The sequence below is a fragment of the Ruditapes philippinarum genome, unplaced genomic scaffold (genome assembly GCF_026571515.1).
Source record: "Ruditapes philippinarum isolate M1 unplaced genomic scaffold, ASM2657151v2 ctg3497_1_1_1_1, whole genome shotgun sequence".
Classification (NCBI taxonomy): Eukaryota; Metazoa; Mollusca; class Bivalvia; order Venerida; family Veneridae; genus Ruditapes; species Ruditapes philippinarum.
Genome location: NW_026857874.1, coordinates 216423 through 288511, shown reverse-complemented (window position 1 = coordinate 288511; position 72089 = coordinate 216423). Strand labels below are relative to the sequence as shown.

The window sequence follows — 72089 nt, the reverse complement described above, 5'->3', positions numbered from 1 at the left end:
TATTTGACCCTGGGTATGTGTCCTGGTGTATAAATATACATTTGACGGTAAGTAGATTATTATGAATGTACATTTTAGATGGGGTTTTGTTAGTATGTTTGAGAATAAATAATAAGAAATAAAATATGGGCACATCCCGCAGAGAAGCAAGTATCGCACGTATTTTGTCCGAGTACGGAATGTTTTTTTAATGTGCTTTAAACTTTCCCCTTTTAAAAAAAATTGCATCGACATCATTTTATTGTGTCTGTGTGCATATTGAACAAATATAGGAGAATTTTAAAGTGTTTTGATACGAAAAATAAAGAACTGTTGAATGTGTCCCTTTTGAAAGAAATGTAGGTGGTTAACATAATGTAAATATATGTTTGTAAAATTGCTCCTAGATAACTCAAACAGTGTCTGTAATATTGATACTGAAATATAAACAAGTTAATCCACTATAATCTTTATACGACATGTTGTAGCTCATTTAAATGACTCTTTCAACTTTAATGATTGCCTGTCAATTGGGTGATGGTGTATTCGTTTAACCCTTTCCCCCATGAGCATATTGTGAAAAATGGCCATTTTCACTGAAAAGCCTCCTCTTACAAGTTCAAACTGCTATGAAACTATGAAAAATGCTTCAATGCTAATCAAACTTGGCACAAATGTTGACTGGACCATTGCCTTTGTAACGACATGCTCAGTCTTAAATTTCCTGTTACCATGGCAACGAGGGGACATCTCAAAATTGCCAAAAATCACTATTTTGCCTCGATTTTTTCCATCAAAATTTATTTCAAAGTGCTGCAACTTCTCAAGGGATTGAGATAGAGTCAAAGGCTTTTCAGCGTTGGTTACACTTTACCTTATGATCGACCTGGGGTCATTTTAAGCCTCTCACAAGTCCAAAATTTTCTTGGCGATGAGGGGGACTCGGCCCCCTTTCAAACCCCGAAACAGAAGGGGGCACATCCCCCTTCTGGCAACCCCCTGATGTAGCTTTTGGATGGGGGGCCGCGCCGAAAAAGTGCTCACTTTTTTTAGCAACATTTCTTAAACGAAAACATGTGTTTGGGTCCCGAATAGGACATTTTTTCACTATTTCAGGCCTAAAAAGGGGGGCGGGTCGAAAGTGCGTTGTTTCGCGTATATATGAGGTAAAGGGTTAGGAGATTTTGTTCGCATATGAATGTTATTTTTCAAATAAATTGAAAAGTTTAGATTGCCTTGAGTACGATAATATGATTTTCTTTAAATGTGGTATCTTGTATCATAAATATAACTTTCAGTATTTTATCATAAAAACGATTATAGTAAAAAAGGAAATAGCAATGTTTTGTCTTAAATAAGAGGACGAAATGTGTAAGGTTTTGATAACCTTTTAGATCTGAAATTACATGAGTCATGTTAACATGAGTACTTACATAAGTAAATACATTAAAAATAGGATATTCGTCAAGATGTTACACTTATTGTAAAACAGACATGTGCAAAGAACATAAAATGATAATTTAAAACTTAAGACATTTAAATACAATATTCATTCAACATTGTTGGTGAAATGACCCTTAAAATTCTACAAATGGCTTGGGAACTTTTAAAAGGATGGTTCAATTTGATACTGTTAACGGAAATTGTGGTCAAACCCATGTATGGTATCGTTTCGTGATATAACTGTCAAAATACCAACATCAAAAGTTTTATCCTTGCCTTGCAAAGGTCAAAAGTCGCCATTATAATATAATATGCTAGAGTAAACCGCAACAAGCAACTAAGCAATTAAAACACATCATATCAATTTTTTAGATTCATTGTTCGATCGTTCACGCCTTTGCTCTTTGGCCTCAAACATCATAAACATGTCATGATGACAAAAATAATAAGTATCTGTTTATTGAAGAACGTAATTTGATAAAATTATTGACAATTAACCTTACAATAAGATGGTCACTGTCTGTTCTTCTTGTTACTGATAAAGGTATTTGATATAGTAACTTTGGATATTGTTTCCTGCTTGTTCGTTATTATAAATCGGTCAAAGTATCCGTTGAAAAGGAGGGCCCGGGTAAAATAAGGACAAAAAGTTTGTCTTTGTCATATACTTATATCATTTAAAGATTTAATTTTACTAAATTTAAGTAAAGATGAGAAAGATTTTTAAAGCTTTTAAATGTATTTACTGTTTTAAACAATGCAACAATATTTAAACCAACACTATAGAATATGTTCGTATATTTTTAGTCTTATAATCGACAATATAAACATTGAAATTTTTACATTTTGATGCTTTATATGTTATTTTTTTACTACTTGCAATCTTATCACTTAAAACAAACAATTACTTTTTATGCACACGAGAAGTAAGTATATAGTCTATCCTGTTTATAGTCTATTTTGTTATTGAATTTGAGTCCGATTAATTCTATCTTTAAAAAAGGAAAATTAAATTCAGCCAATAAATATTATATTACACCCAATGAATATGATGTTAAAATGTGTTCTGTTGGCTACTGTTTAGACCAATAAAATTGCTGCAATTTCTAGATCATAATTATAATGCATATATTTTAAGTGGATATGAACACAGATCAGTGATATAAAACGTAATTATTTGTACTTAGTAAAACAAAACAAGCTGAACATAAAACGTCCAAAAAATGAAGATTAGAACACCGCTTTTGCCGTTACAACTCCTGTACCAAAAACCCTCTACACAGGCGCAGTTTATAGGTGATCTTAATGCAAATAATGCAAACTATTAATTCATTAAGTCATTTTAGATTCAGATTTTACATATGTTTTATCAATTTTCAGAACAAAATTACAGGACAGTGAATAAGATCAATGGCATTACTTTATTGTAATGTTATCAATTCAGTAAGAATAATATTTCAAAATAATTAATGAAAACTGATAATAGAATATTACTTGTAAATCAAAAGCCTTATTATGGGACATTTGTATTGTAACACGCAAACCGGAGCCTTATTAACAAAAGCACCACGAAGCATTACATATTTTTATTTGTATGCATGAATAATAATTTGTGTCTTGTTCGTTGGTTGTGAAGTTATGCTTCATAAAAGGTTTATGGTCACATCACGCATAGCTTGTGCTGTGCGTTAATAAACGACTGAAAACTAACACTTGTTATGTTTTATTAATAAGTTAATGTAAATATATTGATTCACCAAACCCTACTGGCTTGACAAGGTGAATCATGACGTAAGTACGTTTCATTTATAATTCTGATAAATTTTGTTTATCATTCTATTTGAATTCCTTATATCTTTTATAGTTAATGCATCGTTAATTCTAAATACACTTAAATACTTTAAAATATTAACAAATGTCCATTACAGCATAAAACAAATCATATCACAATAGATCATAAAAACAAATAAATAATTCAAAGATGACACTGGAAATTTAAAAAAAAAAACTTTTTTTACTCCATGGGTATCTTTGGCATCCACACAATAATTTCAGAACGTTGAGGACATGAATTGAAAATTGTACCGTTTTCTCATAAATAAATATGCTACTACAACTACAATTCTTTTCAACTAAAGTGTAAATCAAGTTATAACTCGGTCGTTTTCAATCTTGCATTCAAGCTTTAATCAATTTATTGTAACGTAGATATTAATGTATACCATGTATTTAAGACGCGATTAATTTAAGATGGAACGTGCAATGCATTTATTTCCTATCAAAATTGTATTGCATTGATACAAATTCATCATAATTTACCATGAAAAATTGTATTGCATTGATACAAATTCATCATAATTTACCTCATGGTACACTATAAAACAGGAGACTGCATGTGAATAACTGCTAAGCAACATAGGGTATAATTAAAACAATTGATTGCAATACAAATGAACTTTTATAGCCAAAGGTTTTAAAAGCGGAAATCAATACTAAAATTTGATCTCATTTTGTTCTTTTTAAATGTATCAAAATTAATGACTGATTTCTTTCCTCTATGTAAAAGGAGTTGAAAGACGAGGGTGTAAATTATTTTACCATTGACAGTAATTATAATACCAAAATATACATATCCTATCTTAGGTTTTCAATGGTTCACTTAATAAGTGACGCACCAAACACTATATGCCACAAAGGTAGGATTACTAAATTTTATATTATGTATACTTTATCATCTTATTGTTCACCTTGTTTCGGTCTTTTACATTTAACATCATAAATATGTCATGATAACAAAACGTTTCGTTTCATTAGACGTAATTCTATCCCAATATTGATTACTAATTTTACAATTTCAACCTATCCTGTATATTTTACTTGATTCTGATATTGACATTTAAAAAATGTGTGTCGTATTTTCCACGTGTGGATGAAAAGATTATTGTTTGAAAAAATGCAAAATGTTCATCACGCAAAAATTGCTCGACAATATCGAAGAAGGCTAATTATTATCGATTATATAGAAAAGGCAAGCAAAGCCAGTCTTTTTACCTTTTTATTAATGACATCGTTATGTCATGCTTGTATTCTGAATATGATTTTTTATGCAATTTAATTTCTTAAACAATGTTTGTTTAGGCATATAACATTGTGTGTGATTCTATTTGCATTCAATATCTATATTTTATAAATTTACTTTTACTTATAAAGTTAATTTATTTATGATACAGCTTTTTTAAAAGTTTTTAACATTGTTACTTTGTAAATTCTAACCGCATTTCCGCTTAAATCGTATGTGCAATAGTCGCCTTATAAAGTTATACCTTATGCATTGAAAATTGTATAAAACCATTTTAAAGAAATGTGTTTATACCAGAAGCAAAATATCAGACAATTTTAGAATATTTAAATTCATGTTTCCTTCAACCCTATAAGATATTTCCATAGTCCTGATTGATATATGATGATACATCTGTTACATCACTGTCAATCAATTTTTGAGTAAGAGTTAGTTTTAAAACAGAATACACATATTAGTTAGTAACTATAAATTAAAATGTTTTGTGAACATGAAATGTATTCTCTTTGATAAGCGAGTTTAACCTCACTTCTTTACCAATAAAATAGTTGCCCTGTTGGAACGTTTTCCATTCATAAAAATGTATCAAACGCTACAAAATAACATTTATTCCTGATAATAAGTAATCAGCATGCAACGAGCAAGTGACCGACTGCGAATTTGTTTACTTTGCTAAGGTTTTTGCAACATATTGAAACATTCTCACAATGGCTAAGCATTCAGAAAAAACATTTAATTATCAAGAAACAATCGATCACTGAAATTGGTCCTTCCCTCCAAATGTTTAAAACTATTACCTATATCAATTTCATAATCAAAAAAGTAATTTTTGAACGCATTATGCACATACTGTAATAAATTGAATTACAACAAATTGCATTCAAGTATAACAATACCGTATGAATTTAATCTCAAGTTCAAGGCAAGTCAGACGTGAAGTAATGTGCCAGCGTAAAGAGATCATGGTCAATTCACCAAATTTAACAATTTTTCCAGTTGATATCATTTAACCTCTTGTGTTAAAAATGATACTAATTTTATTATTTACGCCTCGTATCAAACAAATTCAGTCAAATGAATGACATTTGTTCTGAAATGTCATATATTAGAATTTGAAGAGAAGCTTGATTAATACAAAAGATATTGATATCACAGTAATATGAAATAATAACATGATATAGATTTACATAACCTGGAATTTATGATTCATTTTTATTCACGAACAAAGACAGTATCAACATGTATTCAGATATATTTTTTGGTATTTTTGTGCGAGGTTGAACATATTATCCGACAAAGACTGATGAATCAGTACTCTTCATATGTATTGCATATCGAACATGATCTTGTTCTAAAAAACATTTCTTCAAATGTCGTTAATTTATAGACAAGCGTTGACCCGTGTCGTGCAAAAACTTTCTAGTCTAAAACACATAGTACAATCGGTCGTAATCTAAAAATCAGTGGTGTAACCGAATTGCGTTCTTTATCACAAAGTATTATTAATTAATCTAGATATCGTCTCATGTTTATGATTAAAAGTGAAGTAATTAAGGACGATAATGATACTTTATTACGGTATGCCTAATTTGATCCCGAAAAAAGGGTTCATGTGAATAAATAATGTAACATTATAACTTCAAAGCAGGTGCTTCGGAGGTGAAACAGTCTACATTATTAAGGTATGAAATATAGCATATGAAATCCACCACTCATAATCTATATAATTACATACTAAGTCAACCACACATAATATAGATCTTGTCAAATTCTCTATTCTTGAAATCATAATAGTTCGAGTAGTTCATTGAATAGATATGTCGTAATGAAAGTAACCAATATCTTGATATGTATCTATGAAACAGTAATTTCGTTATATTTTTGACAGCTACTCAATTTATTTCGTACACCTCGATTTTGGAGTCTATGCATCTCTTAACTCCAAGTGAGGTGTTTTGACACTTTCTGTTACTTTGATTTTGTTACCATCGAAAATCATTTTTCCTGTTTTGGCACCATGTGACCTGTGTTGGTAAAAGCAACAAATAAACATTAACTAAATCCAAATAACCATAATGATTATTAAATTTTGGAAAGTGAAGATGCCTTGACAGCAACGATCAAAACAAGTAGTTTAAAATAGCAGACTCAGTTCTGTCGAGTCTATTCATAAAAAATGATACAGCCCTCATTAAACATTAAGTAGAAACTTCATTTTGATTTGTAGTTGTAGATACTGCATTTGTCAATTATTCCATTTATTTACTTATCGTTTACTTTTATCAATTTGTTTTGATGCAGACTATTTAAATGAATATGTACTTGTATGTTTTATAATGCATTTAACTTCTGAATGAATTAATTTTAATACTTGAATGATACAACATTAAAAAGATCGTGTCACTTATTGTAGCTGACTTTATGGTAGAAAGAAAGTGACTGAATACTTTGATAAAAGCAATAATGCTATGGCATATACATAAGTAAATATAAGCACTATTATTCATGCAAACGTTATTCAAACTAACATGAAAGTTATAAAAAAAAATAGGTATTTATGCGTGCATAAAAGAGATGTGAATTTATGAATACTTTTGGTTACATAAAAATCTTCTGCTCTTTCAATTGTGATAAACGTTGTCATAAATATTCAATTTTAACATTATTTTCTTTAAATATTTTTGAAGGGAGCAAATTAAATACAGGTTTGATACGAACCTTATATTACTGGAGGTATAAAGAGCTAGGGAATTTCAATTCATCTTAATACAGATAATGAAATAAATATTTAATAACTTTTTCATCTCATTATAATTTCTCAATATCTTTTATTATAGTTGTAATACAAAAATTGGTACTCTATTAGTGATACTAAACGATACTAGTAGAATATTCTGTTTTTTATTATAAAACAACTATGTTTAATTTTCTCCTCATACAGACAACTGTATTTCTATCTGATAAAATAAAGATCTACATTTACACGGGAACAACATAACTCTGAAAAGGAAACACTGATGTGTAGAAAAAAACAACTTCAAAAATTATACTCAACAACCATGTTTCTATTTACGGATTTTGTTGAATGTTTCCCAAATAGCTAAGCTGTCTTGATATCTACTATATCTACTATGAGGATTTATTTCCTCAAAAAGAAATTATTGTTGACAGGTATTCAATTGCCATAAGTATAGCGAAACAAATTTGTAATGTTCGTTGTTAAAAATTAATTGTTTAACATTTATTAGAATTATTAAAACCATAACAATTATTTATTAAGTAGCTCGCACATAATCCAATCCTATCTCGGCAAAAATTTATGGGCTTTCATCTGCATTACCATTTATGTGGAATAATTTAGTTTTGTACGAGTAATTTACTCGCAAAATCAGTGTGCGTATTAAAATGCCCATTTGATCATCGTAAAATGTTGAATGCCTGTTTCTAATAATAATGTATCATGTTTTAGGACTTTTCCACCGTTTTCATATGAAGTTTTGATAGCAGATGAAACTTAACACTAATTTTGATATTAAAGTTTTATTTTTGCTGAATCCGTGTCCGATGTTGAATAAAGCAGCATCGATTGATATCATAAAATGACACATCTAATAACAATAACGTATACAAATACACAATGAAACGGTATTTTATAGCATTCTTATATTAAGTTTATGGTTTAGGGACTTCACAAAGACTTTTTGACATGATGGAAATATTTCTTAAAGATTTGTGTACCGATTGACGTAGGTCTTAACTACATAACTTCCGTGATAATTTCAAATCATTCGCTCATCCTGTTTCCCCTGACTCATTAGTAAAATTGTGCAAAATAAACCAGTACTGAGAATCACTGTAAAAGCGACAATACTACAAAACAGATGTTTCAATTGTTAATCATTATATATGTGTCAACAAGAAAACAAATTTTAAAGCAATTATAATTAACATTATATCTTCAAATGTGTTTGACATTTTTTGGTCCATTAGCAAAAGAGAAACTTCATTGGACACCAAACTATAAAGTGAACTTATCATGATTATATTTATAAAACAGTTTTATACTAAACAATATTGCATAATCTCACCGGACATCTACCCTGGATTCTAAAAAAACACAAAATCTTCCAAAAACAGACAAAACAAAAGTCGAAAACATGATAATTTCATATCTCATTGTAAATTTAGTCAATGCACCGCTCAAACAGGGAAATATAAGAAAATGTCTTTTCATGGACAACAAGATAAAAGAGGAGAAAACACATTAGTATAACAGTGATTAAATTAAGTTACCGAAGAAGAAGTACGAAATAGCTTAGCCTGCATTCTTAACAATGATTGAAATATTACTTGTCTGAGAAATAAATCATTCAAGGATTTTAACACAAAAGATGTGAGAAAATTATTGTCCAAATACAGCTTTATGTTGCTCAATATACGTATTTCTCTCCCCTAAACCAAGTATAACAGATTCCTGGCTAGACACAAAATATTGAATAAATAAATGATAAAACTAATGTTTTTTGTGAAACAGGAACAGCTCTTTGACAGAGCTGTTTGATTTATTTTCTTCAAAACATCATTAAATAGATGAAATAAGGAAATAGAAACGTGTTAAAATATAACATTCATTGTTAAGATATGCATAATTTATACTTATATTTTTTTACATGGTTGCCATGTACATGTAGCAAGGATAGGATAACCAATTTGCAATCATATAGCCTTTATAAGGTATATTCCATTTAAAGTTATAATTGGGTATTTGAAATTTCATAATTGTTTCCTTGCTGAAATTTATTGCCTCTAATATATCAATATCAACACATTGTTAAGTTTGCAAGCAAAAAATGCTGTTTCTCATTTTCAAGTACGATTCTCTGTCTCATGAAGTTGTTTTATAATTACACTGATTTATTTCAATCTAATTAGAACGATGTCTTAGATATAGTAAGCATTTAATTTAATTTAATTTGCTCAACAACATGTTTTCTCAAAAGTGATATATTATTTTCAAATTTCAAACAATAAAATAGTCTGAGGTTTTTATTCAACATTTATTTAAGATAAAAGCACGTTAAGCTTCGTTTTATAGTTAATCGAATGATGTGAAAGCAATAAAATGTGGCACGTGTATTTTATAACATTATTTATGAGATATTCGACCATGATTACTGTAACTAGATAATATTTCAGTAGCACGTTTTACGATAGTGCATTTACACCGGGAAATCATTTTATTATCCTACACATTTCGATACCACAATTAAATGTGCAATGGAAATAGACTCTTGATTTATAATATTAAAAGGAACACATCAAACGGTACATGTGAATACCGTTAAGTACAATATAATGATCTAAAGCACGATTACAACTTGTTTTACAGTTTAAGTTGAAGAATAACACATGTATATGTAAATGATGCTTACAATGGATTGTTTGAATTCAAATTAAAGGAAACATTCGGTTCCAGGTATAATTAATACGGCTCTGAAAAATAACTTCATGTTTCTGTCTCTACGTTGAAATTCTGTAACCAACAGTTAAAGAGATTCAACCGAAGTGTTTGACATGACAGGACTGACAATATTTTTCTACATTTTCTAGGTTAATTTGCTAATTGATGTAAGTCTAGCACAATAACTTGTGTGTAATATTTCAGATCATATGACTTCTCTTTTTTTCCAGAATCATGACATATTTTATTAAATCATTTTTCATTTTTTGATTCTATTTAAAAATATTTTTTGAAATTTATACACCGTGACGATGAAAAGCGTTTATATACGCATTTCTAAAAATGGATATTAGAAACTGCTTAAGTAATGCATTTTTGAAACGGTAGCGTGTTGGAAAGAGGCATTTTACGTATTTATTACTATTTTATAATCAGGCGAATCGCCCTTAATGACAACATCGAGAATCATTCAATTAACTGAGTGTGTAATTAATGTTTTAAGTGACATGTTTCGGTTAAAAGTATTATGAAAATTTCTCAAACAAGCGTAGCTTAATGACTTCACACATAACTATCTAGATTATGTTTTCTGTCGTTAATCATTTTGTTAGTCTTCTTTTGAAAATATTTAATAACAAATAGAAATGCATTTATAAGTTTATCGTCAACGATGCTTAATTTGAGCTGAAGTGGTATTGTTATAGTAATAAAATACCAAAGCCCGATTTAATTAGAGTTTGCAATAAAGTTAAAGGTCATTTCTTTTCACATTGCACTTGTTATAAAAGTCACCCTCGACACTAATATTTTACATGTTTTTATATTTTTCTTTACATTTAATTCTTAATTTATAGCTTCACATATGCTATAAATCAGCAATAAAACATTTACAACACATGCTCTTAGTTATATCAACTTTTTGTGTATTGAAGATATGTTCATGCCAATGTGACATTTAAAATAACTAATATTCCTGAAAATAAGGATTAAGTCATTTGCTTTTTCATAAATAACATCTTAATTATCAATAAAACATATATGTCACTGTTTAAAATCTAATTATAAGCCTTACAAAACCTGAGCTCGATCTAAAATTTGTTAAATTTGTCTTCTTAATGAAAATAAGAAATGGTGTATGGATCTTGGCTTCGTTGAATATCACATCTGTAAGTGAATAAACATGTAAAATTTTCCACAAATTAGTAAGAAATTCATATAGGTCCATCTCAAAATGTAGAATCCGTTTGAATTTGTGCACATACTACTTCATTTCTTTGTCCTAATACAGTATTGAAAATAAATAAATGGTGTTGATTTATTTTATGTTTAAGTTTTTCTTTAATAAAGATCAACATTTGAAAAATTGATATCCAATAACCAGCTAAAATAGTTACAGTAACCGGTGGATTGTTTCATATGGTGTGAATGATATTTCCTTAAATGAATTACCGTATAAGTGGTTTTTTCTGCGGGCTCCAAATTCTGCGGTTTTTTCCTAATTTTGGCATGTTTTTATTTCTGCGGACTTTATTTCTGCGGCACATTCTTTGGACAAAAAGTTATTTAATTTCTGCGACTCCTCCTATCAAAGTCTATTAGTCACATTATCCTATTTTATTTGCATGTACACATTAGCATTTGTTTATCGTCATCACCACAAAGCTGTACAGTAATTACAAACAATTATATTGTTTCCTTGCAAACAAATATAATGCGCAACAATAGAAATGTATGCATCTTTTGATCAGCGTGAAATGACGTGTGAAAAATATATCCCGGTAGTATCTTTAATTTAATACCGTAAATCAGATGACAATTAAAGTATACGACGATTATTTAAGTATAAAGGTTGAACTGGTTTGAATGATTTAGTGATAAACAAACCTGTAGCGTATCAGCTAACACTATATATGCTGTTGAAATATCCTTATTCTTAAGTTAGCATAATTAACAATAAGTACATCCTTACAAACAAACATAGAATACATCTAAGCAGACAGCAGTTTTATTCAACTTGAAAACCCGCTAATCGTTATAATCCGTTAGTTGTTATTACTTTAGATGAAACAGGTCATAATGCAGTACACATATATTACCAGGTTAAAAAACAAAAACATGGAGAATATTCTGCGGTTTTTATTTCTGCGGTGCTTGCACTGACCGCAGAAAACGCAGAAATAAAGTCACCGCAGAAAAAACCACTTATACGGTATTAAATTATGCTGTTTTATACTGTAACATTATATTTTCAGAACAATTCTTTGCTGAATACTATATTTCAATTAAAAATACAAAAACAAGTTCTATGGAACAATATAACATATATTTTTGTAACAATATTTATGCTTTGCCCCTTTTTATAGCATATATACAAGCAACGTGCTGCATTTAATTAATCATATATACACATTGAAATAAGTTAATTACACCTTTGAAATTAAAAATTGGTTGTGATTGAAAGCACTGTTATGAGATGACGACTACATTGAGCTAAAAAATAGTAATGTGATAAGAAGCGATACAAATGATGATAGACTCAACCTCATGCTACCAGTAAGGCGCCTAATGCGATTTTTGATGTAAATTTTGCCATTCCTGGCGCAGAGCTTGTTCTAGTTGTTTCAGGTTGACTGACTACAGATGGTTTGTTTTATTGCTTTAATAAAATTTAAATAAAATTTAAATAAAATTCAGTTGTGGTCATGTCAATAGTAAGGCACAATGCCTGGTGTGAGGAGAAGAATTGAGTCTATCTTCGTCAACATTGACCAGACATATCCAGCAATAAATGTTTTGCAAACGCTCCAAGACCATGCTTATTAACACTTAATTTTTTGGTAAAAACAACACCTTTGCTTAAGCTTCAATAATTTGGTTAAGAATAAACTAAACTCATACATTTACTGGTTTATGACTTCTAATTATCAGTTTACTATTTCTTAGCTCAATTAAGTCGTCACCTTATGACAGTGCTTTCAATGACAACCGATTTTAAATTTACGGAAAGTGCTTAATTTATTACATGTACCAGGGGTATATTTTGCAAAAATATATTTTATTTGTCAACCTCTGTTTATAATTATTGCTTACTGATATGTAAAACTGATGAAAAGGGTATAAAAACTTTTTTAAAATTACATTATCAAAAGCTCCTTTTTTGCATTGAAAATGTTGCAGTCCTTTTCTGAACAAAGTCAGAAAATATATTTAATGAAAACGATTTTTTATATTTAGATGAAAATAACGTTGAGGTTGAGAAACTATTAAAATGTATAAAACACAATTGCTTTAAACTTTTTTTCCATTTCCATATAACAAATAAATTAATAATAAACAAGCTTATTGTTTCATTTGTTAAAGAGTATAGAAATTTATATAAAACAACCACTTTGAACAGTTTGCATTACTTCAAAGACTATCTTCGATAATATTAATCTTAGTCTAAACATAGTTTGCATTATTTTTGCAGGAAATAATTATAATGTACAATTTCACTAATTGTTCATATCGCAATTTAATCGGGAATTAAAAGTAAACGATAGACGCCTGAACGAGAATGTTTGTACGTAAAGAGATTTCGGGTTTATATCCAGTCAAGTGTACAATGTCAAATGTAGTGAAATTCCACCTCAAAGGTCGCCTGGTCAATTCATCAAAATTTCCACGTGACATCATTTTCACCTGATATGAAAATAACTTTATTATAAAGACATTGCAAATTAGAAAAAAAATACTTTGTTCTTAATCATCATATTAAGTAGCAAAGAAAGCATCAGTAAAATTAACATTTAATGTAATTAACCGTATATAATTATGTAAAGAAAGGTTTATTTTTTTTGTAATTGATCTCGATACAAACAAATTGAACGTAACTTATAACATTTCATGCAGACAAGAAACACTTGCACTTTTTAATTCCATTTTGCTGGGTCAGTTAAAGTTACAATGAAAGTAACTGAGAATTAAAGATATTTTTGTTCAAAATAAACATGAAGGGGATTTATTGGTAGCCCTGTAATCGTGTTCTTTTGGTTGAATGATATTTTTATTTGGTCGGATAAATATCTGATTTGTGGTGTCTTCTATTCAATTAACTCAGTCAATTCATTTAGACATACCATTTTCCAATCATATTTTAAATGCAAAAAGCGTTACATTCTTAAATAATTGCTTTGTACACTTCACTTTGTAAATCTAAGTTTTCGATGGTTTCATCTTACTTATCCTTTTAAAATAAAAAGAAATGTGACGTGACGACAATTTATATGACCCTAAGTGGCCGGATACCAGGTACATTAAAATAATGCTCAGTCAAAGGTTCAAAATGTTATAAACCACATCATTCAGACACAAATGATACTTTGAAGTACATGTAAAGAACGCCTTATAAAGTGCATTGATTTAATTGGGGTATTTGTCGATATTTCAAAAGTTAGTAAACAAAATGATGTTTTCTCTTCTTCATTAAGTATCAGCAAATCTTTGCAGTTGTCAGTCACAACTAAATACGTATTGAACATACGTAAATAATTATAAATGTATAGCGTGAGTGTACTAATTATATTGCGAACAACCGATACTACATGTAAATGTGAAAGGACACACTCATATTGTATATTAGCAAAAGTAGTATCTTAAAAAGTATAATGTTTTATTTTTTGGTGCAAAACAAAATGATGCTGAGGAAACAGGTGAAATAATGTCAAAAAGTCAAGCTCAACCAATAAGGGTTGACTTTTGATTATTTTCTTTCTTTCTATCATATTTCCGACTATAACTTATGGTCTAGAGACGTTGTATGATTTGTTTAGGGGCTTTAATCCTTTGGTGCTTGGCTTTGATTCAAAGTGTTCTCAACACATTTATATAAAACATGTTCATGTCAATCATTGTATTTATTCTTTTCTCATATCTTTGTCATAGAAATAAAACATTTCCTATCACATTTATGTACCTGAACTACATAGTGTCCATAAAGATATTGTCAACACTGTAAAATGACTTAATCTTCCTTTATCACGTCTGTTGAAATGTCACTCTTATTTTCTTGCACATCAGAGATTAATGTCCAACTTTAACGTTTAATTAAAGAATCAAAATGAGAGTAATAAAATGATGCACCACCATTAAAGCAATATCATAAACTTCTTGCATTTGTCATATTGCTCATTTTACAGCTTTAACATGATCACATTGTGGGTAAATATCACTGCAATATTGTAAAATTATACACATAGGAGTGATTCTACCAATGTTTTAGTGCCCGTATGAAACATAATACAAAATTATTTAAATTTATTATTTTCATGGCAGTTTTTATTTCAACTGCAATTTACAATAAAACTTTTATAACACGCTTAATAACACAATACTATATATATTTTGATGTATTCAGGAGAATTATTTGCACATTAGTACACATAAGTATAACCGACATATAGGTGGACAGAGGCACATGCAAGTAGGCATCGGTGAAAAGGGTGGCGGAATTGCTAATTCTTTCCTCAGACAGACAACTGTATTTCTATTTGATTAAATATAGAAATACATTCAGATTGGAATAGGATAATTCTGAAAATGGATCACTGACAACAACTTAGTCTTCAAGATTCTACTCAACAGATATTTTTCTATTAATGGTTGTTGTTGAATGTTTCCCTAGTAGCCATGTTGCTTGGATGTCTACTACTTGTTGATAAATACTCAGGACTTGTTTGCAACAAAGGGACATTATTGTTGACAGTTATCCATTTGCTGTAAGTGTAGCGAAACAAAATTTGAAAGGTTCATTGTTGTAAAATAAATTAGATGTAAAATTAATTGGTTAACATTTATTAATAAAATAATCAAAAACACATAACCATTATTACCAAAGCTTCCTTTTGCAACAAAAAAAAACGGATTAGCTCTCACAATCCTATCTCGGCAAATGTATGGGCCTTCATCTGCATTATCATTTATTGTGGAATAATTGACTTTTGTTTAACTATCATTTTGTCAAAACAAGTGTGCATATTAAAATGCAGATTTGATTATCGCGAAATGTTGAATTCCTGATTCTAATGATGTATCATGTTTCAGAGCTTTCATCTCCGTTAAAACATTAAGTTTTAACAACAGATGAAACTAAACACTAATTCTGGTATTAAAGTTTTATTTCTGTTGTATATATGTCATACTTTTAATAAAGCAGCATCGATTGATATCATAAATGACACATTTTGGAACAATATTGTACACTACGACACAATGATATGGTTTTTAATAGCATAATTATATCAGGTTTATGGTAATTATTTTAAAGGGACTAGAATAAGATTGATTGACATGACAGGATTTTATTTTACCAAGATGAATCATTTGATATAGGTATTGATACACAACTTGGGTAGAGACATTTTATATGCCTGAACAAATTTCGGGCATATTATGTTATACCCCTGGTGTCCGTCTGTCCGTTAGCAATTTGGCTTCCGGAGCAAAATTTAAGTTCAATACGACCCACAATATCCAGACTTCATAGGATGATTGTCCATATTGGGTAAAACACCCCTATTGATTTTGGGGTCACAAGGCAAAAGGTCAAGGTCGCTATTACCTTAAAACTGAAAACAGTTTCCGGAGCATAACTAAAGTTCGATTTGGCCCACAATAATCAAACTTAATAAGATGATTGTCCCTATTGGGTAAAATAACCCTATTGCTTTTGGGGTCACAAGGTCACAGGTCAAGGTAACTATAACCTTAAAACTGAAAACAGTTTCCGGGACATAACTTAAGTTCAATGTGGCCCGCAGTGTTCAAACAAACTTCAGAGGATGATTGTCCATATAAGATAGAATACCCCATTGATTTTGGGACCACAAGGTCAAAGGTCAATGTCACTATTACCTTAAAACTTAAAACAGTTTCCGGAGCATGACTTAAGTTCCATTTGGCCCACAACATTCAAACTTCATAGGAGCTTTGCTACTTGAAGGATGTAATACTTTATTCAATTCCCATGTCTTGCAAATGCTTCATCCTTAAGTTACTAAAAACACTTTCGGGCATATAATGCTACGCCTAGCGGTGCTCTTATTATATCATTCGCTCATCCCGTTTTCCAAAAATCATTGTTTTGATTGTGCAAAATAAGCCAGTACTGAGAATCACCTGAAAAGCAACAAAACTACAAAACAGATGTTTCAAGTGTTTATCATTATAATTAATGATTTTCAACAAGAACACAAAAGCAATAAGTAACGATTTATCTTCAAAATTAATGTGTTAGACATTAGTTTGTTTCGTCCACTAGTAAGGGACACCAACATATTGATAACAAAATGAACTTATCACGATTATATAAATTTTTTATAAAACAGTTTTATTCGTAACATATTGCATAAGCTGACGGGAATTTTTACGGCGATGCTTTTAAAATAAGCAAACCCATAATCTTCTAAAAAAAAGACAAAAAAGTCACAAATATCAACATTTTATATATCATTGTAAATCAATGCGCCGCTCAAACAAGGAAATATCAAAAATGTCTTTTCATGGAGAACAAGATAAAAGAGGAGAAAACACATCAGTATGACATTAACTCAATTTAGTTACCGGAGAAGCAGTACGAAATAGCTTAGCCTGCATTCTTAACAATGATTGAACTATTACTTGTCTGAGAAATAAATCATTGCAGGATTTTAACACAATAGATGTAGGAATTCATTGTCCAAATACAGCTGTATGTCGCTCAATATACGTATTTCTCTTCTTAAAACCAAGTATAACAGATTCATCTCTCACTAATGTCTTTGTGAAAAAGTAACGGGCCATTGATAAAGATTTATTTTCTCCAAAACATTATTAAATAGATGAAATAAGGAAGTAGAAACATGTTAGTTAACCACAATAGACCCCTTTCAAAATTACTTAAAATAGAACGCTGCATATCATTACTGACCACAGGTTATCTCTGGAGGCAGAAAGCTGTCTGCTTATAACCTAAGTTCATGGAAATGACTGTACACATGCTCCAAAATGACCATGTCTTTACTCTTGTTATTTTATGTCTTTATATTAAGTTTTTTTTTACTTTGATAAACTACCCATTTCTGCAGACAAAACACTTCTGATCCATTATTATTGGACAATAAAAATTTTAATAAAAGCTACAGATACTGCCATTCAATGCGCCCATTGATAATTTATTTTCTGAATTAAACTGTATTTATAAAGTTCTCTGAGAGTAAATTATTAAAAGGCCATTGATTTATTTTAAATCATCTTTAATCTTTAATTTTTTTTAACCTCAGGCATAAACTTAATTTCAAAACTACAATTCAAAACTAACAATATTATTGAAAATATCAGAATACAGAAAAAAATGGAAACAACAGACTGACTTAAATACATATATTTGTGTACACAAATCCAAAGTATACAGATATTCTTTGACTACTGACCTAGTCATTTAACATATTTCAACTTCTGCAGAAAAGCCTGTTAAAATTAAGGCTAAACTTCAATTGTTTGCTGACAATTAATTTACTATGTGGAATGGAGAAAGTGTTAGACCCAACAATTACTTGATAATCATTTATGTTATGAAACATAGTAAAACTCATGAAGAAAAACAATTTGTCACATGATAAAACGTAAAATTCATGCAAAGAATTATTTGTTGGTTGCCACGGCTTTAATTTACTTGGTCCAATCTTTTTATAGCTTTTGTCCATGCATCCCTTCACCACAATAAGTATTTAAGAATCTTAGTAATGACATTGTGTTTTCTGTGTTTTGCCTATTTGAGCATCCATAAATTTGAATAAGAATGCCTGTATGAAATAGATATGTTTTGTTTTGTTAAAAACCTTTTTTAAAGTAGTAGCATTATATTTTGTTCCGCAATATTTGATTCTGTTAATGCACAGTTTTCATGTGTTTTCAGTAAAAGAAATATTCTATGCTGAGAGCCGACCTTGAGATGGAAATATCATAATGTTACTATTTTTGAATTTTATGAAAAATATTTCATTAGAATATTTCATTTTTGATATTTCATTAGTTTTTTAACTAAATATTTTATTCACCATTAAGTACTATCCTTAAATTTTACATAAAACGAGCCCGAAATAAACCAACAGACAAAAACATCAAACAATTCACAAATTTCTGAAACATTTAAGATATATTTTGCTAATAACATCTGCTTATTTTAACAATTAAAGTATGATTATTGTGAAATAACTACTCTTTAAACTTGTTCTGGAGGATTATCAGTAAACAGCTTTCTGTCTCCACTAAATAAAACTTGAGTGACCTGAAATTGACCTTACATTCTGCAAGGCGTCTATACAATGTTTAGATATGTACAATGTATACTTGTATATCTTAATGGTTACCATGTATATATTACCAGGATAGCCGTTCAATCGTATAGTCGTTATTGAGTCAATGCTAGTTAAAGCTTTAATTGGATTTTGAAAGTGCGTAACTGTTTGCAAAAAGAAAATTTTTTTTTTTCAATTTTCAAGTATGATTTCATGTCTCATAAAGTTACTTTGTGTTTATGCTGTATTGTACAATCCTACATGTATTAGATATAGAAAGCATTTCATTCCATATACCCAAGAACTTATTTTCTTAAAAGTGATATATTCATTTTGATCAAATTTCAAACAATAAACTATAGCTTTTCAGTCAACAATTACTTTAAGATAAAATCACGTTAAGCTTCGTTTTATTGTTAAACGAATGAAGTGATAACAATAAAATGTGGCAAGTGTGTTGTATTACATTATTTATGAGATATTCGACCATCTTTACTGTAACTGGATAATATTTCAACAGCATGAGGTTTTATGATATTGCGTTTACACCGGGACATCGTTTTATTGCCCCTCCACATGTCGATACCATAATCAAATGTACAATTAAAATAGACTCTTGATTTATGATATTAAAATGGACACAACAATACTGTTTATTACTTTAACGTTAAAATAATCTAAAGCAGAATCACACATGTTGTTTTACAGTTTAAAGTTTAAAACTAATATACGAGTATGTAAATGATGCATTAAGTGCTTTTTTGAATTCAAATTTAAGGAAATATTCAGTTCAAGTTATAATAAATAAGCTCGAATAATATTTTTTACCTTGAGCTCATATAAAAGAAACTGATCAAAGCGTTTGTGTGATTGTTTTTAAAACGGTCGAATACAGAAATCTTTGCACAGCGTATGTTGTTTGTTTACCATGCCAGTTAAGTATGGTGTGATTAGTCTCTTTTCTCAATTTAACCTGCAATTAAGCTTTAACCTACATTTGCAATATCGAAATTCTGGTGCCAAATACAAAAAGTTTGCAAACACTTATTGAGATTTGTCATAATAATACTATATGACCTATTTTATTATATGAATGATCGTTCCAATATTTATTATTATTATTTGTTTCTATTTAAGATGTTAACTTTCCTTTCTTTTGACATTTTTCAAACGTAAGTACTTTCAAGAGAGATAATGTTCGTAGTTATTACTATTCGAATCAGACGAATCACAGTTGATGAACGATGAAAGTGATCAGAAACAAAATCGGAATTAAAAGGTATATTTCAATGTTTTTAATTGTGTATGTAATCCACGTTTAAAGTAATATGTTTCGGTCTCAAATCAACGTAGCTGAAGATTTCATACTTGACTATCTGAATTGTGTTTTCTATCATTTAAACATTTGTTAGACTTCTTTTGAAAAATTTAAATGGCAAATGATAATTCAATGGTCGATGGTACTTAATTTGAGCCGATGTAGCTATTGTTACAGTAATAAAATAACAAAGCCGATTAAAATTGAGTTTGCAATACAGTGGAAGGTTATTTCTATGCACATTGCACTGGTTATAATGTCACCCTCGACACTAATATTTTACCTGGTTTTATATTATTGTTGACATTTTATTCTAAATTTATAGTGTGACATATGCTATAAATCAGAAAAAAATATTTACAACACATGCTCTTAGTTCTATCTCCTTTTTGTGTATTAAAGATATTTTCGTCCCAAAGCGACATTTAAAATGAATTTGATATGTCTGAAAATAAGGATTAAGTTCTTTGCTTTTTTTATAAATTAACTTCATTTTTTATCAATAAAACATAAAATCTAATTATAAGCCTAACAAAACCTGTGCTGGATCCAAAATTTCTTAATTTTATCTCTTTTCTTCTTAAATAAAACGGGGATGGAAGGGTGTATGGATCTTTGCTTCATTAAATGTCACATCTGTCAGAGAAAATGTAAATGAACCAAAACTTAGTAAGTAATTCATATTGGTCCATTACTGTCCTAAAACAGTATTTAAACAAATAATCATATTGATTTATTCTTATGTGTAATTTCAGTTCTTGAACATAAGGGAAACGGTACTTATATAAAATTTATTGACCTATATTTTTGTTTTTAATAAAGATCAACATCTGAAATGTTGATTTCCAATAACCCGCCAATTTACTAAAGTAGTTACAGTAACGGTGGATTTTTGTAAAATATGGTGTGAATGATATCTACTTAAATACATTTATAAATTATGGTGTTTAATACATGATATTTTCAGAACAATTTTTGCTGAATACTACTGATATTTCAATAAAAAAATGCAAAAGCAAGTTCTACGTAACAATATATTTGATATTTTTGTTACAATGTTTATGCTTTACATCTTTTATAGCGTACAAGCAACTTGCTTTTTTATTTAATAAATATATATTATGCAAAAATATATTTTATTTGTCATGCTCAGTTATATAATAATTACTAACTGAGATGTAATAGAGAAAAAATGCAGATTAAAAAGCTTTTAAATCACATTATCAAAATGCTTCTTTTTGCAAATATAGGCGGTTTTCTGTATCTAGATTGAAATAAATATGAAAATGGATAAAAACATAATTTGTTTTTACAATATTTTCATTTCTCTAGAGTCTTCATATAACAAATAGAATATTTAACACGCTTAAATATTAATTCATAACTTAAGAGTATAGTAAAGAAATGTAATAAATAAACTAAAAAAAAAACTAACTTAAAAGACTAAGTTTGCATTACTTAAAAGACTAAGTTTGCATTACTTAAAAGACTATGTTCGTTGATATTAATCTTGAAGTTAGTCTAAACATAGTTTGCATTTTTGTACAGAAAATATAACGTATCAGTTCACGTACTGTTCATATCTCAATTCAATTGGGAATTTAAAGTAAATAAAGGACGCCTAAGTAAGAAATATGTGTCTGTAAATTAGATTTCGGGTTCATATCCAGTCAAATGTAATGTAATTCTACCTCAAAGGTCGGCTAGTCAATAAATCATATTTTCCACGTGACATCATTTTCACCTGACATGAATATAGACATTGCAAATTAGAATAAATACTTAATTATTTATCATCATAAGTAGGAAAGAAAACATTGGGGAAAATTAACATTTAATTAACCGTATATAATTATGTAAAGAAAGGTTTATTTTTGGGTAATTGATGTTGATACAAACAAACTTTCCGTAGCGTATAACATTTCATGCAGACAAGAAACACGTGCACATTTTAAATCCATTTTGCTGGGTCAGTTAATGAATTTACAATGTAAGTACCCGAGAAAAGGTAATCTTGTTTAAAATAAACATGAAGGGGGTCATTGGTAGCCCTGTAATCGTGTTATCTTGGTTGAATGATATTTTGTTTGGTCCGATAAATATCTGACTTTTCGGGTCTTCTATTCAATTAATTCAGTCAATTCATTTAAACATTCATTCTTTCATCATATTTTAAATGCAAAAAGCGTTACATTTTATAATAATTGTTTTGTACACTTCACTTTGTAAATCTTATTTCAATGCTTGGATCTCACTTTTCCTTTTGAAATAAAAAGGCATGTAATGTGTTGACATTTAATATTACCCTTAGTGGCCAGGTATCAGGCATATTAATATAATGCTCATTCAAAGGTTCAAAATATCATAAACCACCTCTTTGAGACACCAATGATACTTTGAAGTACATGTAAAGTAAACATTATAAAGTGCTTTGATTAAATTAGAATATTTGTCGACATTTCAAAAGTTAGTAAACAAAATGATGTTTTCTCTTCTTCATTAAGGTATCAGCAAATCTTTGTAGTTGCCAGTCACAACTAAATACGTTTTAAATACACGTAAATAATTTTAAATGTATAGCGTGAGTGTACTAATTATATTGCAAACAACCGATACTACATGTAAATGTGAAATGATAATATTTATGGACACACTTAAAATTAATTGCAAAAGTATTATCTTAGAAAATATTATGTTTAATTATTTGGTGCAAAACAAAATGATACTAAGGAAACAGGTGAAATAAGGTCAAAAAGTCACTCTAGACCGCAAAAGGTTGACTTTTTATTTCTTTCTAGTATCATATTTTTTACTATAACTAATGGTCTAGAGATGTTGTATGATTTGTTTAGGGGCTTTAATCCTTGGGTGCTTGGCTTTGATTCAAAGTGTTCTCAACACATTCATATAAAACATGTTCATGTCAATCATTGTGTTTATCTTTTTTTCATATCTTTGACATAGACATAAAGCATTTCCTACAACATTTATGTACCTGAACTGCATATTGTCCATGAAGATATTGTCAACACTGTAAACTGATTTAATCTTCCTTTATCACGTTTGTTGAAATGTCACTGTTATTTTCTTGCACATCAGAGATTAATGTCCAACTTTAACGTTTAATTAAAGAATCAAAATGAGAATAATAAAATGATGCACTACCATTAAAGCAATATCATAAACTTTCCTGCAGTCGTCATATTACTCGTTTTACAGATTTAATACGATCATATTGTGAGTAAATATCACTGCAATATTGTAAAATTATAGTGCACGTATGAAATATAAAACAAATCATTTAATTTTATTATTTTCATGGCAATATTTGATTTCAATTTACAATAAAACTTTTATAACACGCCAAATAACACAATACTATATATATTTTGATGTGTTAAGGAGAATGTATTTACAAATTAGTATAACTGACATATAGGTGAACAAAGGTAAGTAGGCATCGGTGAAAAGGGTGGCGGAAACTGCTGATCGCGTAACAAAAAAAACGACTTTCTTAATCGGGTTTTCACTTTTGTTTGTTTGTTTGTTTGTTTGTTTTTCTTATTAAAATCGTTAAACATTTTAATCCTGTTCATTGTAATCTACGTATCAAAATCAATCGAAAACAGAAAAACCTGCCCATTCCTGGCCAGAGAAATTTTTCCATAGTGCTGTGAAAATAGTATTTATACATTAATGGGTATTAAATAATGGAATATTCAGTTTACACTATTGAACAATTATCATCTTTTTTTTTCCCGAGACAGACAACTGCATTTCTATTTGATTAAATATAGAAATAGATTAAGAATATGATAATTCTAAAAGGGAATCACTGACAACAACTAAGTCTACAAGACTCTACTCAAAAGCTTTATTTCTATTTATGGTTGTCGTTGAATGTTTCCCTAGAAGACATGCTTCTTTGATGTCTACTACTTGTTGATAAATATTCAGGACTTGTTTTTTACAAATGGAATTTATTGTTGACAGTTATCCATTTGCTGTAAGTGTAACGAAACAAAATTTGTAAGGTTCAATGTGTAAAGGTAATTGATAAACATTTATTTAGTAAAATAATCAAAAACATAACCATTATTACCAAAGCTTCCGTTTGAAACAATAACGGAATAGCGTCCACAAAATCCACTCCTATCTCTTCAAAATTATACGGCTTTCATCTACATCATCATTTGTCGCGGAATAATAAAGATTTGCTCAAATACAATTTTTACCAAATAAGTGTGCATATTAAAATGCCGATTTGATTATCTCGAAATATTGAATTCCTGTTTTAATAATGTATCATGTTTCAGGGCTTTTCCTCCGTTTTAATATTAAGTTCTAAAAGCAGATGAAAATAAACACTAATTTTGACATTAAACTTTTATTTCTGCTGTATATGTGTCAAATTTTTAATAAAGCAGCATCGATTGATATCATAAATGACACATCTTGCAACAAAAATGTATACTACGACAAAATGAGACGGTTTTTATAGCATAATTAAATCAGGTGTATGGTAATTATTTTAAAGGGACTAGAATAAGATTGATTGGCATGATAGGATTATATTTTACCAAAACGAATCATTTGATATAGGTATTGACACACAACTTGCGAACATACCTTTTTAAATCATTCGCTTATCCTGTTTCCCAAGAATCATTATTTTAATTGTGCAAAATAAGCCAGTACTGAGACTAAAAAACAGATGTTTCAAGTGTTAATCATTATATATAATGATTTTCAACAGGGAAACAAAAACAATAGTTAACATCACATCTTCAAAATTAATGTGTTTGACATTTGTTTGGTCCACTAGTAATGAGAAACTTCTTTGGACACCAAAATATTGATAACAAAATGAACTTATCACGATTTTATTTATTAAACAGTTTTATTCGTTTTATTCGAAAAATATTGCATAATCTCACGGGACATTATACGAGGATGCTAATAAAATAAGCAGTTGCATAATATTCCAAAAAGAGATAAAGCCGAAAATATCAACATCATTCAACACGCCGCTCAAACAAGGAAATATCAGAAAAAGTCTTTTCATGGACAACAAGATAAAAGAGAAGAAAACACATTAGTATAACAGTAACTAAATTAAGTTACTGGAGAAACGAAATAGCTTAGCCTGCATTCTTAACAATGATTGAAATATTACTTGTCTGACAAATAAATCATTGCAGGATTTCAACACAAAAGATGTAGGAATTCATTGTCCAAATACAGCTTTATTACGCAGAAGATAAATGTTTCTCTTTCTAAAACCAAGTATAACAGATCCCTGGCTAGACTCTTTAACAATGATTAAACTAATGCTTTTGTGAAAAAGAAACGGACTATTGATAAAGATTTATTTTCTCCAAAACATCATTAAATAGATGAAATAGTAGAAACATGTTAAATGTTTAGATATGTACACAACCGCTTCCGTGGTCGAGGGGTTAGAGTCGATGACTTCTAATCCAATTACCTCTCTGGCGTGGGTTCGATCCCCGGAGGGAGATGCTTTGGTAGTTTAGCGCGGAGGAAGGTAGTAGGCTAGTACTGGTGTAACTCTCCAGGAACGGTGGTTAGGAAACTACCCGCCTATATGACTGAAATACTGTTTGAAAAAGGCGTAAAATGAAACAAATAAACAGATATGTACATATTCATGGATGTCTAAATGGTTGCCATGTATATGTTACCAGGATAGCTGTTTCGTTTTTTCTCTATTACTCTATTGCAATCGTATGGTCTTTATTGAGTCAATGCCAGTTGAAGCTATAAGTATGACTTCATGTCTCATGAAGTTATTTTGTGTTTATGCTGTATTGTACAATCCTGTTAGATAAAGAAAGCATTTGATTCCATTTACCCAAAAAACATATTTTCTCAAAAGTGATATATTGATTATATTCCATTTTCAAACTATAAAATAGAGCTTGTCAGTCAACAATTACTTAAAGATAAAATCACGTTATGCTACGTTTTATAGTAAAACGAATAATGTGATAACAATAAAATGTGGCACGTGTATTGTATTACATTTTTTATGAGATATTCGACCATCATTACTGTAACTGGATAATATTTCAACAGCATGTTTTATGATAGTGCATTTACACCGGGACATCGTTTAATTGCCCCTCACATTTCAATACCACTATTAAATGTGCAATTAAAATAGACTCTTGATTTATGATATTTAAAGGAACACAACAAACGGTGCATGTGATTACCTTTATTACAATAAAATGATAATAATAAAGCACTATTACAAATGTTGTTTAACAGTTTAAGTTGAAGAATAATATATATGTAAATGATGCATAAAGTGCACTGTTTGAATCCAAAATTAAGGAAACATTCAGTTCCAGTTATAATACATCAATTCTGAAAAGAAGTTCCTGTTTCTGTCTTGATTTTGAAATGCTGTCACCGACTATTTCAACTGACTCCACTGAGTTCTTTTTTTACTTGTCAGGACTGGAAACTTTTTCAAGCTTAATGTTCCATTTCAGGTATAGTACAATAACGTTTGGGCACTATTTCACAGGGGGTCGAAGGTATAGCGGTGCGATACTCATTTAAGCGAGGTGAATTCATGCGATACGCCCTAATGGCGGACAGTAACGAAAACGAAAGTGGGTATGAGCATGTTTTTTTCCAAATATTTGTTGTCTATTGTAATTTTTTGAAGAATAGCATTGTGCATGCTGATCAGAACTTATAATTGTGCATGATTGTCAAAATAAAATACTAATACTTATAGAATTGAGGAAGTTATTGAGGTATTTGTTGCTGCAAATTCAACCGTAAACCTGATATGCACATGCAAACGAATCATGTATCATTCGTTTTAAAACGAGATATTCGATTAGTTTAAGTCCCAACATGTTTATTTTTGAAAAACAAAACGATACACAAGAGTAGTTTTCCATATCTATTCGAAAATATATAAAATATATCCAGTTTTCTTACTGTACGCCTAATATTTGGTCCGATAAACCAACTGTACGCACAAATGTTGGTATGTTTTTCTGTAGCAACTTCCTCATTACAGTACATTCTTATTCATTACTGATGAAATATCAAGTTTTGAGTTTGTATGTTAATCATATGTAAATCACAGTGTCAATTAAAATAACAATGTCAATTAATGCATTATACTATGATATAGTTAATTTAAATATTCTTTTCTCACAAAGGTTAATCATTCAAATGAGATAAGTTATTGCACAGAAATTTGAAATTCTATCAAATAATCAATAGTCACGATAATATTCGTTTTGTTTCTTCCATTTATTCAGTAAAGGTTTTATCATTTAATAATATGTTTTTCTATTATTAATTACATATTTATGTTGTCAGAGAAAATAACTTTAATTAAAAAAGCAACATATGAGAAATGGATCTACTATTGTTTTACATGCACTGGTCGCAAAACGCTCCCATCCATTCTTATGTTCACTCAATACCTTGGGAACTACATGTAATTTTTTTTATATGGAACTTGAAATTTAAAAAAAATACTGGTTTGATTTCCTCTATGGATTGGATGTTAGATATTATATACAGAGCACATCATTGTATTTCAGTAATTCTGATGTTTGTCATTAGCTCTGACGCTTTGAATATATAACTATACTACTCCATAACCAGTGTATACCAAACAGTTTTGTGTATTTGCTTATGAAAGCATTCATACTTTTAGTGATTTAACATATCTGCCAGTAGTGTTACTTTTAAAACTAGGCTTTCTCTGCAACATTTAATGTATAGCATTACCCCTCACTTTTTTGTAAATATTCATTTCCACTGGGAGTTACTCTAACTGTTAAAGCAAGTGTACCATGTGACTAAGAGATTTATACTGTTACAGGCCAACAGTACTTTTTAACAGTATAAAATCTGGGCAAGTGTTTTTTATGTAAGTAAAAGTATTATAGATTACAGTATCTGTTCGGGAAATAAAATAAATAACACACAAGCACACAACAGTAAAAATATCAACCCTCCTAAAATTACTGTTTCCCTCGGCTAACACTTTGGCTAGCAGTATTTTCCTTGGGATGATATTTTAACTGTAACCCACAAATCCATGTGTTATTTATATACTACTCCATAACCAGTGTGACTCAATCTAATATTATATACTCAATAGCTTTTTGTTTATTTGCACATGTGTCAGCATTTGTACTTGTGGTACTTTACCTATCTGGTAGTAGTTTTGTTTGTTAATCAAGTTGTTATGTTTTAATTGCTCTGCAACATTTACAACTGTGTATTTGCACATGTGAGCATCAGCTGTTCCTAAGAAAGACACTGAGCTGTTTGGTGTCCAATGTCTGACTGAAGTTTGAAATTGAAGTTTTGTGTTTTTCCTGACAGGTCACAATTATGTGCACTACAAAAATAGCCTGTTCTTAGCAACATTTTAGAAAAGAATTTTACCACCTAAAGAATTTTACCACCTGGTTCTCAGTCTCTATCTCTAGAACAGCAGCGCAATGTTCTTTCACTGTATTTTATAGGTTGTTTGAAATGTTCAATTCTATTTATAAAATGAAAAAATATCAGTTTGACAGCAGCATGTACAAAAGATTTGAGAACCTCATGAAGTAAACAGCCCTTATATCACATATTAACTGCTATTTTTCTGAAATGTTCTGCTTTAAAAAGTGAGTTTATTCATACAAGATTTCTTAATTGGTTTCTTAAATTCATTCTTACATATTTTGGTCAAATTCCTACTTTTTATCTTAGATCTTAGAGTAAAGGTTACTTTTATCCAACTCCTAATTATCACAAGATAATTATTATCAATTATTTAAATTAAGTTCAAACACTTATATAGATAGTTATACAAAACTTTTATTTCAAGTAAATCTCTAAGGAAAGAAGAAGATTTCAGAATTCCGGAAACGGGCACATATATGGTAGATATCTTAATATAATCATAGGAAAACATGTTCAACAGATGTGATAATGAAAAATATCGAACCTTTAACAGCGTACAGTTATTTTATCGCACCTAAATCCAGCGTACACTTAAATATTTTGACCAGTAAGCGTCTATGTATATCGGAGCACAAAGGTACTTGCTATGCAACTCAATTATGATTACTCTTAAAGCATAAAGAAGAAAAAGAAATTAACTTTATTGAAATAAGCTTGCATTAAGCGATTTTATTCACCGACCATAAATTAGTTGCCGTCAGTTTACCTTCAATAACTTTTTTAATTATGAATTTAGGCCTCTGTAATTTTGATGAAATGTGTGTCGGTCCTATCTTCACATCCTCAATACAAAATATGCAATTGTAATCGAAGATTTATGAAATACCTAATAAAAAACACTCATTCTGACGTTTTTTTACACGGGTAAATCCGCCATTAGGGCGTATCGCATGAAATCACCTCGCTTAAAGGAGTATCGCACCGCTATACGTTCGACCCCCTGTTTCAGATCATTCGCTAACTCCCATTTTTCTAGAATAATTATTTTAATTGTCAAAAATGACTAAAATTGAAATGCAATGCAACGCTTGGGCAAGAAATGTCACAACAAATCGATTGTCTATCTATTTACGAGTATATTTCTTTCTGACCGTTTGAAGATTTTTTTCCATTTTAAAGGAACTACTTTCAATTTATTACATAGATTAATTTGGGCATTTATTTGGGCATTTAAAGAGCAAAAAGAGATGCAAAGCATAAAAGATAATTACGAAATACAACCAGAAATAAAATGAAAATAGTATTTTGTGATATTCGTAGCCCGATTGTAATGACAAGCGAAGCACCGCTTTTCAATCTTGTGTCATATTTCACAATTAGAATATTTATTTCGGAACAACGGAGTGGCGAGAGAAAATTTTAAATTATGAGCGTATGTCCAGAACAACATCAAACAGAATAGTAATCTCCAAAAATTATCTTCACTCAATTTATATCAAAAAAGTTCAGTAAAGGCCCATTAATCGCTTCACTTGACCTGTAAAAGAATTTTAAAGTTTATGTTTTAAGGGGGGCACCTTAGTGAAGCTCCTTTTGGGGAAACTAATAAAGGAATTAAAGCTTGCAATATGTTTGTCTGATGTGGTTGTTGTTTGTTTGTGGTTGCTGTTGCTTTTTTTAAACAACTGTTGATTGTTTTCCATAACAGTAAAGAATGGTTTGACTATTCTAACATCTCAATTTAACCTGTCATGTGAACATATTTCAACATGTGTATTGTGCAAGTCTGTTCTAAAAGTCTTGTTTAAAATATCGACTTGAATTTGTGAAATACATTTGAATTCATGATATTTTTAATTAATAAACAGATAAAGAGTTTACATGCATTTCTAAAAATGTATATCAAAATCTGATTCTGTAAATGCATTTTTGAAAGTATCCGTTTTCTTCCATCTAAACATATGTTAGTCTTCTTTTAAAAGATTTTAAAGGCGAATAGAAATGCAATGTAATTTGATAATTTTATGGTCGACGATGCTTAATTTTAGCCAATGTGGCTATTGTTACAGTAATAAGATATCAAAGCCCGATTTAAATAGAGTTTGCAATACAGTGAAAGGTTATTTCTTTGCACATTGCACTTATAAATGGCACCCTCGATATTTATATTTTACCTGGTTTTACATTATTGTTAACATTTTATTCTTAATCTATAGCGTCACATATGCTATAAATCAGCAAGAAAACATTTACAACTTATGCTCAAAGTTTTATCTACTTTTTGTGTATTAAAGATATTTTCGTCCCAATGTGACATTTAAAATAAATTTGCTATGCCTGAAGATAACGATTTAGTCCTTTGCTTTTTTATAAATTAACTTCATTATTATCAATAAAACATAATTTTAAAATCTTATTATTAGCCATACAAAACCTGTTACCACAAATTAGTTATCAGTTCATATTGTTTCCATCTCATGATGTAGAATCCGTTTAAATTAGTGCACATACTAGTTAATTTCATTGTCCTTAAACAATAAAACATGTTGATTTATTTTAATGTTTAAGTTCAGTTCTTAATTAAGTTTTGAAAATAAGGGAAAAAATACTATATATATATATAATTTATTGACCTTTGGTATTTGTTGTTTTTTATTAAGGATTAGCATCGGAAATTTTGATTACCAATAACCCGCCCATTTACTAAAGTAGTTGCAGTAACGGGGGATTTTTGTAACATATGGTGTGAATGATATTTACTTTAATGAATTTATAAATTATGGCGTTTAATACAATATATTTCTGAACAATTTTTTGCTGAATACGATATTGGAAAATAAAACATGTTTTTGTTACATGTTATATTTTTGTAACAATTCTTATGCTATACCTCTTTTAAAGCATACAAGCAACTTGCTTTATGTATTCAATTATATTTTATGCAAAAAGATATTTTAAATGTCAAGCTCCATTACATAAACATTACTGTCTCATAGATACATAGATATGTTTGTTAAACAGAAGAAAAATGCATGGTTTATTACGAAAATTTAAATTCACATTATCAAATTTATAATTTAAAGCTCCATTTAGTTTTGAAATGTTTATATATCAGTCCTTCTCTGAACAAAATGATAGAGACGATTTTCTTTATTTTGATGGAAATTACCTTTAGAATCTATGAAAATGGATATAAAAAAGTTTAAACATTGTTTTCAGTAGAGTCTTTATATAACAAAGAAAATATTTAACAAGCTTAAATATTATTTCATTACTTAAGTGTCTATGAACATTTATTGAAATCAACTACAATAAACACTTTGCATTACTTAAAGACTTAGTTTGATATTATGAATCTTAGTCTAAACACAGTTTTGAATTATTTGTGCAGGAAATACAACATATCATTTCACTGATTGTTCATATCTCAATTCTATTGGGAATTTAGAGTAAATAATGGACGCCTGATTAAGAAGTACATGTATGTGTCCGTATCAAAGATTTCGGGCTCATATCCGGTCAAATGTAGTTTAATTTCACCTCAAAGGTCGGCTGGTCAATTCATCCTAATTTCCACTTGACATCATTTTCACCTGATATGAAAATAACATTATCATATAGATTCGTATTGCAAATAGAATAAATACTTATTTATCGTCATAAGTAGCAAAGAAAAGATCGGAAAAAATAATATTTAAGGTAATTAACTGTATATAATTATGTAAAGAAAAGTTTATTTGTTTGGTAATTGATGTTATCTAACATCGCTTATACCATTTTATGCAGACAAGGAACACGTTTTTTCATGCATGCTTTAAAATGGAAACAATGATTTTGTTGTTCAACTGGTGATTATAATTATGCTAATTTATATGAACGTTGTTATGTTTGAAATGAATAGTTTATTTCTATAAATATACATATACATATATTTGTAAATAATACTTTATGAACTTAAATAGCTGATGTTACATAAATATGTTACAGTACTGAGTTGTTAATCTTGAAAGCTGTGTATATACATGTACAATCAGTAATTGATTTCTTATTTATGTCCTTCGTTTTGTTCATTTGAAATATGGACAAGCAAAAATTGCAAGCAAACACAATAAAGGTCCAGTCAGTAAATATTTTTATCTAAATATTGGTCTATTTCTAATTTACTAGTTTTGAATTTAAAATTCAAACTGGTTCTATGTAAAAACATCAGACTGGTGTCCGGTCCAGGATTCACACTGATTTCCATTTCAGAATAACAGACTGGTTTCAATTCAAATTTAATTCAAGTTTCCAGTTCAAAGTTATTATTTAGAATTGTCTTCAAGTTTTAATTTCAGACTGGCTGCTAGTTCAAAATTCAGACTGGTCTAAGTTCAAAATTCAGACTGGTCTCAAAGTTATTATTTAGAATTGTGTTCAAGTTTTTAAATTTTAAATTAAATTGAATGTGTATTTACAGTGGAGTTCCTTTAACATTAAATTCTAGTAATCAAGTAAAAAAAAATGTCAAGTTTCCATGAAATAGCTATAGAAAAATGAAGCAAAAAAAAAAAAATAATGAAAAAATAAATGGCATTTTGAAACATTTTTTACAATTGATCATCAGATTGTTTTCTTATTTTATTATATGTAGTCGTAGTCGTAATATGCCTTATGTGTCTATTTGATATATAAATCATTAGGTAAAGTTAACTTGATTTGGTATATAAGACATAACATCAAATAACCACTATCAAAGCAAGGTAAAAATTAAAGAATGTCAATGTTATACATGTATTATATTCATGATGTTGATGCCAACGAACTAGCATCTAAAATTATAAAATGAGAAAAAAAAAGAATTTTGAAAAGCAAATGAACCAAATTTCATGAAGTAAGTTATTTATTTTTTAATTTGTTTGAAAATCAATTTTGATGTGTCGGTTAATAAAGTTAAAATTAGAGGATCAAAGGTATTTTTGTTTATATTAAACATAAAGAGGATTTGTTGGTTGCCGTGTAATCGTGTTATCTTGATTGAATAATTGTTTGTTTGGTGGAATGAATATCTGATTTGTCGAGTCTACAATTCAATTAACACAATCAGTACAAATTACCTTTTTATTCTAACATCATATTTAAATGCAAAAAGCGTTACATTCTAAAATAATTGCTATGACACTTCACTTTGTAAATCTAAGTTTTCAATGCTTTGATCGCACTTTTTGTTTTGCAATAAATAGTAATGTAAAGTGATTAAACTTTGTGGCCAGTTATCAGGCATATTAAAATAATGTTCTTTCGAAGTTTACAATGATCATAAACTACCTCTTTGAGACATCAATGATACTTTGGAGTGTAGTAAACATTACAGAGTGCTTTGATTTAATAGGAACGTTTGTCAACAATTCAAATGTAACTAAACAAAATAAATAAAATAAACATTTTCTCGTTTTCATTAAAATATGTCAGCATATCTTTGTAGTAATCAGTCATACGTAAATACTAAATACGTGAAATACGAGGTATGTTCAAAAGGTTCGTGGACTCTTGCAGTTATTTTTTACTTGGTTCATAAACACATACTTTGTTGATATAAATCAAGCGGGTGTGTTTCTTTCTGAAAATGAATTAACTTTTATCGTAAAGTTTTATTTCTTTCAAGAGCTGTGTGCACTTAAATAATCATTGTAGACAGGACTGATTTTGAGAATTTGGCTCCCTATAAGATGCTAGAGGCATTTTGTAGTACAAGTGCTGTCTTGGTGTATTTTACCTATTTAACGTATGCTAAATCCGATAAAGGTGGATACCGAATTGTAAAACTTGATCTTGACCATTGAAATGGCCATTTAAAATGACCACTGAAATGGCCGCCAAACTTCTTTATCATAAATGGATGATATATCAAATAAAACTTTTAAGGAAAGGAAAAGCCTGAAATTGTCACAAAGCAAATTAGACACCAAAACAGAATTAAAAAAACAAAACAATCCAATATGGCCGAATAATCCAAGATGGCGGACATTTTTCTATAGGCCAATATAATAGTAATAAAGTATTAAAGATAGTACTGAAAATTTTAAGCCATTTAAACATAAGCTGTATTTAGGGTTTACGCAGTGAGCTAGATATAGATCTTTCATGTATTTTTATCTGTCACTCTATGCAAGCATATAGACTGGCAGATTCCTACAGCGATGTGTGAGGGGGTTTAAATGTGTGCATGCGAAATATACATTAATTAAAGGCACCTTTCTCTGAGTACTCTTTTAATGTTCATTTTTCTCTTATCGGTCGTCGACTTCGTTCTTCTGTTATCGGTCCTTGTCGCAGTTGTCATTTCTTCTGTTATTGGTCGTGATCTTTGTTCTACTGTAATCGGTCCTGGTCTCAGTTCTTTTGTTGTCAGATGTTCCGATTTCTCGTCTCTGTTTTTTTGTTATCGGTCGTCGTCTTTGTTCTTCTGTTATCGGTTCTCGTCTTCGTTCTTCTCCGTTCTTCTGTAATTTGTTCCCGTCTCTGTTACGTTTTTCTGTTATTGGGCGACGTCTTTGTTCGCTTGTTGTCAGTTCTTCTGTAATCGGTCCCTGTCTCTGTTCGCTTGTTGTCAGTTCGCTGTTATCGGTTCCTGTCACTGTTCTTCTGTTATTGGTCGACGTCTTTTGTTCGCTTGTTGTCAGTTCTTCTGTAATCGGTCCATGTCTCTGTTTGCTTGTTGTCAGTTCTTCTGTTATCGGTCCCTGTCTTTGTTTTTCTGTTATTGGTCGACGTCGTTGTTCGCTTGTTGTCAGTTCTTCTGTATTCGGTCCTCGTCTCTGTTCGCTTGTTGTCAGTTCTTTCTCAATTCTTCCTTCTGTTATCGGTCGTCGTCTTCGGTCTTGTACTTTCGGTACTTGTTTCCTGTTCCGTTAAGGTCTTCTCTTGTATCTATCGTTGCCGTCATTCTGTGTTGATGTCCTGGTTTTGTCAGTCTTGTAGTCATTTATACGTTCAGTGGAGTAGCGGGGGATCGAACTCACGACCCCTTGATTTGAAGGCAGACAGTGTTACCACTGCACCATAGCGCCCGCTCTGAATAATAACCATTTTTGAAAGTCCTTTATACGTTAAATACTATTTCAATGCCTAACAAAGGGTGTATTACAATTATATTTTAACACCTCTACTATGTAGCCAACCCACGTGACTTTTACATATGGTGATATTTTTTGTTGTTATATATTACAAGTAATATTTTTATAGATAACTTTGCTGTTACTTTAAGATATCCTGGAAATGTATTGCAGGGTACCCGGAATTCTAATGTATATCGAATGATGTGATAATCTTCTTGTAGAATTTTCTCAAAACCGTGACTGAATTCCAAAATTTTCGAGAGCTGCCATGGTATAGCAAGAACACGTAGCGATCTCCCGGTTTCAGATATTTTATGACTCGATGAAAATATGGTGTTGTAATTGTTGTTGTTATTTTTAACTTTAACTTTAAATTTCAAATTAAATAGTCACTTATTTTTAAACAAGATGGTAAACATTTGTTGTTTTCTGTATTTTTGTTTAGAATTTGATAAAGTATACACTTCTAAGTTTAAGATGACTTTTTAATAGTATCGATTATCCATCGTATACCTTAATGCAGTTATAATTGAATCTAAAAAAATAAATTATGCAGATATTATTTTCGGCAGAAAACAACAAACATAACAACACACAAAAAAACTTACATGCAGCATACATGTGTAATGTTCACAATGTGCTGAAAAACGGCTCTTTATTAATTTCAACATTTCAGCAAGTGATACATTTTATATAAGAATGGGACAGAAATGTTGTTGTAACCATTTAAAAATTTAGGATTTGTAAATTTGTAAGTTGGATATTTTTTACCTAGTTTGCCCAACACTTGTTAAATAATGAAATAAAAATAAAAAACTATAAAACTAATGTTAGTGAAAGTCATATCTGCTAAAAATGTAAACGTTATCGTTACTTCCGCAGTAGCACAGCCGGTTAAGTGATTGACTGATGTGTGAGAGGTCTTTGGTTCGATTCCTACTGTTTTGTTTGTTTTTTTTCGTTTATTTTTTTTTGTTTGTTTTTTGTTTTTTGTTTTTTTTGTGGGGGGTGTTGCAGTATATATTTTAAATCACTTTTTTGTCTCGGTTTGTTTTGTGTTAATGGCATTGAAATGACATTTTTTGACATTTCAAAATAATTTTTAAATATTTATTTTAAACCATCAATACCATAATTAGTGCAAAATATGCAAATTAAAAAACAACTTAAAAAAATCATAGCAACAAATTATGTTGAAAATTACGAAACACCTGAAATATAATATTATTTCGTTTTAACGAACTATAAAATCTTAATAACGAAATATTGATTCGTTGTTACGAAATATTATTTCGTTATAACGAAATATTAATTTGTTATTACGAAATATTTATTCTGTGGTTATATTTATAAAGAAGGATTTGAAACTAAGTTTATTGTTAAATATAAGTCAAGTAAACAAAACATAAAAAATGATTTTTTTTAATTTAACGCGCTAGTAAAACAGTACTGTATATAACTGTTAATCGAGCCATTAGGCTTGTAATCGTTTTGGTGGCCAATCTTATTAAAATCTGATCATACTGAATAATCATTTGATTTTGAAAAGAATAATTAATTGCATCATATTGCATCATAGTTTTAATGACCTATTTTAGTATTTTAAGCGGCCATTTTGAATTTACCTTTTGAAGGTCAAGGTAAATTTTATTTTCTTGGTATCCACCCTCAGCGTCTTCAGCATACCCGTTTTAGGTTAAAACACTAAGATATCACTTGTACTAGAAAACGCCTCTAGCATTCATATTTTCTTAAAATCAGTCCTGTCTATTGTAACGCAACATCGGGTGTGTTTCTTTCTGAAAATGAATTTACTTTTATCGTAAAGTTTTATTTCTTTCAAGAGCTGTGTGCACTTTAATAATCATTGTAACGCAACATCGGCGCACGCCGAAATGCTTATATGCAACTTTTTGATATAAAATGTATATAATGTTAAATAAAATATATTTAATGTTAAATAAAAATAAAACGGTCATTTTACGGTGAAATACAGAAAAACGTCAACTGAAAATTATGTGACGTTATTCTGAAAGTTGATGTCATATGGAAATTATATGGCTCAAGTTGTGAAGTGCAATTGATTATATTTACGCACATATTAAAACTTGTATAATGAAGGAAAGATTGAAATAAGTTTATAAATATATAATAGTATTGAAATAAAATTCATTTTAAGATATTGAAATAGATTAACGTGTATAAATTTTATTAAGTGAAATGAAAACGGATTTTTTCCCAAATGTCATTATACCTAGCGAGGCATATACTTAGTATTAAATAAGTTTGTTAGTGTTTTTCAGTCTTACAGATGTGTGATACATCTGTAATATTCATATTTCTCTAATGGCATACTAACTTTAGGAAAACTAGACTTTGCCAATTAAGCAAATTTGATTACACAAACAACATTTTGTTGTAGCCAACCACCATCCGGGAGCTTAGACACACTCTCTTAGAGGAGTAGGTTCGAATCCCATAAGTCGTCATCAGCAGGTTTATCAGTAGCACGAGAAGGTGTCAGGTCGTAATCAACTCAAATGGGCACCACATTCGATACTGACATAACATTTATACTTTGGGATCACTTTTAAATCTATTCCACTTGTATCATCCATGCACAAAAACATAAAAAGCCACCCTTATCCAGATAACACCGTTGTCACGTTTCAGTGATTAATCAGAACTTAAATAACAACAAATTAATACACTAGGAATCGAAATTATCAAAATATCACTTTTAAATAATTAATTTTTGTATACTGTATACCCATAAAAACATGTACAATGGTAAAAGTGATCGCTTTTAAATTTTGAGTAGTATATTATCTCCATCTGTTCAGCATAGTGTGTTTTACTAAAAGATCACATCAGAAAAAACAGCGAATACGATAGGGAAAGTAAAAGCAGGAATCGGCCCAATTATCTAGAGCTATTGTTTGATTTGTTAGAGGTCATTAACGAGTGTGATTGAATGTCCAATGTTGAAACGTGCGAGGAGGGTTTGATTTATTGACACACTTTAAAATGTTAATAATGTACCACATTAATATAAAACATGTTCAGGTCATACATAATGCTTATGCTTCACTTATATATTGTCATAGAAATAAATCATTTCCTACTAAAGTTATATATCGTACATGTTACCATATATTTTCCATAAAGATTTTGTCAAACACTGTTCCGTGGTATTGAGGAATGTTTTAATCTTTCTTTATCACGTTTGTTGAAATGTCACTGTTATTTCTTGCACATCAGAGATTAATTTCCGACTTTAATGTTTAATTAAAGAATCAAAATGAAAGTAATAAAATGATGCACCACCATTAAAGCAATATCATAAACTTCCTGCAGTTGTCATATTACTTGTTTTACAGCTTTAATAGGATCATATTGCCAGTAAATATCACTGAAATATTGTGAAGTTATACGCATACGAGTGATTCTACCAATGTTTTAGTGCCCATTTGAAACATCATTCAAATTTATTATTTTCATGACAAAAGCTTTATCTTTATTTCAAATTGTATGACACTATACGTATCTTAACAAATACTTTTTTGAAAAAAGGAAACTTCTTTAATATTTATTAAAACTATTAATGCAAACATGGATTGTCTTATTCATTTGTTTTTTGTTTTTGTTTTGTTTTGGGTTTTACGTCACATCGACACAGTATAGGTCATATCGCGACGTTCCAGCTTTACTGGTGGAGGAAGACCTCAGGTGCCCTTCCGTGCATTATTTCAGGCACGAACGGGCACCTGAGTAGAACCACCAACGTTCCGTAAGCTAGCTGGATAGCTTCCTCACATGAAAGAATCCAAAGTCCCTGTCGGGATTCGAACCCACAGCGGGGAGGGGCAAGTGGTTTGAAGTCAACGACCTTAACCACTCGGCCACGGACGCCCCTGTCTTATTCATTTAATAGATCAATCAAACATGTTTATTATAAGTAAAGGGAAATATACTGGTATTAAGACCATATTGGTTATTTAACTTTTGTTGTTTATATTGTTGTTGCTACTGCTGCTTCTCCTCCTGTTGTTGTTGTTGCTGCTGCTATTGTTGCTGCTGTTGTTGCTGCTGCTGTTGCTAATAAGGATCAATGTATAAGGCTTAGTGGAAACAAAATGGATCACGTTATACTGAACAATACAAATGTAAGTTGTTCCTCGCGTTGTTCTTTATATATCTGTAATAAAACGATTGATATCAATTGATCATTCGCGTTCCATTTTCCCGTCATTATTATAGATAGATGAAACGTTTGAAATATTTCTAACCTAAAGCGTTATATGAGATATCGCAAGTCAAGAGAAATATTAGTACTGATTAGAAATTAATCAAATATCTACAATAACTATTCACGTGTCACTTTTATAAGCCACTAGATAACCGTTGACCACACAGGGTGTCACTTATTTCGTACTTACGGTAACCTTCATTTATATAAAACTCAATATTTTGATTGGTAATTGATATAGTGAATTTCGTATTATTCTGTAGAAAGGCAGGTATTGCTCATTGGTGATTTTACAAATGTATGTGAAATTAAGCCCAAAGTCAGGTGACATTAAAATTATTTTGAGAAACATCATCATTTTTGCAGATAAAAATTAGATTTATACTTGACATTATAAACATGTACTTAGTTATATAGTTTTGTTTGCGCTTCAATAAAGATGATTTTGAAAAAGTTTTAAACATTCGCTTGTCGTTGTTTTTTATAATTATCATTTATTTATTTATTTATTTATTTTTGTTAGTTTTACTTTTTGTTGTTTATTTTATTGTTTTTTTTTTGTTGTTGCTTTTTTGGGAGGGGAGAGGGACGGAGGGAGGGAGGGGTGTAATTAAAGGACAGTCTTCTGAAACACCTTCAATCTTAATCAAACCGAGTCTGCAATTTTCATGTAATTTAATTGTGCTTCCGAGGGATCACTTTGTTTACAGATTATTAATTTCCGCCTTTTTTATAATAACATACATTTTTATAACATCTATAGTGGCAATAAAAATACCTACACCCCCGCCCAAACTACAATTAAAATACGAGGTAAAATCAGATAAAAATAAAGACTATTATAAATGCGATGTCCTATTTTGCCACGCAATTTTATCTTGCATAGACAGCTTTGACACTTACATGTCACTCGTGTAAACAGATCAGACACTTCAGCAATACTTACAACTTCAGAATGGTACTTGAATAGACATTAAGTAATAAATAAACATTATGCTGAACATTTTTTTAAGATTTTTCTCAAAATAATTTAAATGATATATAAAGGTTGCATTTAGGTATACCATAAACATACGTATTGCAGATTTGTTCCGTCCCAAAACAAAGGAACATCCATTTGCTACAAAGCCAGAATGCTTGTAAACAATGTTCTTATGAATGCATAAATCAAACATCTGTGTAACCTATATTAATGCAAAATAGTATAGTTAATAATTATGTATTTTGTGTGATCTTTAAGATTTTAAACTATAATACAAAAAGTAATTGTATCATAGTTTGGGGATCTTTCTGTTGAAAATGTGCCAGAGTTAAACGTATACATTGCGTTAATTGGAGTGCAGGTATTAGTTATCCGCACTCCAGACCATTACCATTGATTGGCTCATTTTGGTGGGGCTACTTATTGTGTCCGCAGAGAAAGGGAAAGCGACAGAAATACCATATCAAGATGCTCGTTCATTGGTTACTTTTTTCTGGGATTTCATATTGTGACAATATAGAACGTGTTTTTATGTTTGACTATGCTACACTATATATGATACAAAAGAGAAAGAACATCAAAACACTCGGTAATCTGTTTAATACTCGGGGGCTAAACCCATCTCGTGCAAATCAGATAGCCTCGTGTTACGATGCTCTTTCTATTACATACCTTTAGATATAAACTAATCATTAATTACTTTCTGTTTAGTACACATGTAAGCGGAAAATTTGTTAGGAGTATTAAAAGGCAATGAAAACCTTGCAGCATTTTAAGTATTACACGAATACAACATTATTTTATTATTTCGATTTTTCTGCGACAAAGTTGTTATAGTAATTTAACGCCACACTGTGTGCATTTAAAGCAATTGTATCATAGTTTGGGGACCTTTCTGTTGAAAATGTGTCATAGTTAAATCGTATACATATACATGCACAGTGCGTTAACTGGAGTGCAGGTATTAGTTACCCGCACTCCAGAGCATGCCCTGTAACACCGCAAAACGTCCGTACCGCAAAACGTACGTATACGGACGTTTTGCGGCGCATATCGTCCACATTTTTCTGACGTACATTTTGCGGCAAAAAGGCATAGTCCTGCCGCATAACGTCCATATTTTAAAGTTTATACAATTTTCGTCAATTTTGACCAGTTATTATCAGGTGTTATTGCGTGTTAATTTAACCTGAGTATGCGCCTGTCTGTCCGTCCAAATTTAGCTTGTTACCACTCTAGCATCCACATACCCTAAGCAATATGGCCAGAGTTATTTGCCCTTCAATTACAATATCTGTTATATTTCACATTGTTACCACTCCAACGCTTTCTTTTCTTCTTCAATCTTGACGATTTTCAAGAGAATATCTATGACCATAAAATCTCAACAAAGTTAGATTATAGGTTAAATCTAACAACAAAAAAAAACGTGCTATATTTCACCTTGTAAGTGCTTTCATTTCTTCTCCATTCTTAAATTTTTTTATACAGAATATGCATAACAATAAGGTTTCGATCAAGTTCATTTATGAGCTAAGAGGATTCCCATCCCCACCCCGCGACAAAAGCTCTCTTGCTCAATTATGACTAGGCGACTTAAAGGCCGTATCTCCATGACAATATAGCTCTCTCGCTCAAATATGACTACGCTGTCAAAAGTCCCCATCCATCCCCCGTAAAAATGAACGGTAGAACCAAACCTCCATAGTCAACAAGAACACAAAAAATAATCCCCACTTCTTGATGCAATTATATGAAAAGCCATTGTCAAAAGCAAAGCTTAATTTTAATATTTTTTGTCATTCACTCAGTCCAATCCCCGGTTCGTCCATCCGTATAGCCGCCCTTTTCTGTATGTCTATAAGATTACATTTATTTCAATATCATCGTTTTTATATCACTACTGCTTCTGCTGCTTCTGCTTGGTTCCAGTTCATAAAAAAAAATCTATTCGAAAAACATCCTCGGCTTAAGCATATTTCTTTTTTTTAAATAAAATAAAAGTCAGAATTATATAGGATCACAAAAATATTGCACTTTAATGTTTATTTCGTCATATCTTTACCTGAAACAAAATGAAAGTGACAGAACCAATAAAAGTAATGTTTATAACGAATATATTTTAATACAGAAAATATGGACAATATGCGACGCAAATACACACTCCCGTCGCAAAACGTACCAAGTACGATATGCACCGCAAAACGTCCACATGTGTACGATATGCGACGCGGTACAGACGTTTTGCGGTGTTACAATGCCCAGTGATTGGTTCATTTTTGATGGGGTTTACTTATTGTGATGGCAGAGAAAGGGTAAACGATAGAAATATCATACTCAGATGCTCGTTCATTGGTTACTTTTTTCTGGGGTTTCATATTGTGACAACATGGACAGTGTTTTTTATGTTTGACTATGATACAAAAGAGAAAGAACATCAAAACACTCGGTAATCTGATTAATACTCGGGGGCCACGCCCTCTCGTACAAATCAGATAGCATCGTGGTTCGATGCTCTTTTTATAACTTGTATCATTGTTTGGAGACCTTTCTGTTGAAAATGTGTCAGGGTTAAATCGTATACATATACATGCACAGTGCGTTAACTGGAGTGCGGGTATCAGTTACCCGCACTCCAGAGCATGCCCAATTGATTGGCTCATTTTTGCTGGGGTTTACATTTTTTGACGGCAGAGAAAGGGAAAGCGACAGAAATGTCATATTCAGATGTTCGTTCATTGGTTCATTTTTGCCGGGGTTTCATATTGTGACAACAGGGAACGTGCTTTTATGTTTGACTATGATACAAAAGAGAAAGAACACCAAAACACTCGGCAATCTGATTAATACTCGGGGGCTATGGCCCCTCGTACAAATCAGATAGCCTCGTGTTTCGGTGCTCTTTCTATTACTACTACAAAGGTAACTGCCAATAAATGCATTTCTTACATGTACGTATGTTACTATCTTATATACAGGTTGTACTGAAAATTTTGTTTGTAGATGCGGCACTATCCACCGATGAAAAGAAAAAGTATCAAACAAAATTATTTTTTATCGTTCTAAAGCTAAAGATAAATATTTATTGTCAGTAAAGTATATATACACCCTCATAAAACACAGTCCGAACATTTTTACTCCCACTCTTAAGGCCTCATAAAACTGTTTGACCTTAATAGGTGACACTGTTCTGTATAATATATATAACAGGTCATCACTTTATAGATGATTTTAACTTGAGCCTCAGCTTTTGAAGGTTATCTTTAAATGTAAATATGAACATGAAGATAAAATAAAAATTTATTTCCAAATATTTACCTTTGACACAGTGCCTGTCTGGATATAGATATTATGGATACTTGTTCATCTTTAGAAACACTTTAAGAGACACGTAATAGCACTTGACAGGACAGTGTGGCATACATAAACAAGGCGATCTGTGAAGATGTTATAATAAAATACAGCTTAGTTGTTTGTTACACTTATCAACATATACAAACGCTATTTTTGATATAATTCAAATCGTCTAAACAGAAGAAAAAATGTTCTTTTGAAAAGAGCTCATGCTTTATCAGGTAATTGCATTTAAATGACACTTATATTAAGACATTTGTACATACAACATATGCAATAGCATTACAATTGATGTAAATATTGATGTTTATTGTCTGTATGTATGTGAAAGTATTAAACTCAATATTCTCATTTATCATGAACAAGTCCAGCCAATTTTTTTTCGGCCATTTTATTAACATATTTATTCCAAAGACAACTTAATGTAGATATTGATAGAAAGCTGTTTCCATCTTCTTTTGTAAAGAAACACTTTAATAAAGTATATATCCCAGACAGGAAACATCAGTGAAGTATTAAGTATCAAGCCAAAGTTGTTTATATTAATCAATACATTTCCACGCGCTAGGCGTCTCTATAAAGTCTACAAGTTATTATTTACACATCAACCAACGACGAATTAATCATCGTTCTTTATTTCACTGAAAACAGAATTAATAAAGATGTATTTTTTCATCTATGAAATTTAAATGCCTTTCATTGTCATTATTGTGAGACGGAAATGTTACAAAATGGTCAATTTAATTCTTGGCATTATATATAAGGTTTTTTTTTCTCTGGAAATAAAAAGCAAATAATTGTTATCTTATTATTAGAGATGACTGAATTTCAAAACATCGTATTCTACTGTACCAATTAATATTTACCAAATAAAACAAACTATATGATGCATTCATAAGTATTTACATTTTTGCTTCATTTTAACTTAATTTATTAGGAATAATCAATTCCCAAATAGCATCCCACGTTGGATGAAATAACATGCTGTCAAACAATGCAGTAAAATCATCTTAAGTTTATTTTTTCAGTAACAATTACCCAAGTAAACATACCGTATGATTCGATAATATATCAAATTCTTGGGGGTTTTTTACAGGCGTAATTGGTTAACGTTATGTATTATATATATTAGCTATTGTTAATAATTATATTTATCAACACAAAAATAAACGACAATTCGGTTATGTTAAAATGAAAATTATGGTGTCTCAAACGCCAAAAGTAACTGGCGTGCTTTATTTCAATAAACCAATCTCATTTAATAACAGTTTATGGCGTTGTATGACATACTGCCATTCTTTCTTACATGATAACCTATCATAAACATTTTAGTTAAAATAATAAAACAAAGCTATAATGTTTCAAAGAGTTAATATTACCACATGAACAAATGAGCTGATTAAAGCTAGCATTTAATTTAGCAATAACAATAAACATAAATTGCCAAACAACCATATATTTCGGATGGAGTAGATATATCGTGATTAAAAATAGAAGTAATTCGAGTACAAATATTCAACAGTCGTGTTATGTATATTTTCAGGGTACATTTGTGGATATTTCTACAGATCTTTAACAATTATGACAGAGATGTTTAATCTTAAGCAAAAGATTTATTCGTTTAATACATTGCAATATCAATAAAATGTATTTCGAAACTTTGAATGCTGAAAGGCGACAAGTATTAAAAGAATCATTTGTTGTACCTGATAACTTTCATTAAACAAATATGAAAGTAACACATAAAATAGAGCCGGTTGATATTGTAGGTGAATACAAGAATATAATACTTTGATAAATGCTGCCATATGTCCAATACAAACAATTGTAATGGTATTTTACTATTTATAAAATTTGAGTAAAACGAGTTTTCTGGTTAAAGGACTATTGACGTTATTTTCCCGCCGGAAAAGAATATGAGGACTTCCACCACTATTTAAGGTGACTTAAAACTCAAGCAAAAAACTGCTGTGTGTTATTCCGATCATTACATACATAATCAGTGATACTCGTTTTAAACGAGAATTCAAAAGAATCCTTAACCTGGACACACGCTATTTTCAATTGTTCAAACCTGTCTGTCTACATATAAAAAAGGTATGCTTGCTTTGCTGATAATTAATTATATTACAGTTGTGTACTTTAATATTTGAATGGCTCAAATAATTATAACAGTAAACTGAAATCATTAATTTACAAGTCTCTAAGTTTATTAGGTTGGAAAATATTGAATTATTCATTTAACAATCGTCAAGATACAGACATCATTTACATTTTTAAACGACAATGATAAATTACTTTAATTGAAAATCAGCAGAAATAATTCCTGTGTGCTTTGTCGTTCAATGTGTCATAATTTTAGAAAATAATGAAGTATTTATTGTACTTTAATACTGTTTATATTAATTATAATTCCCAGCATGAGGACAGTGTGAAGCAAAATAGTAATCAAAGGTAAATTTTGTCAAGCATACTTGTTATTATTGATATTTAAATGAAATTAATCTAAACAAACTATTCATTATTTATCCAAAAGTACTTCTTATGTATAAAATATATATAGAAACATAAATTCGTTTCATTAAAATAAATTGTGAAAGGCTGTGTTTTGTACTTCTAACAATCAATAGACAAACACGTATCAATAGATCTTGGTCACAAGTTCACAGTTAAAGAATCAGTAAAAAATAATAATACCCAGAATAAAATCTCCATTAATTCACTATGAATTACATTAATTTAATTGATGCCATTTTAAAGGACGAGTTTCATTCGCATATATTTATAACTTGTCTTGTTCTTTTGGGTAGAATTGTTGTGTACGTATAAAGTGATTAAAGAAATGATAGAACACTAAATATCAACACAAATATAAATCGCGTCAAAATATCTAGATAACACTCTTAGTTCGTAAGTAATGATGTCTGAAATAAGCACAGATTTACTAAGTTTCGAATTTTAATAGATAAACAATTTCGGAAATGTTTTAATCTTGTCCTGCAGCTTTCATCTGACAATTATTCAGTTGGTTAGCAAAAATATCAAACAGTCACTTTTTGTTATTAAACAGGAATAGTCAGTAGAAACCCGGATCAGTTTTAACACAACAATTACTTACCCAAATAAAATACTTTTTGTTTTCAGATAAAATCAAAACACTCTAGAAAGACACATAAATATAGCAGATTGATTGCCAAGATACATATAACGATATTAAAAGTTGATAAATGTTGACAGTAACGAAATTTCGTTAAAATTGCGGAAAATACAAAATAATTGTATGTTCATTTTCTTACATTACTCATAATGCTATGTCAATGTCTTAACAAAATAAATTAAGAATAATTCGAACTATCTAAGGTTAAAAGATTCCAAAACATAATCTTATAATAAATTATAACCTGTCAGATATTTGACAAATATTTTTAATAAAACAAATATTAAAAAACTGCCTATGAAAACTGAAAAACAAGACCAGCCAGAAAAGGAGGCATTCAATGAACGCATCCCCTACACGACCTAGCAACACAGCACTACCGGCAAGGAGCCCAGCAGGACATCAAACAAAAACAGAACAGGACACGAGGACAAAGCAAGCACGAAGGGGGTATTACTTTAAATAACTTTGAATAAGAAATTATAGGAACCGACGAGGCAATTAAAGTGGATAATTAATTAATATGCCTACAAAAGTAAAAGGATGTAGGAGAAGGAAGGTCCTGTAACGGGGGAGGGGGTCAATTTTAAAAAAAAAACAAGTTGGGAAGGGAAAGACACTTACCGTTGAAAAAGGGAAAAGGTGTCACCACAAAAGCATGTACGGGTGAACATTAAATATCGAAGAAGTAGAAATTTATAAAGGGTATTTATGATGTAGTTATTGACGTCCTTTGTGGCAGTCCTCCTCGCAATATAATAACATTGAATACTATTTTCGATTAACTTTATAACAACGATTTATTCCGTTCGAATAACACCCGAGAGTGTAATAATTTCCCACAATCAAGAAAACAACACTTTCTTAAGAAAGGTGGATATCACATTTTAAAGAAATTGAATTGTAGTCGTCGAAAGAGACGAAATATATATTCTTCCGTCAGTCAGTTTTTTTATGCAACTTTTAAAGTAAAATGATATTATACATAGTCAATGTTTAGCTTTGGAGAATTATTTCCAATCCTCTTTTCTTTCTTCACATTTACTGAGTTGAATGTCAAAACTAACAACAAATTGATCTTCTGAAATATTATTTTTTATAAAATTGTCAAGGGGGATGCAAGTCTCGAAAGAATAGTCAATGTAGAGCGTTAAAAATAAATTACACATATTAGCATGCATTAAGCATTGTATTTTGTTTTACTTTTTTACTATTGTAACAAAAGAATCCTTTAATAGTCAATGATGTTTCAGTATCACAATTTTGCAAAAGCATAGCACCATCTAGCAACTAAATCTCCTGAAACTTTTCTTTTATATGGTTGCTCATAATGGCTAGCCGTTCATGCTACGCCCTTTAACCCTATCCTGTTTTTCTTTTGTGTACTACTGGGCTCTTTGTCTCGCTGGGTTTCTGTTGGGGAATACGTTCAATGAATGCCTTCCTTCCTTATTTGTCTTTGTTATCATATTTTAAAGTCGAAATATTTTGTCAGACAAGTATCAAACGCAAATGAACACAACACCCTTAAGTAGATGTCTAACATTTGTTTGCCAAATATTTAATGGATTTACAGTCTCATTTGTTGATGGTGTAAGAACATCTATTCTGTCTGGCTGTCCTTTTATATCCCGTTAGCGCATTGACCGATAAGTATAACAGTTATAAAAATGTATCTATTTACACTTATGTGAATTCAGGTAACGTCCTGTTGTTTGCTAAGAAAACTTTCCTTTGATATTTTACAAAATGGCTTAATGTACATTGTTTGAAGCCGAAACAAGTGAACATAATTTATAATTCTTTAGCGATATTAGAAATACAAAGTAAATTACACCGTAAAGAAAAAAATGAGAGTTTGTTTTTAAGACTTAACGTGATGACATTTGAAAATTATTGCAATAAGATATATTTTCTTTACACATGTACAGCCTAAATGTAAATTGTGTGAACATTAAAGCCACTGGCCTACAGATTGTAAAATGAAAAGAAAATGAAATAAAATTTCAAGTAAACAGTAAATCATTGTAACTGATATCTTAATTCAAGAAAGAATGTTGAAAAAGCGTCAATATATCGTGTTTCTGTTTTTGCATAATCTACTGTGTTAGTAACTCTGTGGCCAATATGAGTCGGATTAAACATGGTCACGTGTCACATCAGTGGTTCGGAAATATTCCTGTATCCGGCCCGCCCGTGATCATATATCAATTCTTGTATGAGTTGGCCCTTATCACATTTCAAGTTTAAATCGATATATTGGTCATCATATATATGACATAATTACTCGATTAAAAATTTAGTGCCACAAATTGCTACTAAACCAAAACAGTAAATCTGTTTCCCTCTATGTTTGATACATTCCCGGATTCGTTTTGTTCCGGACCACAGGTCGCGATACTGTCCTGTACAAACACGTGGTACTAGAAAAAATGGAATTCTGGCGAGCGTTTCACTAACATAACGTAAGTTTTGCGTATCTATTTACGTAAATTTGGACTTACGCAAAACGTAAATTTACGTTAGTTGCGTTTCACTAAACAGAACGTAGCGTAATTTTACGACACTGACAATTTACGGTAACCGACTTTTCAATAGGAGGTAAAAAAAAGCGCTCCCGGATGTTGACAAGTCGTCTGTCAAAACGTCAAAACATGGAGAAAAAACCCGGACAAAAAACGGAAGGAAAACTGGACAAAGGGGGAGGTGGAGGCGTTGTTGACTGGTTACATCAATAACCACAGCGAAATAGAAAGTAGATTTTCTATTAAAGTGACGGCCCAAGTTAAGGAGGCTTGTTGGCAGGATATTTTGGAGAGGTAAATTATCATGTTACGATGTAGGTCCGTCGAAAGTAAAGTAAGCAGAGCCTAGATCTATATTTGGCCTCGTCCTAAATTTTTTTAAATATAACGTCGCTTGATATTTGTGCTTCTTGGCAAAGCACAAGGCTTGATCGACATAAACTATAACAAGTCTGTAAGGTCTGGTAGATTCTATATTGATCTATCCCGAAACGAATCCGGGTCAGCTCGGGCGGCCCTTAAACGTACTCGGCCACCGAGTCAGCTCGGCCCTATACCAACTCAACACGTATATTGTACTGTACATATGTTATAACATTTAGTGTAAGTTTTTTAAAATCCTGTAAAAACTGTTGAAAATCATTGAAAAGACTGTTATGAAATTTTCTACAATTTTTAGTAGCCCATCTTGCACAAATTCTTTAGTGGTGATTACCCTGCTGTATGAATTTAGGTTAAAATATCACTCACTCCCTGGGAGTGACCTGAGTGGGTCATATTGTTTTTATTGTTTTTCTAAGAAAGATTAAGACATATTGGAAATGTACCAACCATAAAATGAATAAATGTTGATAGATGCATTAATATCTAATATGAATTTAAAGCATATAATTTCCCCTTCCATTTATTATTGGCTAAAAACAACTTAACTGATTGAATATTGGTTGTTCCGGGATATATTTGGCCCATTTTTAATTAAAGAATACGGAAAAAAATATAGGATGAAATAATAAAAAATAAAATCGTATGAGTGTCAAACATCTTTATTTCTTTAATTATGTGCTTTGTACAGGCAGCGTCCTTCAAATAGAAAGACTCTGGTACTGGGAAGGACTTACAGTTTCTTATAATCTATAAAACGTTACATATACTGGGATCCTACATATTACCGGACAAAATATGATGTTTTTTCGCTGTAACTTTTATTCAAAATAATAAAAAAGAAAGAAATTTTACCCAAATATATGTGGGTTCTTAATATAAGTAAACATTCCTTTATCAAACATAAAATCAAACATTTGACCATAGACATGTGTCTTTAAATTAGGGCATTAAAAGATGAAAAAAATTGTGTAGACAACTCAATTTACCGGACATGTATAGAACATTGTGTTTCAATTTTTTTGGAAGTCTAATTAAATTGAAATTTAGCAAGGAAACTACGACTATTAATGTCAATGTTAAGATACTGTAGTAAAAGTCCACAGAATGTTACATTCTAGTAATTTCTACAGGTACAATGTGTAGTTGAAATTTATGGAAATAAGTGATTAGGTTAAAGGTCATATGATTATACAAATGTAAAAGAACTAAACATCATTACAAAAATTCCAGGACGAAAAAAAATGAGGCCTGCATTCAACATTGTCTATTGTTATCTTAAATATTTTTTTCTGTCAATTCAGTGTTAACAGCCAGAGTTCCTGTACCAGAACCATAAATGAACTTAAAAAAAAATGGTCCGACCTTAAAATGGCTATTAAAAAAAAGGAGAGAGAACGTCGGCTGTTTGCCAGTAAGACTGGAGGAGGGCCACCTCCAGCTAATCCAGACAGTTTGGAAGAAAAGGTAATCAAATAGCATGCATTTGAAACAAACCTGTCTTTATCCCAATTTCACTTGCAAAAAAAATATGTTATATATTCTATGTGTTTTCAACTTGTGTCAAAAATACATTAATTTTGTACATCATGTAAATTTTTTTCTGAAAAATCCTAATTTTTGTTTCTTTATATTTTGTTTCAAGGGATAAATTGATTTAAAAAAAACTAAACTATGATTTACTTCAATCTTAAGTTAACTTTTAGGTTCTACAGTTGATTGGAGAGAGTACAGTTGCTGGTATTTCGGGTGTAGATACCTTCAGGGAAAACTGTAAGTAAATTTCAATCCAAAAACATGTGTTTCTTGAAGTACAAGTAATGATAAACATTTCAGAATTAGTTAATAATGATTTGTAAAAATAGGAATTTAGTAATTATGGCAATTGTTTTTCCAATAAATTTATGTTCATCCAGAAAAAATGTAATTGATAACTGTTACAACAGACAAGTTTGCATCCAGATAGTTTAGTGGTAGAACAGCTGTTACTTTGTGACAGAAGGCCTGGGTTCAATTCCCAGTTTGGATTACTGTTTTGTTTTGTTGACAGTTGTCATTACTTTTTCCTTTGTCCAAGTTCTTTTAATTATTTAATTAAATTTTTTTTGCAAAAGTTTGTTTATGTATTCATGCTATTATGTTGATTCTCAGTTTTATGATTTTAAGTTTGGGATTTGCTACCCAAGCCTTGTTTGTTCCTAGGCAGCTGAAAAATCCAATACTGCTTAGTAGTATGGAATAGTTGAAAATATATTTGTGGATGTAATGGGTAAAACTATAGCATAAAAATGTTATTTCATCAGACACCATTAACTTTGAAACAGAAATGAGTTTTGTTTGACATTCAGTATATAACTAACTTTCACAGCATTTAATTTTGTTTATTTTCACAAATAAAATTTATTTGTCTTTAGTGTCTTCTTCTATCAGCAACATGAGCAATGTGCAAGAGGCTTCTTGTACAAATGATGGAGATGCTGATGCTTCAAGTAGTGGTAATTTGGCAGAATCAGCACCATCTGCTACACTTGTTAATACAAGTAACTCTGTAAGTCTAATTATATGTTTCCATATGTTCAAGCATAATATTTTCTATGAACATGTATCATAATATTCATGTGGAGTAAAATGTCTGTGTCCCATTTATGAAAACTAGACAATATTATCTGTTATGCTAATTGCACATCATTCACTCTTTTAAATCTCTTTTCACAAAACATAGTTATAAGCAATTGCAGACACTTAATGAACCTTTTTAGTGTAACATAATAAAGTATTTACAGATTGCTAATTATGAATCAATAAAACTCTGACACTTTTCAAGGACATTTCAAATTTTATTGCACATATTTCAATACTGAATTGCTTGATATCATATTACAAATGTATATGACAATGAATATCAAACCATTTTATTAACCTTTCACCTGCTTGAATGTTGCCACCTACACAGAGCCAAGTCAAATACACAGCTGTCAAATCTGGCGAGGCTCTATACATATGCCAGGCTGTCTTTCAATTTTCATATCCACAAATGGAGAATGGAAAGTACTGAAATTTAAGGTTGGATGTCTATCGCAATAATTCAGCAGGTAAAGGGTTAATCAAATGTTGAGGAAATACTTACCTTATTATGAAGAAATATTACATTAATGATTTTCTTATCATATACCAGCACAGCTTTTGCAAGTCAGCAACATTGATACTACACTTCTGTGTATAACTTTCAGGATAAGATTATATGACTTGTCATTTCAAATGACACTAAATATTTGAAAACATTACAGAATAAGCTTGTAGGTATGGAAATTACAAAATAGACTGTCTTTTTTACAAATAATACTTACATAATGTACTGGTATGTGATAAAATTATAACTATTTAATTATTTTTGTGTGATTTTCTTACTAAATACATTGAAAAAATTGAATAACAAAATAACATGTTCACAATAGGCAAAAATGATATAATTCAATTGAAGACATGAAATAAATTCAATTATGAATTTTCACAACATTCAAATTTTACTTCCAGGAAAAAAGAAAACGGACGGTCAGTGAACCATTAGGTAAATGTATTACAAATTATTTCCAGCTGTTCATTAACAGGTAAAACACATCAAATATAATGGAAACTTTCATGGAAATAATACTGTATTTTGAAATAAATCTTGCAAATTGTATTATTGTGAATATATGTCCGGTTTATTAAAGAAATGACTTAAGGAATTTCAAAAAGTACCATGTATGTTTCTTAAATTTAAAAGAAATTCAATATGGCTTCCTAAGTACAATGTCACAATCAGAGAATCAAGGAACTGGATATAGTAGAAAGTAAAATTGGAAATATCTCTGACATACAAAGCAACTGGTTTCAAACCATATGAAATACATAGAATCTCATATGAATAACCATATATAAAGAATACATTGTTGATGTTTTGATAGAGATGGTTTATCCGTTGAGCGAGAAAGTGTATCTTGGATAGCTTTGACACCGAGCATGTATTTGAGTTATCCTGCTTTTGATCATGTTTTTAGACAATTTACTAGTAAAAGATTTCAATCTTACATTTCCCTGATGAAATTTTGTCTTGTTTTTCTGTTTACCATGTGAGGTCATCATAATTATGACGTAATGACTGGAATTAAGATAAGTTTATCCGGCAAGGCTTCCAGATGATAATATAGATAGTAGCTGGATAAAATGTAAAATTTAAAAAACAGGTTCAAGAAATGGCTACAAAGCAAGCCTTTGCTGAGATTGATAACTATGATATAATTATAACCCCCCCCCCCCCCAAAAAAAAAAAAAAAAACAAAAAAACAGAGAAAACTATCAAAAATAATATTTTCATGAAGTACATTTTTACAATTATTACAATATGTTATTTCAATTACAGATAAATATCAAGAACTTCTGGATATTGAAAGGAAGAAATGCAAATTTCTAGAAGAAATTCTCAACACGCAAAAACAACAAAATGAAAATCTTGGGGCAATTTCAAACGAATTGAAGCGTCTGACTGACATTATTGCATGCAAAAGTAGCATTGATAACCTGATCGAACTTTAAATATAGAGGATATTTGTTTGTTTTGCATGTAAGATTGAAATATAATTTCACTGAGTGAACACCAGATGCAATATTTTCACGAGTGGCGTAGCCACGAGTGAAAATATTATAGCTGGTTTTCACGAATGAAATATATTTCAATCTTATATGTAAAACAAATAAATTTTCTTTTTATTTCATGCTTTTTAAGTGATTTTAAGTATCTTATTACTGATTTTGCCGCGTAACGTCCCGCATTCTCCTTTGTGACGTCATCACATCATGACGTCACGTCATCAATTTTGAAATATAGTTCTGTTAAATTTCTCTAATTTTGTTACATTTTTTAACATGATGTATGAAGACATCGACTTTCTTTTCCTAAAGAAACAAATTTACGTATGACGGCATTTATTTCTGCCTGTTATTCCATTTAGTTATGTTTTTTTTTCATTTGCATTCAGATATAGTCTGGCTACAGTGAAAATCATATTTTATAAATTTCACTAGTGGTTTATCGGAATATAATCATCTGATATATTACAATAAAACACTGGAAAGCATGAAATAAATCAAACTATACATTTTCCAAATACAAAATGCAGTCATAAAATCATATACTTAGGAAAGACAGTGGAAATTTAATAAATATAGTGAACTAAAGAAATGATATATTCCAAGCAGTGATTTTACAGCTAAATTAAAATTATTGATTTGATTTCGGATGCCAGAGATTATATAAAGAAGGCACAGCTCTTGTAATAACATGCTGCACATCCGGACATCAAACAGTGATTTTATAAAGCAATAAAATCACTGATTGGGATATATTACTTTGATTCTAACATGACATTAACTTAAACATGGTGCTATACCTTAAATCAAGCTAAATTTTTGTTTCTTTACTTTTTCCCACGTGTCACATTTAGTGATTACATAACATTATAATACTGCATGTTTGTAATGTCGCTTTTCATTGGATAATCGTAACATTTATATAGTTTTATATACACGGCTGCTGTTGATTTTTAAAAAAATCTCGCTTTATTCCTCTAAAAATGATGCTTGCTGTATTATAAATTTGTTATAAATATTTCTGACAGGTTATATGGCTGTATATGAACGCTTGTTTTGTAAATATAACCCTCGCCTAGCGGCTCATGTTATGTTTTCAAACAACCATTTATATAGGGCCATATAACCTGTCAAAATTTTTATAACTAGTATGGTAGTCTAAATGAAGTGATTGCATTTTTACAAACACTTTCGGTGCTTTCTTGTTCAACAGTTCATTAGGAAACATTCAGGTCATGTTAGAATTCATCATTTGAAATTAGTTACATAAAGTCTTACACATGTAGGTAACTTGTTACCCAATTAGTAACTCTCTTATTATTTATATATTCCAATTTAATTTGTAAAATGTTAAGAATAACTTACACGATTTTTAAATATACATTATTATTTGACAATGCTAGAAAATTCTTAACTTTAAACTTATGTATGTATTTTCCTATCAATATGTTAATAGAAAAAGTATCCAGAGCTGTTATATGAGTGACAAATACCATATTTTTTTTAAGGACAAGTCTTTCAAAACTTTTGATATAATTTCATTCAAACTTTAGATGTTAAACATGGATAGCACAGTCATATAACCTGGCAATATTATGTAAACTATATAAAACAAATTTCAACAAGAACCACCGTTGGACAGGCGCAATGCTCAACTTTTAACTTTTTAGAAATGGTTTAAACAAATCTTTAAAGCTGAATTTAATTAATTTTATAACAAAAAGAAACAGCTACATTTTGTTAATTAAATTTGGGTATGTGATAAATAGAATATTTAATTCGTGTAATGTTCATCACTGAAATTATTGCACTTGTTGAATAAAATAATATGCTCGCCAGAGTCTCGCATAATAAAATTTTATTCAACTCATGCAATAAATTCAGTATTGAACTTACACTCATTCAATATCCTCTATTTATAAACCACCTATTACATGGTAAGTGTGGTGGTAAAAATGACAAAGGTCGAACCCCAGCAGTGAACTTGAAGATAGACAAAGAAACCTGTGTCTTGTTCAAAAACACATTGTCCATCTATGGTGACTTTAAATTTTTAAATAGAAATTGAAACTTTCATGTATTTGGAAGTTACAGAGCAGACGAAACAATCACCATTTATATTTATATAACATAAATAAAGTTATGATCAATGTTAAAGTTTGTGGACAGCAGCAGAAACGCCAACATGACTGTAATAATACCTCTAATTTTTTTTCAATAAAAAAAAAGGTCAGGCTAAAACTTAAAAAAGATCAATTAGGGTAGCCCTGGCATTAATTCCAGTTTGAATACTCTGAGATATTGTAACTACATCATCATTAATCAAAGTGTCATCAATCAATATATCTCCTATTAAAGGAATGTTTCTTTCCAAACAAACATTGTGAAGCTTACAGCAGACACTGACAATTCTGGCAGACTTCTCTGGTGTGAAGGGCAGACAACCTCCTGTTTTGTGTAAACACCTGAAAAAAATTAAGAATCATTATGAATTATAAAAAATGAGTCGCACTGATCTTAATGAATGAGTTTCAGAAGATCACTGATAAATGATCAATTTATAATTCCTTTACGTTCTAAGTTATAATATATTCGTAATATATTGTGGTACAAATTTTGAAGGGTTTCCATTTTTATGGTCCCTATAAAAACAGTAGCATGTATGTACATATGTATAACAGAAACTGTTGGTGCAAACAAATAATAAAAACAGCAAATAACCTTTATTTTATTGAAACTGAAAATTACTTTGTAAACTTACAGAAGTCTTTATATGATTTGTATCAAATCATCCGATGGAAAACAACTTTACAGACATGCAGTATTAAAGTTTATTTCTATGTAAAATGGTAAATAATAAACATAGTTGAGTCTTTCAAAATTGGTGTCATCCAATTATGTAACATGTTATAAAACTTAGTATCATACATTCAAGTGCATTGCATGGCAAAATACCTAAATCTTGACTTCAACATTCCAAATGCTCTTTCCACCACCATTCTTGTCTGGCTATGAGCTTTGTTGTACCTCTCCTCCTTAACTGATCCAGGGTTGATCTTAAATTGAAATAATAAATTTCAAAAAACTGTATAAACTAACACAAATATTTCACAATCAGTCCTTTCTATGACAACAAGCTTTAATATGAAAACCAAATCTCAAATAAAGTATGTTCCTGTTTAATATGATATATAGAAATTTCAAATGCCATGATTATACAAACTGATTAAAATCTTGATAGCCAGCCAAGCACTTGAACATTATTCTATTATTTGTTTGTATTCACCAAATTCTTTCTTGTTTATTGTTGTTGTTTTATGCTATACATTTATGATGGAAAAAATGAAGATTAATATGTTACAAGACATTGTTATTGTTTTTATGATATAAATTTATGATGGAAAAAATGAAGATTAATATGTTACAAGATGTTGTTATTGTTTTTATGATATAAATTTATGATGGAAAAAATGAAGATTAATATGTTACAAGACATTGTTATTGTTTTTATGATATAAATTTATGATGGAAAAAATGAAGATTAATATGTTACATGATATTGTTATTGTTTTTATGCTATAAATTTATGATGGCAAAAAAATGAAGATTAATATGTTACAAGACATTGTTATTGTTTTTATGCTATAAATTTATGATGGAAAAAATGAAGATTAATATGTTACATGATATTGTTATTGTTTTTATGCTATAAATTTATGATGGCAAAAAAATGAAGATTAATATGTTACAAGATATTGTTATTGTTTTTATGCTATAAATTTATGATGGCAAAAAAATGAAGATTTATATGTTACAAGATGTTGTTGTTGTTTTTTTGTGTTTGGAATAGCTGTCATTAATAGGGGCAACATGAGGTGAAAACTAATTCAAGTCTGTACTAATAACTAGCAAAGAGAATTTCAAACTATCCACTCCCTCAGTTTTTTCCAGAGCAAAAAATAGCTTTGGCGAAATTCTTAGTTATAAATGTTGTCAATACCTTTGGAGTCATCAAATGAGGGCGAAGAGGATAACCAGAATCCCCTAATAACCAACCCAGATTGTTATCTTCTAAATGCTGCCTGAGACCGCACATATGAAAGATAGTGGCATCATGTGTGGACCCAGGCCAGCGAGCAACAACATCGGTGAACCTATAAAAAAATGTAATTGTTTTACATTACTTCTATCCAAAATTTAGTTCATAAGATTGGGGTGTCCGTGGCCGAGTGGTTACGGTCCACTTGCCCCTCACCGCTGTGGGTTCGAATCCCAACAGGGACTTTGGATTCTTTCATGTGAGGAAGCTATCCAGCTAGCTTACGGAACGTCGGTGGTTCTACTCAGGTGACCGTTCGTGCCTGAAAAAAATGCACGGAGAGGCACATGAGGTCTTCTTCCTCCACCAGTAAAGCTGGAACGTCGCCAAATGACCTATATAGTGTTGGTGTGAGGTAAAACCCAAATCAAACAAACAAACAAAAGTTCATAAGATAGTGAAGTGAATAATTCTAATAAAGGCAGATAAAGAGAAATATTTTACTAATCAAAAATAATAATTTAAGTATAAAGACAGTTTACAGCATTTGAAAAAGTAGATGTTAATACCTATTCTTTCTGATAAACCATTCAGTCAAAAGAATTGTAAATGTTTAAATAAATTAAATAATTTTCATTGCAAATACGGAAGAAAAAAAAATCTATTGCAAATTGGGTTACCTCATGTTATGGGTCGACAACAGCTTTGGACATTCAGGGCATGTATCCCTTTCTACAAAACAAAGGCAGGTTCCTCTAATCCTGCTGGTGCTATGATTGGGATCAAAAGTCCCATCCACAGCACAAAACACAATTAGGCAAACCTGCCACCTTGTAAAATCCTCTCTTCACATTTGATATATCTGCTGATGAAGTTGGGAACTTTATGTTTTCCAGTCTTTCATTGATTGAATTCACAACCTGCCAAAATTAAGCAATTAATTACATTTAAAGTAAATATACATGCACCTTCAGGTCTTGAAAATTATGTTACTTACATAAGTTATCCAGGTTTTTCTTAGTTCACAAATTAACATGTCAGTCAAAAAATGTATATATATGAGTCATTGGCCTCAGTAATATAATCATAAAGTTATTCATAAAATTTCAAAGTAATACCTTTTGTGATTTTAAAATTTTATCTTGCAGATTCAGTTTTCACTTTGAATGTGAAAAAACATTTTGCTATTTGATAGGTTATATATACTGTTGCAAAAAACATTGTGCATACCATTTTAAGAAAAAAATGTTGTGCCAACATCCAGTATAGATGGACAGCACCCTTCAAAATGATGACTCAAAATTCAATTAATTCATTTGGTAATTGATAGTAGTTAATCATACAAATAAATCAACATTATCAATAATTATCAGGGCAACTGATTAGACATAATTTGTGCTTACTTGCCATACATGTCTGCTCACTGAACTCCTACTAACTCCATGTAGATCCCCAGTCTCACTGAAAAAATCTCCCTTTGCCAAGTATCTCAAAGTGACCAGAAGCTGAAAATAAACAAATGATGTTCACATTCTGTTTAATAGTGAAAATAGTGAGCAATGTGTAAAGTTTTCTTGTAAGATATATACACTGAAACAAAAACTTATAAACACATAAGTACTGCATATTATGAGAATTGTGGTAATATGTGTCAGCTGATACAACAAATTATTATATTGTATAAAATTCTACACCAAATGCTGATGCCTTGCATATTTTCATTAAATACAAACGAAATTTATGACAATTGCAGCTAGATGATACAGGGCAGTTCTAAAACTAAAAAAAACCCAAAAATTTCATTAAAATTGTGTAACTGGTTAGGCCATAATCTACAAGATGCAATTGATTTTTTAAGCTACCTTCCATTTAATTATATACTTATAAATGAAATATTATGAAATATTGAAGAAATAAAATGGGTACTTTTTTATTTTCCGTATTTTACTGTAAAAATGTATTTATTTTTCATTGTAGTGAAACTTATTTTTGTTATTTTCAATTGTGCCTGGCTTTGCATCTCTTTTGTGCGGAAACAGCACATTGTACCTATGGCAGGAGGGTTTTCAAGTTTTTTTTAAACTTATATGGGGCCTATTTGCTGCACATACATAATGAGTTACATAAACAAAAATATAAAATAAAACCCGATTTTGTGTAACAAAATTCTCAAAATTTATAACTATGAATAAGTGTCATTGTATTTGCATTTATCTCAAGTTAATGATCCAGTGTTCTGTATAATATTTATAAATTTGCACTTATATGTTTCTATTTATATGTTTCGCATATAAGTAGTGGATATTTTTCACAAAACGGTGAAAGACAAAAATAACATTTTTTTTTCTGGGGGGGGGTGGTGGGGGGGGATTGTACAAGACACTTCACCCCTGACAATTCAACTCGAGCCCCATTTAAAATTAACAGACGTAAAGTAAGTTATTTTGTCAGTCAAAACTGTCACTGAAATTATAATGTTATAATAAATTTTAGAAAGAAATATATCGTGACCATTTCTATTTGCTATATCTTGTTTGAAGGAAAACAATACTTTTATTTCATTACTGTAAGTCTATACATTGTACATTTGTGTACATACATGTATTGATAATATAATAAAAATATTTTAAAACAATCACCATTGTTTACTGGTTGGAGACCATCAACCGGACACTTTTGGAACATTTTTCTGTACAGATTTCATAATTTTTAACCTAGAGACCAAAACATTTGACAGAGTTCAGCTAGGTTCTTCTCCTAACTAACAAACTGGTTTGTTTATTTCTGATTGTATTGACACTTATATCTGAGGCTCTACACGGAGGGTGTCAAAATTACCTAAATTGTCTACACTACAGTACCATGTGTCCGGACACAAGATATGTACATGATGTGATTTAATTCAGATTAAAGCTTGGGGCTTTGATTTTTGATTTGTTACATGATATACAATATGTCAGCAACAAATGCTGAAGTTTTGGATATTCTATAATTTACTCTGCAAATGATTATAGCTGGTATATGAGTCCAGGCATTGCTTTCTTGACCCCCAAAATTTCAACGTCAACATTTTTGAAATAGACATTAAAATATTACAATTTACGGAGATTGAAATAAATTTATTTACTTAATTTTAAAAGAAACCTGCACTTATTGTTGATAAAAAAGTAACTGACAACCACTGAACAAAGAAAATACTAAATTAAGCATTTTCGGGGCCGTCCGGGTTTGGTGGTTGTCCGGTTTTGGTGGTCCCCAACCAGTACATCTCATCTTCAAACCATTGTTTACATCCCATCTTCATTTGAAAAGCACAAAACAAGTTTGGGTGGAAGGGGTGTAGTATCTAAACCAGATAATGAAATATTTCATAAAATAAGTGGTAGGCTAAAGTGTCTGCGAAAAATAACTTAAGATGAAGTGTCTAAGGGTCGGGGGTACTGTCAATCCAAGTTGTACACATAATTAAATTTATAAAAAATTATAAAGGGAGGTCGAGAATCACGAGGTAAATATACTATAAACGGTAAATATACTATAAAGGGAGTGGGAGTTTGTAAATATTGAGATAAAAGGATATTTTTCACAAGACGACTTGTCAATTGTGACACAAACACTGTAGCAGTAGTGGATTCAAGGGTGGTAATAAAATGTGAGTTGGATAGCTACAGACCCATGGACAACGGAGTTTAACTTGTTTAGAAAAAAAGTGTATTTATCGAGCGTGTAATGAATCGTGCATCAACAAATTAGTGCTGTAGTACAGGCACTAGTAACTATCCGAAATGTTGACAGTTCCATCGGATTATTCTATTAAATTATTAATGAATAAACGCTGACAGCAATATTATCATTATAAAATATGTGATAGAAAAACATATCTTATCAACTTCCCTATATAATCCTTCAAGTTTGGCTTGCTTATTTGCCGCTAGACTAAATGAATTTGTAGCGTCCTTGAACTTTGGTTGTTGTTGTCAACTATGTAAACAAATTATACAAGGGAAACAACTATAGGAAAATCACCGAAAATATCAACCTAGATTTGTCGCCCTACAGTATTGAAGAGCTAATATCATGCAATTGTTCGAAATATTTATTGGCATACAGTACCTTTGTCAAAGGCGGCACAGGAAAACTTCTATTTGAAGATGAGCTTATATCATCTTTAATGAGATTATGCAAATCAAAAATTGCTTCCCGCGAGAGGCGGTACCGTTCAACCACTTCCCTGTCCCTCAAATTGTCGAGGACGTCTGTCCGTTCACGGAAAATTCGTGGCAGAGGTCGACGTCTCTGAGTGTCGAACAATAATACGGCGGCCATATTTACGCACTGCACGAGCAATTTACGCCAGCAATAAGTGACCGTAACTTTACGTTTAAACTTACGCAAATGCGTAGCTAAGAAAGTTTAGTGAAACGCAAATAAATACGTAACTTTTGCTTACGCAAAAACTTACGTTCAAACTCGAGTTACGATAACGTAAGTACGTTAGTGAAACGCTCCCCTGTTGTATGATAAAGAAGGTATATCCTGTTGGCGGAAAATTTCAAAGCAAGAATGTTAAAATACTAACATCTATTTCAACTATATATAATGTTTTGAGGTTTTTTTTTTAAATATTAAGACGTGAGTTTTTCTGTTATCTTCTGGAGACCTGCTGTTTTTAATTGCTGACCGTTACGCTATTATTCAATTTATTTTATTTTGAATCATGTATATTTAGGATAGATTAAAGTACAAATATCATGCAAGTTTTATTTTGGATAAAAAAAGAAACCTTAAAGGGGGAATGATTTACTTCCCTGCCTTTGTTGTGAAGACCGTTGTTCTTTACTTTGTGTGTAAGCCATAATTAATAAAATCGTATCTTTACTTATAATTTCCGGTGCAGTGACAGCGTGTTAAAATCGGCCTTCAGCTTTTGTTGTTGTTGTTGTTGGAAAACAATTCTGTGTTGTTTCAAACTATGTATTTCAGTAACTTTATATTGGAAAAGTTTATCATACCAATGTTAAGTGTTTCCCCAAGAGATATTTATAACGCATCAGTGACTTTCGTTTCTAAAAATGGAAGATCGAGAAACGAATCGTTCGCTTTACTAATCAACATATAGAGTGCGGACCGGTAGACTAGAGGTATTGAGGGTTTCTTATTGTTGTTTTATTTTAATGACGGCAAACTTTATTTTTCGACTTAATTCTCCTGATTTGACAATTATATGAATCAATGTGTCTAAAAACAGTATATTTAACCTTTAGAAAAACTGAAGCCCGCTTTTAATATAAAATACAACTTGTTTCCTTTAAATGACAACTTATTGTCTAATTACTTGACATATAACTACCGAAGACAAAGCTTTCTTTGTGAAAAGTCGTATCACAATTCAAAATAATCAAATTACAGCCGTGCAAGTCAGGGACATCCAAAGATGGGAATAGATACAAGATATATGGTTTTTCTGAACATGAATATCTCTCTGTTTCAGTTGATTTTATTAAGTGATGACGTAACAGTCACTTTTAAGACTTAGAAGATTTTCACCCTCATAATTGACTAATAAAATGTCATCTAGCGGTGAACATGTTAAAATGTGAAAACACAGGTTTGTTTAATTCAACTTTAGGAACATATATTTATTTATTTATTAATTCTACAATATACGGTTCTTTTAAATTCTTGTACTTAATTTAATGTACTCATTTTTTCTGCATCGTTTTCATTTAATAAGGTTAATAAGTTTATTTTTCAATACTGAAGTTCCATAAGGTCATATTGCCTATGAGGATATACAATACATTATACATTGCCAGACAGTATTTACTAAACGTAAAGGTTTGCAAATAATAGCATGTTGAAATATTTTGGATAATAACAATGCATCTGCAAATAAACAGCCCAATGCAGCATACACAAAACTTGTTTATGGAATTTATAGTAGATTTATGTCTTCCTAATTAGTATATGTAATCAGATATTCTTACCGAATTCCACTTGGGTATATTTTGAATTTTAATATATTGCGAGAGAATATCGAGGTGAAATACTTACATGTATATAATTGTAAATTAATGTATATGTTAACTTTCAGTGTTACAAATATTAGATTATCTGATTCATAATTTCTTTAAATAAAAAAGTGTTCATAGTAACACTTGGTACCAATTACAACAATTTAGAGGTAATGTAAAAAGAACATTTGTTATTTGCTTATCTAACAATACTGCAATCAAAAAAAGCGTCGTTTATTAGTTAAATTCAAATTCATTTTTATCAAAGCGACCAGTGTTCTGTCACTAGAGTATGAGTAATATTATTATACTGAAAATAAAACTTGGTGACCAAAATTTGATAAAATTAGAGTCTTTTCTGGATACAGGATATTTACAATTGTCCATACATGTCTAAGTATGAGAAACGACAGGCTTGCTCTGCTCATACATCTAACAATTATATCAAAAAGTGTACTTTAATATGTATTTGAATGATAAAAATTGTTTGTCAAATGAATCATTTTAACAGTAAACTGAAATCATTAATTTACAAGTCTCTTCGATTAATAGGTAGGAAAATATTAAATTATTCATTTAACAATCGTCATGATACAAACGCCGTTTACATTATTAAACCACAATGATTAATAACTTTAATTGAAAATCAGCAGGAATGTCTGTGTGCTTGATCATTTAATGTGTCATAGTTTTAGATAATAATAAAGTATTTATTGTACTTTAAATCTGTTTATATTAATTATAATTCCCCGCACGAGGACAGTATAGAGGAAAATAGAAATCAAAAGTAAATTTTATAAAGCATACTTGTTAAAATTGACATTTAAATGAAATTAATCTAAACAAACTATTCATTATTTATTCAAAGGTTCTTCAATAGTATAAAATAAATAAGGAAACATAAATTCGTTTCATTAGAATAGATCGTGAAAGGCTGTGTTTTGTATTGCTAACAATCAATAAACACGTATCAATGGATTTTGGTTAAAGAATCAGTAAAAAGTATTAATACACTTAATAAAATCTCCATTAAATTAACATGGAGTTTCATTGGCACAATTTGTATTTAATCTCACGGATATGTAGGCAAATCAACTGTTGAATATCTGTTTTTGTTTATTAATATCTAACATATTTTTTCTTTATATGTATCTTTAGGACAAACAGTAGACAACATTTTTTTGTATATTCTTCACTGCAATAAATATTGAGTTATTTTCTACCCATGTTTTTCATAATAGTATCATAAAATAACAATTATGATCAGTTGTTATTTTTATCGTTTTATCAAGACACATGAAAAAACTTGCTTCTAAAATCTTGATCATTTATAACTGGTTCTTTTTGGTAGAATTGTTTTGTACGAATAAAATGATTGAAGAAATTAAAGGACACTAAATATCAACATGAATATATTACATGTCAAAATATCTAGCAAACACTCCTAATTCGTACGTAATAGTGTCCGTTAGTAAGCAAAGGTTCCATAAGTTTGTGAATTTTGATAACAAAGATTTCGGAAATTTCGGCGTGTAGCAGTTATCTGACAATTTTCAATTGGTTTGCAAAACTATTCAACAACCACATTTGTGTTTTCAAACAGAAATTATTAGTTGAAATACGGATCAGGTTTTTTAACACAATAACTATTGAATCAAATTAAATATGGTACTTAAATTTCAACACTTAAAAGTGCTGGAATCAATGGCTCCGAAGAACCAGAAACATATAACAACACTGAATCTGCGATTGTCTGCTTTGCTCAAACAACAGCTTTTATACATACACATGTATCGCTGACGTTAATAATGTAATTTTGGTGCATGCTGTCTCTTGAAGTGTCTTTAGAGGCATATCTAAAAACAGAACATAGACAAAAGATAAATCTAACAAATTTTAAATCATTAAAGAGGCATTAAATTCTTCATAATGTTCTATGCAAATGATGTAGGAAACTTTTGATCTGAAAATTAATACCGTATGTTTTACTATTGCCAGCACGACACGCTTAACGTCATTGCGTATCTGTTATTCAAAGAACTTTTTGTTTTCAAATATAATCAAAGTACACTAGAAAGACACATAAATATAGCAGGTTGAGTGCTGAGATACAGATAATGATATTTTAAGTTGATGAATGTTGATGTTTTCCTCTGAATACTAAAACCTTTGTTGAATTTATGGGTATTAAGATACATTGATTCCATTTAGTTTAATGTGTTACAACAAAAGAAAGCACGTGTCACTAACATTAATACCATAAATGTGATGTTATCATGACTATTAATCAAAGGGATTAATTAGTGTGTGTCTTTCATACATAAATGATACCATTGTGGACAAAGCAAAGGTGCAAATTAATGACTTGTGAAATGTTGAGCACGATATGGAAATACATTAATTACTATTTAAATGGGTACAAAGGATGATCATAAATGACAAAATCTTTAGACATAGCGAAACCATAATTTTGCGTCTATAAAAATCATATTATTCAAACATTGTATGTGTCAAATTGTCAATACATTTTAAGATGTTGCAAGGGTCCATCAAATTAATAAATACTATACTGTGCCTCAAAGGCTGTGTATATCTATTTTATACAGTGTTCTAGTTACATAATAAACTACCACATGTCTATAAAGTAAAGCATACATTCCGTAAGTTTGTCGAATTCTATCACGACAAATAATATTTTATATACTATTATGGTATGTCAAATTTGACTCTTTTGTAAGTTAAAATTGAATATTTTAGAATAGAATGATCGCCATAATTCTAAGACCTCAGTTTAATGAATCATTCATCTTTATGAATTCAATTACAACTGTATGCCATTTATACTACTGTCACTCTCTATACAACAATTTACTTGAATTATAATAAAGCCTGACATAATAAACAGCATAGAAGAATTGAATATCATTTGCGGTTTAGTCTTATTCTCAACAATTAACTAATTGAGGAGTGGTTACATGAATGCGTTTATTTTCATGTAAACAAATCGTATAACATTTGCAAAGACAATATCCACATAAATCTTGTCTCAATATGAAATTGAATTTCAATTTCCTTTGAGAAAATTATATTAGTTATGAAATTTCGTTGAAAATACAAAATAATTGTATGTTCATTTTCTTACATTACTCATAATGCTATGTAAATGTCTTAACAAGATAAATTAAGAATAATTCGAACTATCTAAGGTTAAAAGATTCCAAAACATAATTTTATAATGAATTATGACCAGTCAGAAACAAGATCAGCAAGGCATGATGGCATTCAATGAACACGTCACCCTACACGACCTAGCAACACAGCACTACCGGCAAGGAGACCAGCAGGACATCAAACAAAAACAGAACACGAGGTCAAAAAACTAACGAGGTATTATTTTAAATAACTTTGAATAGGAAATTATAGGAACCGACAAGGCAATTAAAGTAGATGATTAATTAATAGGCTTCAAATGTAAAAGGATTTAGTAGTTCGGGGAACTTTTTTTAAAAATCTAGTTGGGAAAGAAAAGATACTTACTGATGAAAAAGGGACAGAAAAGTGTCACCACAATAGCATGTCGCAAATAAACACTAAATATCGAAGAAGTAAACATTTATAAAGGAATGTATGATGTACTTATTGGCTTCCTTTATGGCATTACTCCTCTCAATGTAATAACATTGAATAACATTTCCCATTAACTTTGTAACAACGATTTATTCCATTCGAATAACACCCGAGAGTGTAATAATTTCGAACACTTATGTGGAAAACAACACTTTCTATAAGAAAAGTGCATATCACATTTCAAAGTTATTGAATTATAGTCGTGGAAAGAGAGAAATGTATGTTCTTCCGTCAATCAGTTATTTTACGTAATTTTTAAAGTAAAATTATATTATACATTGTCAATGAATCTTTTCCAATACTCTTTTTTTCATCACATTTATTGCATTAAATGTCAAAGCTTAAAATCGTCAAGTGGTTACAAGTCTCAGAAGAATAGTCAATAGAGTGCGTTGAAATAAAATTACATATATTGGGATACATGAAGCAATATATTTTGTTTTTCTATTTTTATCATTGTAACAAAAGAAATCTGTAATAGCCAATGGTGTGTCGGTGTCACAATTCTGCAAAAACATAGCTACATCTAAAATCTAAATCTCCTTAAAATTGACTTGTTTCATACTGTTTTGGTGACACTTTTGCTTGTGTCCCTTGTTGTTTTCTCGTCTACGGTAAGTATCTTCCCCATTGCCTCTAGTTTTTATTTCTTTGATTACTCCCCACCCCCTCCCCCCCCCCCCCGGTCTCCTGTCCTCTTCCCCTTTGTGGGCCTATTTTTATTTTCTTTGAATTCCTAATCAGTTACAAATTAATTATCATTTAATGATTAACCTGTCCGTGCTCTGTCCTTTGCCCTGTCCTGTTTTTGTTTGGGGTCCCCCTGGGCTCCTTGCCATTGGTTCTTGTTGCTGGGTCATGTGGGGGTTGCGTTCATTGAACGCCGCCTTTCCTTGTTGATCTTGTTTATCATATTTTATAGAGTTAATAATAATGGCTATCCGTTCATATTACGTTCTTTAACCCTGTCCTGTTTTTCTTTGGTGTACTGCTTGGCTCTTTGTCGCAGGGTTTCTGTTGGGGAATGCGTTCAATGAATACCGCGTTGATCTTGGTTATCATATTTTGCAATCGAACAATTTGTCAGCCATGAATCAATCCCAAATGAACACAACACCTTTAAGTAGATGTCTAACATTTGTATGCCAAATATTTAATGGATTTACAGTCTCATTTGTTGATGGCGTAAGAACATTTATTCTGTCTGGGTGCTCTTTTATATCCCGTTAGCGCATTGACCGATAAGTATAACAGTTATATAAATGTACCTTATTACACTTATCTGTATTCCGACAACGTCCTGTTGTTTTGCTAAGAAAACTTTGGATGGCACTTACGTGTCACGTCGAAGGTTCCATGATAACCACCGTATGAACACATCTCCGGATGTTTCTATATTTAAATTTTCACGATTTTCAAGTTAAAATGTTGAATTCTGCCCCAAAGCCGATGCAAGGGCAAGGGATCGTGCAATTGTCAGTACCGTTCATGAAGAGGCTCAATAAAACCGAGTCTGCAGCATTTTCAAATATGCCGTTTTGGACTTTATGGATTCTTATTTTCTCTTTTTTGCCATCGATATTTTACTAATTCTTTAGCGATATAAGAAATACAAAGTAAATCACGCCAGATCCCCTTTCAAAATTCCATTTAATTTAGTTCCGTCAATTGTTTTCTCGTTTAGGGCAAAAGCATTCTTTTACTTGGGGACCATACGCCGCTTTTTATGGAATGACTCTACTGTGTCACATTGAAGATTCAATGATAATCGCCGTATGAACACATCTGCGGATGTTTCTATATTCAAAATTTCACCATTATCGTGTTTAATTTTGAATTCTGCTTAAGCCTGTGCTAGGGGGGGGGGGCGTGGACGGTAACTTGCACTTTCCAGTACCGTCCACGAACAGGCTCAATCAAACCGAGCCTGCAACATTTACAATTTTGTTGTGTTGGACTTTCTTTAGGGATTCTGTTTTTCTCTATTTTAAAGAGAAAATAAGAGTTTGTTTTAAGACTTAACGTGATGAAAATTATTGCAATAAGATTCAATATCTATAATCATGAAAAATGTGTGGACATTAAAGCTACTGGCCTCCAGATGAAAAATTGAAAAGAAAATGAAATAAAGTTTCAAGTAAACGGCAAATACGGATCAACTTATACCTATGTTTAAGGTTTAATGTAAAAATCATTAACTGACATCTTAATTCAAGAAAGAATGCTGAAAAAAGCGTCAATATATCGTGTGTCTTTTTTGCATAATCTATTGCGTAGCCACATCAATGGTTTGGAAAATTTCCGGTATCCGGTACGCTAGGGATCGTATAACTATTTCCGTCAATGGGTAGGTTCTTATCATATTTCAATTTTAAATCGATATATTGATCATGATATATATGACATAATCAATCGATAATATTTTAAGTGTCACAAATTAATACTTAACCAAAGAATTTTATTCTTACCCCACTATGTTTGATACGATCTTCGATTCCGTCCTTTCCAGACCACATATCGCAATACTGTCCTGTACAATCACGTGGTACTAGAAAAAAAACCCGGATGATGGAATTCCGTAATATAACAAAAGAATACCCCGTTAGGGGATCTTTACGCTTTCATTTAATTTATTTTATTTGAATCATGTATATTAAGGATAGAGTAAAGATGAAGGACAAATAACAAATTTTATTTTGGATAAAAAAGAAACCTTAAAGGGGAAAGGAATTTTACATTGGAAATGTGCATTTATTACGCTTCAAATACTTTTGTTTCAAAAAATAGAAGATCGGGAAACGTCCGCTTTACTAATCAACATATAGAGTGCAGACCGATATATTAGAGGTATTTAGGGGTCTCTTATTGTTAATGTATTTTAATGACTTCAAATTTTATTTTCCACCTTAATTCTCTTGATTTTTAGCTCGACTATTCGATAAGAATAAGTACGGCGTCCGCGTCCGCGTAACCACTTATGT

General features: G+C 30.4%; 3 protein-coding genes across 3 annotated transcripts; 1 reads left to right on the top strand and 2 right to left on the bottom strand.

The window, feature by feature from the left end:
* Positions 1–50560: 50560 nt before the first annotated feature.
* On the top strand, positions 50561–53485 carry LOC132751321 (uncharacterized). Its single transcript, XM_060741484.1, has 4 exons — positions 50561–50712; positions 52104–52266; positions 52506–52572; positions 53214–53485. Exons 2-4 carry the CDS (start codon positions 52171–52173, stop codon positions 53408–53410), a joined length of 360 nt encoding a protein of 119 aa, XP_060597467.1. The 5' UTR covers positions 50561–50712; positions 52104–52170; the 3' UTR covers positions 53411–53485.
* Positions 53486–53623: 138 nt separating this feature from the next.
* LOC132751320 (putative nuclease HARBI1) lies at positions 53624–60153 on the bottom strand. Its single transcript, XM_060741483.1, has 4 exons — positions 60148–60153; positions 59429–59582; positions 58384–58484; positions 53624–57893 (listed from the first exon to the last, which is right to left on the bottom strand). The coding sequence occupies exons 1-4, from the start codon at positions 60150–60152 to the stop codon at positions 57671–57673; spliced, it is 483 nt and encodes a 160-aa protein (XP_060597466.1). The 5' UTR covers position 60153; the 3' UTR covers positions 53624–57670.
* A 96-nt stretch (positions 60154–60249) lies between these two features.
* LOC132751323 (putative nuclease HARBI1) lies at positions 60250–63980 on the bottom strand. The gene is made up of 3 exons (XM_060741487.1): positions 63581–63980; positions 60871–60972; positions 60250–60387 (listed from the first exon to the last, which is right to left on the bottom strand). Exons 1-3 carry the CDS (start codon positions 63791–63793, stop codon positions 60250–60252), a joined length of 453 nt encoding a protein of 150 aa, XP_060597470.1. The 5' UTR covers positions 63794–63980.
* Between the last annotated feature and the right edge of the window lie 8109 nt (positions 63981–72089).

Excerpts from the sequence above, each read along its gene's own strand:
- LOC132751323 (XM_060741487.1), bottom strand. The coding sequence starts at position 63,793 with ATGGCCGCCGTATTATTGTTCGACACTCAGAGACGTCGACCTCTGCCA. Across the intron at positions 60,973-63,580 it reads CTGTGCCGCCTTTGACAAAG|CTTCTGGTCACTTTGAGATA; the intron begins GTACTGTATGCC and ends GTTTATTTTCAG. Across the intron at positions 60,388-60,870 it reads TGAGCAGACATGTATGGCAA|GTTGTGAATTCAATCAATGA; the intron begins GTAAGCACAAAT and ends TAATTTTGGCAG.
- LOC132751321 (XM_060741484.1), top strand. The coding sequence starts at position 52,171 with ATGGCTATTAAAAAAAAGGAGAGAGAACGTCGGCTGTTTGCCAGTAAG. Across the intron at positions 52,267-52,505 it reads CAGACAGTTTGGAAGAAAAG|GTTCTACAGTTGATTGGAGA; the intron begins GTAATCAAATAG and ends GTTAACTTTTAG. Across the intron at positions 52,573-53,213 it reads AGATACCTTCAGGGAAAACT|TGTCTTCTTCTATCAGCAAC; the intron begins GTAAGTAAATTT and ends ATTTGTCTTTAG.
- LOC132751320 (XM_060741483.1), bottom strand. Across the intron at positions 58,485-59,428 it reads CTCATTTGATGACTCCAAAG|ATCAACCCTGGATCAGTTAA; the intron begins GTATTGACAACA and ends TTTCAATTTAAG. Across the intron at positions 57,894-58,383 it reads ATGTTGAAGTCAAGATTTAG|GTGTTTACACAAAACAGGAG; the intron begins GTATTTTGCCAT and ends AATTTTTTTCAG.